Raw genomic sequence first — 72,089 nt, 5'->3', positions numbered from 1 at the left:
TTCTCTCTCCTTCCACTCAGCAGCACGTAGGAGAGAGTAGGCACCTGGGCTGGTGTCCCTCATCACTCAGCTGGGTCACTTGAGACTCCCTCACCACTCTTTCCCCTGCTGCTCACTTCCTAGTGTGTTGGAAGGTATTCTCAGAGTGAAGAAGTTCATCCTATTTGTTTTGGAAATACAGAATCAAGATGTGTTGAGTACTTTCCTTCATTGTTACTGATACTGGAGGTATCTAGCCATGTATACTTACACTGCCAGGCTGAGATACATCAAAAGAGATGTAAAGCTCCTTCTTGTCATCGTTGCATTGGCCCTGTCAGCAACAAATTACTCTTTGTGTCTGGCTTTTTATACAACTTCCCTCTGCCTACAGCTTCCCACTTAACTGTGATGGCTGACTTTCCTTTTTCTATTACATGCCACCTTTTTATTTCTGATTGGTGGATTTATTTCACCACTGGAGCAGGATGGATTTTTTAGACAGTTTTTCCCTTTTCTGAGTGTAGTATGTTGCTATTGAACTTGCTTTTGTGGAGGGTTATTCCTTGTACTGATCTTTTCTATTGCAGTTTTTGTTCCTAACCAGTTTCACTCATTTTTGTCTAGTTTAGGCGTTAGGCACTTAAACTACATACACCATATATTGTATTTTAGACTGGCCCCTGTTTTTCTAGCTTAAACATAATAAGATTATGATTGCAAGTACAGGCACAGATAGCAGTTTCTCATTAATTGATATTTTTCCTTGCAAAGTCTGATAGAGTTAGCACATCTTGTTTATAAGTTACAACCCTGGTGGGTGGATTTTCCTTCTTCTCCTTCTTCTTTTCCTCTCTTCTCTCCTCTCTCCTCTTTTCTTACCACAGCTGCATGAATAACCTCTGGCTGCATGGTAGGGTTCACTTGCCAGACTGCATTTTTCTTTACTTTTTTTTTTTTTTTCTTTTTGGGTAGGGATTTACTTAAATGAGAAGGAAAGGAGAAGGAATGAAGAAGAAAATCGAGACTGAAAGTATCAGGACAGTTCAGGCAAAGGACAACAGATTATGTTGTGTTTGTTCCCTTTTGTCCTTCTAGCTCATTTAAGCATCCAATTTTCAAAACTTTTGCTTTTCCGAACAACTGGGGTATCAAAAGCTCTCACCCCATCCCAGCTCATCTCTGAGCTTATAGCAGACTTTTTTTCTTCGTAAGCAGGGTATGTTAATTGTCTCATGACTCATTCATGAAAGGGAACAAACAGGACGTGCCTGATGGAGAGCTGTCATTACGTGAGCCCCTACTCGCATGCCTGCCTTATCCCTGAGAATAGCTAGATTTATAAACGTTTTGGCAAGTAAGAGCTCTGTTTCTTCGGGCTTTTCCAGTAGAGTGGGGTAGGATGAACTGTGTGGGGAGCAGCTTAATCTTTATTTAGATAGCATACGTTTACTAATTGCTAACTAGTTACCTGTTGGAGAGCTGATAATGCAGGAGAGGGGAAATAGGATTGTTGTGTTAGCTGGTGCAAATGCAGGAATACAGACAGAGGACACTTCTCGCCTCAGTGTTCAGTCCTAATTAATATGCTTCTTAATATTCCCTAAATGTGTAAGTATATAAACAATAGCCAGAATGAAACTGTAAATCAGATTCTCATGCTAGATAATAGCTTTAAATAGAAAGGAGGTGAATGTGTTGATTTAATGCCAAGCAGTCAGTAGTGAAGGTAGTCAATTACTTACTGTCACGTGCAACTGGAAGGTTTTATTTGATGTGTAATTCTAATTGCAATGTGACAGTTTGCAAGGAAGAAAGTGAGATGTTACAGAGGTAGCCTGAGTCAGTGTTTTTAATTACTGGTCTTACAGAGAAACTATTGAGGCATGGAGGCATATTTTGAAAATCTGTGATGACTGGTATAATAATTCAAAAGCCCATAACAAGCTGAAATGGTTCAGCAAGAGAATAAGATGTTTTCAGTACATGCAATATATCCATTTGTGGATTATTAATGAGGAAGACCTGTTTTCTGTTAGAATATCGTGTTTTGAAAATTAATATTGATGACAGCAGGGTTTGAGTACAGGCAGCACATAGAAAAGGCAGTTTTGTGTCATGGAGTGGCAGCAAAAATGCTTAGTTATCATTGTTCTTACAATATCAGCCTTAGAACATTAACTCAAAGAATACAGAGCTGATAAGGAGCTGTGGCTGGAACAAAGAATTATTTTTTACTATCTTTGTGCAAAAAAGTATTCCCAGAAAAAGTCAACAAAAGTAGTCAAGGAACTAGAACTGACTTCTAAGGAAACAATGAAACAACTAAGTATGCAGATTGGGATGAGTCACTGGATTCTTTGAGAAAACTCAGTGTTTATAGCATTAAACAACAAAAATGTGTGGTTCTTTGATAATTCAAGTTACTATTATGAAACTGAGGAGAGAGAGATCTAGGCAGACTTTGACAGATACTTTAAAAATTCATGTCAGTAGTATGCACTGGGAAATCCACAAGGATTTTCAAATAACCTAAGTGAAAATACTGAAAATTTGCTGTTAAGTTAAACTTACAGACATTTAAAGTCCACTGATAAATGAAGACAATTTGCTACACCACTGCACTGGTTTTCTGCAAGACACTGTTATAGACTCTAATCTGAATGACCGTCACTTGGGAAATGATTGGAATCATGGATTTAGTTATATATACTGTATATTACAGTATCTAGCCTCTTGTTAATATAGATTAATGATATTCTTTCTTTTTATAGTATGACATCGCACACAAGATTGGTGACATAACAGTGGTATAAACGTGAAGAAACAGGCATCATTTTTTGCATGACTTTCAAGTGTGGTGAAACTGAAGTACATTATGAAATGAAGTGCTGGTTTTTTACTTGATCTCACTTTAGATTCAAGATTGTTAAGTAGGCTGTATTCAGTTTTGTAAGTACCAAATTTTTTCTTTTACATATTTTTAATGCAAAGTTTACAAAGTGACTACCAACATTTTTCTTGCTAGTTCTGTCTTTTGAAAAGCGTGCACAATCACTCCTCTCTGCCCCCCTCCCTGGAGATTCAGAAGCTCGTGAAGTTAACAAAATCAACTCAGGTAGTAGTAAATACAGCCTTAAGCAGTGGGGCGTTGAAAGAGATTGTAATCTGAAATCGAATAGTCATGTTTTTTCCTAGCTTTCGGGTCTGCTGATTTGATAGAAAGTGTATCATCAATGCTGTAGTGACACCAATGAGGTCTTGCAACCTGTGTGTGAAATGCGCTGTATTTTAAGATTGTATGTATTTTATAACACTTAATAAAATGTACTTGAACATTACAGTTAATGCATGCTTCAGCATAATCTGTTAATGCAGGTGTTGTGGCAATTCATGTCTGTGCACTGCCTCATTCCTTCTACTCCCCAGCTTACCCTGCAGGAGACTGGAAGTAGGACGAGTGCGCTCTTTGAGCCAGGCTAGTTATGGAGTCCTAGTTGCCTCCTGCAGTGTGGAAACTTTGGGTATTAATTTAATAATGAAAATATTAGTCTACCTAACCATGTAAGGATGAGACCACAGTCGACTGATCCCATGAATAGGAGCTTAGTAGTTAATTTTTGGAGCCTGGTACCCCGCTGGTACTGGGGCATTTTTGGTCACTCATTATCTGTCACAGTCCACATAAATCAGAGCATACTGAAGGATGCCCCAGCATTTAGGAAGTAACAACAAGCATATGCAAACTTAAATCCTGTCTTTGATCAACTACATCTTCCTGTGCTCTTGAGAAATACTGGGTGTATGTGCATGTGGTGGCTTTTTACTATTGCAAATATATAGATACTAACTAATCCAGTGCTATCTGTTATGCTGTGGTCTGAAGGCAACCATTTAATCCATTTGTGAAACTGGTGGTTATAATGCTGAAAAAACATGTTACTTATTACATTATTTTTGCTTCTGTTTTTGAGAGGAGCACAGCTAGATCTAGAATAAACTCAGATGCTTTTGACCAAAAATTCCATATAAATGGTTTTGTCACTGTATGTGAAAAACCAAGTAAAACCATCGAAGAAGATAGTAATATCTTCGTGAGAAAAATGGGCGAGGAGGGTTTCTAAATGTCACAGATTTAAGTAGCCAATTTAAAAAAGAAGTTGTTCCAAGTCTACTTTAAGTTCAGGATTATAATTACAGAAAAGATACTTTGCCTTTAAGAAACACTTGCTTTTATGCCAAAACATTACATTCCTCACTCTCTCCTTTGACTCCATGCTGCCTGAACTTGTCTGTGAGTGAATCTGGCAAGTAATTAATCAGGGTAAAATTCCATTGGGATCAGTATGAAAGTTGCCTGGCCAAGAAGCAGCAACTGCCTCTTTAGTGTATGTTCCATAAGTAGTGATTTATAGATACAACTTACCTTTTTTGCTAAAGTGAGCTCAATATAAGATGAATAAGTGTCTTTTCCTCTCCGTAATGATCACCGTCATCTAAGTGCTTAGTTGCTGGTGTTTTAGGAAGGGAGGAGAAAGGTAGGAATTACTGTGCAAGCTTACAGTTTTGTTTAAAAACTGAGTTTTGTAAAAGAACTCTTTTTTGCAGAAAAATCAGCAAAACTTAATGCACCAAAGTATGTTCTTGAAGGAGTAAATGAAATTATTTTTTTGTATTCAAATGCCTACCTGAATTAACATTTATTTTGTATATATTTTAAGTAAAGAAGAAGCATGTAAAAAATGCTGTCGTTAAAGTTAAGTGTGTGTCCATTTTGCAAAGAAATTTGCATTTAGAGTTTCTTCAAGAAACTAGTAACTGCACAACTACTTTGTTATCTGTCTAATGAGTTGCTTGGCTAATCCACATGTTCTCACCAGATGTCCAGATACCAATACTGAGTCTTTTGAAAGGTGCTGTGTGTTGGGTATTTAGTCCAGAAGTCTACCCCAGTGAGGTCACCAACTAAGTGTTGTTAACGTTATGTTGCTGTGGTGTAAGCAGGGTACAAGTTTGAAAGCTTGTCTGATGCCACACAGAAAGTCTGAAGATTGAGTCTAACTCTTAGTCTGCTTTCTGCCACCTTTCTCAGGCTTGGAATATACAATAATGAAGCCTGGAGGTCGTGCCTGTATAGATTATTGTGACCAGGTGGCTGTTTAGGACTGATTGTAGATGTCAGGAGGCATTTTTACTTGGTTATAGTTGTTTTTTTTCAACAGTTTATCCTTTGTATCTAGTATGCAGAATAGCTTGGTCATGCATGGCCTGTGGGTGGAAAGCACCCAGGCTCTTGTGCCAACACTGTTAAATGAGAAGCAGTAGTGCATTTGACATACCTTAACTTCTTGCCAGGCCTTGCTTTTCACAGGAAAGTTCAACCAGGTGCTTGTTTGGTAACTGTGCTCTTATCCACACCCAAAAATACCTCATCCAGGCTATCTGGCCTGGACCTGGAGAGTCAGACAATGCCTGAATGTCACCTATACTCAGTAGCCTGCATCTTTGCTGCACAACAGATAAATGAACTTTCAGTGCTTTCCCACCATCCCTGCATAATATGTTGTTCTATCATATGGGAATTGTTAAATCAAGCTGATACTTTACTCCATTTAGCTCAGACCACTTCAGTTTCTTTTCTCCAAAAGCCATTATAATTCCAGATGTCTGAAGAGTAAGTACTGTGCTCATCCATTCTCACGTTAGTGGCATCTTCTTTGTGGTTACCAGGCCTTGCCGTCATGTAGACCTTTAGGTTTGATGTAGGCTTTGGAAAATGTATGTTGCAAACTGTTATGGAGGTTGGTTATGTGGGTTCAGACTGCCTCAGTGGTGTCTAGAGTTTGGGGCAAGGCAGGTAATTCACCAGATGAATTTTCCCATGGTCTAGGGGCTGATTCGGATTCAAACTTTGCCCTACAGGCAATATGGCTGCAGCAAGCTCAGAAACAGGAAGATGTATGCCAGTGGAAGGCAATTTCACATTGCTACATCTGTAGCCATGCCTGAATTTATATCATTGTTAGTGTTTGCATAAAATTAAGAAACCTCAAACCGTGACTCTAGCATATGCAATGACAGAGTTCAGCACGCTACAGAAAAAATTGGCCCAGCCTGTCTGGCTCTTTCCTGGCCTTGGGCTACCTCCTATCTTGTCACCATAAGCATTGTGCAGCCTTGCTATCAGCCACACCAGAGACATGATATAGTTTAAAATTACTTAGATATGGTATAGTGTAGTTAACTCGGGTGTGTTCATCATTTCAGTTCAGCAGGCGGCTGCACCAATATTTGTGCTGACAACAGGGGATGGAGGCAGCGTGAAAGTGGAAACAAGGATCCAAGTACAAGAAAGAGGTGGGCAATTGCTTTCAGCAGCAGTGCTGAAAGGGCTCAAGGCATTCGAGTGCCCTGCTCTGAGCGGGGGGTTGGACCATGCAAACTCCAGAGGTGCTTTCCAACATCAGCCCTTCTGTGGTCCTGTGAAAAAGATGCATGTACTTGAATTCTCTCTGCATCAAAAAAATGGTGATCTTCAGCTGCCGTCTGAAGTTGAAGGTGCTGGAAGGCTACAAATGCCTCAGCTTTTGAAGCTAATTTTTCCAGGTGCATCTAGCCTCCTGTCCTGCTCAGAAACCCTTTAGTCTGAATAGGATGCACAGCTTGCATTGTATTGGCTACCATTGGCTACCACACATATGAACCTTCACCACAAGTGTCCATAGTTATCCAGAGTGTGTTCCCAGGGCATCCTGCTCCAGTCAGTGTTGGGACAAAGCACACTGGCAGCAGTTGCCCCTTTTGTTTTAGTACTTAAAGGAGATGGTAGTTGATAATGCTGACGTTGTCTTCAACTATGAGCTCGCAAAAATGTATGCAGTTATTTTATGTGACTCTGAAGTAATTCCGAGTCTCTCCCTAAGGCATCTTGTGAAACATTCACATGGGCAAATGACCTCTGGTTCCCGTGGCCATGTAGATGGGTCACTCGTACTGCAATTCTCTTTACAGGCTTCAGGTCTCCTGTGTTACTTACAAAATATAGATGGATTGAATACAAATGAAGAGGAATAGCTTACTTCAGTGTCAACTCCAGTAACACGTGGAAGGTAAAGAGGGAAACCATTACTTAAAAGGGAACACCAGCACCTTTCACTACAATTTGATGCCATGCTCGAAGGTTGCTTGCTGAAATCCGCATACCTGAGGCCCAGCTCACTGGATTTTAACATGACTGTTAACATGATGTAGCTACAACTTTAGTGTGGTTCATTCCAGTTCATTTGTATTCCTCATATGACTTCCATTGTTTACAGGAAAATGTGATATATTAAGAATCTCAAATAATTTATTTTGAATTGCGTGCTTATATAATATTGTGCAGGCTGCATTAACATTAAGGAAGCAGCTAGACCTGAGCAGGAGCCTGAGCTGATACTGAATATGCAAAAATGTTTACAATGCACTGTATGTACTGTGTTCTTTATAAGTAATTCCCCAGTTACAAAGTAAATGGCATTAATTACAATTGTCACAACATAAGCCATGAAAGTTCTGGCTGACAAAAAATATCAATGCAATTACTGCCTTCTGCGTTATTGCGGGGTCATGCTGCATTTTACCATCTCTTGAGTGTCTAATTTGCCAATGTCTGTTCTCTCTGTCCTCATGTTTGAGGCATCATTAATGCAACAAGAATTTGCTGTCCTTACAGAAAAATCACGTTCCCTTCATGTATGTTTTTCTCATGCAGTCCTCTTATCAGAAAACAAACTTTTCCAAAGGGTCTGATAGTCCTGCTCCTGAGCTGAACAGAAAAGAAGGTGGTAATTCTAATAAATCAGAATCACAGTATCGTTCAGGTTGGAAAAGACCTTTAAGATCATCAAGTCCAACCATTAACCTAATCCTGCCAAGTCCACCACTAAACCATGTCCTTAAGCACCACATCTACATCTCTTTTAAATACCTCCAGGGATAGTGAATCAACCACTTCCCTGGGCAGCCTGTTCCAATGCTTGACAACCCTTCAGGTGAAGAAATTTTTCCTAATGTCCAATCTAAACCTCCCCTGTTGTAACTTGTTACTTGTGAAAATAGACTGATACCCACCTCGCTACAGCCTCCTTTCAGGTAGCTGTAAAGGGTGACAAGGTTTCCCCTCAGCCTCCTTTTCTCCAGGCTGAACAGTTCTCTCAGCCACTGCTCATGAGACTTGTGCTCTAGACTCTTCACCACCATCATGCACTAATGTGGAAATGAAGTGCATGCAAGCCTTGCAGGACTCCTCAAAGGAAGCTATATGTGAGTTGATGAAATGGGGAAACAGAATACGAACACACTGAAGCCTGTCCTATGACAGAAAATTTCATACTTTCAAATTCAAATTTCAATATATATTTTATAATTTAAATTGGGAACTAGGCTTTGATGGGAGTGCTTAGAGGCAGCTAGGCTACGTTCAAACCTTAGAGCAAAATTTTACTAGACTGACTGTCTTTAACAATAAGCTTTGCCCGTCATCATCACTATGTATGCAAAGCGTTGGTCCATAGCAATCGTACCCTGGATTAGCTGTGAGCACGCAATCCCAAACCACAGACCCAATGCCCTGTAGTTAGCAGTGCTGGCTGCCATCCCAGGCAGTTTAGTCCCAGAGGTGAGGGTACAGTGACTTGAGAGCACCTGAGCCAGGAAAGCAGAGCTGAGGTGGGGGACTTCTTTTCACTGCCCTTTTGCCTCTCCCTCATATTGCAATCTTGGCCTTTTGTAAGAAGTTTGAGTTTCCAGGCAGATCCTAGCCCTTGGTCTCTTGCCCTGGACTATGTGGTGCAGAAAGCTGGAAAGGTGGGGTGGTTGCTTTCCTAGGACACAGCAGGTACCTTACATTTTGCTCAATGTTTATTTTTTCTTCCTTGGATTTTTTCTTTTCTTAAAGCAAGAGGAGTCTTTTGTCCTCTCAGTGCTGTATTTCAATGACTAGTGTTTGACCATCCGATGGCTGTTTGTCATTCTAGGGCCTCTGCTTTGACTTCAGTGCGGTAAGCTAATGAGGATGGATTAAGTTAGCTTGGGTAGGCTTTTGCTGGAGTGAATTTGGTACATGTGTACAATTTCTACTACGCCAGCAGAACTATCTGTCAGCAAAAAGGAGCTGGTGGGTAGGTAATATCTTCAATTGCTCCATCGAGATACAGAAGAGGAGATGCTGTTGGGAAGCACCTGGGTAGAGCAAAGGTGTGGTAAGCAATGGGTCTGACTTGATGTCATAATACAAATTCTAATGACTGTTGTGCAGAATCTCTGCAGAGCTGTTATTGGCCTAGTTTATATGGCAGTAATCAGTGGAAATGCTAATGTGTAAAAATCCGTATGTGTAGTACGAAAAGCCACACATACTTTTCTACGTAGCTGATCAGAAGAGAAAATTGTAATAATTTATTCTTTATTTATGAAAGTTTTGAGGTATATAAGAAAGAAACTTCTTCATCCTTTCAGTAAGTTTTTATTAGATTATTTGATGGTGAATGTGATTTTTTTTAACATATACTTGCAACAGCAGTCCACTAATTTCTGAATACCACTGACTCTTGTGTGCGAAGCAGCTCATAGTCCAGGGCTTGATCACAGCCGAGGGGCTTGCTTGTACCACTGGCAGATACTTGGATGCTCCATGATCTGTCATAGTGGACACTTGGGCTCAGGGACTCAGAGCTCAGCTGAGCACCTTGTTTCAGAACTCAGCAGTTGAACTTTGTGCACCCAGGAGACTAAGGGAGCATGTGTGCAACTAACACCCTCTCTATCTTTCTGGTGCAATATGGCTTCTTATGGACAGCTTATGTCCCTGACTGCAGATACTCTTAAACCCAGGCTACCGAGAGCGCTATCTGACCAAAGCAGCCTTCTTGTCTCCTGTAGCACATTATTATTATTTGTGGAAAGAAACAAAGTGGTCATCCAGAAGGAATCAGTGTGGGACTGGAAGGGAGGATGATGGCTTCCCCCATGCAGTCCTGGGGTACATATATACTTCTAATAGAAAGAGAAATGGGCTTGAGCACTGAATCTCTGATTCCCTGGGGTGAGGAGGAAGCTCACTCCCTAGTGCTGTTTTGGGTGCTCCAATTTGTGTCTCCAAGACAGCTCTGCTATAAAAAGGAACAAGGTGGACAGGCTGTAGTGCAGGGACTGGACCTTTGCCCTCTCTTTCTTAGCTTGAGACCTGGCAACCTCATCTTCCTTCTGGCTTGTTGATCGTGAGATTTTTGGGTGTGCCAGGAGCAGCAGGAAGGCATCAGGCGGGTGCCCTGGGCTTCTGTGCCATGGGCCAGAGAGGACACCAGTGGCATGGGCCAGGGCGTCTTGGATGCCCTCTGGTGGCAGAGGCTCCTGTAAAAGTGTGCTTATTTACCTTTCCCAGGCTCCCTGGCTACTGCTGCTGTGGATGAAAAACTCATGTTTTGCCTTTTTTCTTCTAGTAGCAGGCAAGTGGCTCACACGATGTGGAGCTCCAGGGGACAAAGGGGAGTGTGCGGTCTTTCAGAGCCACTTTCCCTGACTCCAAGGACTAGCTCCACTGATCCCTTTTAGTTGGAGAGTAAGCCCAACAGTTATTTGACCCAATGTAATGCTATTACTATTCATAAAATGCATTGTACACATGTAAATTGTTGCCCTATTATATTACACTGAAAAGCCATATTTTGGCATGTCAGTGAGTTGCCTGAAGCAAGAAAATGTATGGAAGAAGATAAACAGTATAGCGTATGCTGATATCGGTGGCTGCTTCTCTTCCGTTGTATCCCCTGAACGTACTGGCTTGGCACTGCTCTTTCATGCAGAAGAATAAGGATTAGGTTTGTCCTGCTGTGAGATGATTCATGTATGGGGAATGTGCACGTTCAGAAAGAGTGAGATTTCGAGAGTACATCACTGAAGAGAGGCTTATGATAAGAATCAATAATAAACCAATAGCTGAACAGGGAAACATGTTTTATTTAATAAAAGAAATTTAAACTAAAGATGAAATCTTAAGCAGTGATTATTGCTTGTCTGACCATTTCTGCTAAACTTGCTGTCCTTCATTCTTTTTTTAAAATGTGTTTTTAGATATACAGTTAATTCTTTTATTTTAGGTAATATGTACATATTTATGTATATTTATATTAGATATTTTCTTTTATACGTGTGTGTATATATTTTTATAATATGCATTCCCTGAGGTGGTTTTCCAATTTTATTATATGATTTTGCTTTAGTACAATGTTGACACTTGCATAATATTAGAATAGGGCTGGATTTTTAAAGTTAATATAACAGCAACTAGATGTCAAACTGTTATCTAAAAATGTCTGAGATATGAGCTTATATTTAGCAAAATAAAAGTATTTCCTGACTTTGATATTATTCATGCTTTCCCAGAGATGTTAACATAACCCTGTAATTGGCATGAATTCTATCCAGCAATGAGCACTGTAGGAAATGCATTTTAGGTTTGTTACTTGTTTTAAGGCACAGTGGAAATTCATAGGATATAACAAGCAGTGCATTTGAGTATGGCTGATTTTCTTTCTGTACAATTAATTTATTCTGAAGGGAAAGGGAACATCAAGCTTAACATATTTCTCAGTAGAAAGCCTTCTCTGAAAGATTTTCATTTGGATATAAGTACCTAATTTCCAAATAGCATGTTATATTAATCTTAAACAGACACTTTCAGAAAATCTACATTTGAACTCTCTCCTCCGCAAAAATAAAAACAAACAAACAAACAAAAAAAAAGGCAGTACACAAACATAGAGCTAGAAAACAGTTATTCTGCTCAGATTTCAGCTTTTGTCTTCATTGTGAACAACCCGGGCATGACAACATGGTTCTGGTGTACAAGCCCTGAAAAATAAGATTTACAAAGCAAAACCACAAATAAGACTGCGATTGTCTTTAGCTTGTCAGTTTGACTTCTGTCTGAGGGGATAAAAGGCAAGTGCTCATGCCACTGGAAGACTGCTTGGAAACCTACGCGGAGCTTATTTATACCTCTCATTTTGGTTCCCACTGGCCAGGTAACCTCACCAGAGAGGGCCCTTCTTCCAGCCACTGCAGATCCCTCAACATGACTGTTGGTCACAAGTACTGGGCCAGTCAGAACTGGTATACAGTACCAAAGGAAAAGCATGCCAAAACAGCATCATCATCTTCATCATTGCCAACTGCTGCATGGGAGAGAGCCTCCCAAGCCTCTTGCTCCCTGCTGGCCACTTTCCTTTTTCCCTCTTTACCTTCCTGTCTCTTTTTTTAACTTTCCCTGTCAAGTAACTTCCATCATTTTAGTCAGCATATGCCGTAAGTTATGGATGCTGCTAATGAGGCTCTGTGCCTGTAAACTTGTGCAGCAAGTACCCATTTCAATTCTTTTTGATTTCTGTTGGGGGAAAACTTGTGGACAGGGTAGGCACTGAATCAAAGGGAGATGGAGCTAGAAAAGCACAACACTTTTTGCTGAGCTCCATGATGATTTTTTTTTTTTTTTTCCATTTAATTTGATCGAGCAGAGTTGAAAAACAAAGCAAGCCAAATCCAAACCATTGTTGCTCAGGCAACAAGATATAGCTAAGAATGAAAACTGCAGCTTCATTAAAAGCGATGTAAAGGACGTACTGTGGTTGCCTGCGGAAATCTGTGTTGATCAGATTCTGGGTGCATTATGAAAACGTCAATTTCAGTCAGTTTTGCTACAGAAGCAGCAAAGCTTACAATGGGAAGCTGGTTTGCATTTGCTCGTATGCATTTGAACACTGCTGCTATTTGGAAGTTACTGTAGGGAATATCCATTGACTCTTCAATGTATTTTGGCAGGCGCAGAAGAGAGAAATGTGGTTAATAGCCTCTTGCCAATATTCGGTTCTGCTGGATATATCATACAGCCATCTAAGAAATCTGACAGGCTTCATAAAATTAGCCTCAAGCTAATTAGTAATGTCAATGTTTTTTAAAAGGCTGTTAATATTGTTGCTGTACATCATCCAGAAACTCAAGCAGGGACCAGCACCCTGTGTATTCACTAGATACGGCAGTGTCATAGCCATGAATTAAAAACTTCCTGAAATCTGAAAATATTTCTGTCCTTTTATCTCTTCTGTACTCCTCTGTTCTCACTTATAATCCAAATTTATTTTATTGACTTAGTTAGTGTTAACTTAATCTATGTAACTGAAGAGAAAGCAAACACACAGCAAGACTTTCCTTCTTGATGGTTTATTTTGGTGTTATACATTCCTGATTTTGAAATAGCACATACAAATATGAAGAAACTGCTAGATTCTGCACTCAGATTATTGTATCTCATGATATTTGATATTTTTTCCACTTTAGTCTCTGAGTGCTTGAATTATTTAATGAAAGGGCAATTTATTAGGGGGAATATTTGATTAAACAATGAAAGAGGTATAAAAAGTAAAAAAACCACACCACATTTTATATACAAAAAAGCGCACATGTGTGTTCACAATATTGTTCCTCTTTATACTGCAGTTAAGGAATAGGAATGTAGAAAGCCAGCAACCTACTAATGTTCTTCTAATCAGATGCTAACTCGGTTAAAATCTTAGACATGCTTACTCTTAGCAAATAATGTGCAATTGCTATTTGTATGGTGGGGTTGAGTCTAAATGTTTCAGCCCAGATTGGCCTCACTGTGTTAGACACTACAGGCAAACAGTATGACACCATCCTACCACATAGACCTTATAGATTAAATAGTAAGGACAACCGAATGCTGAGAGGTGAAGGGGTAGGCAAATGATTGTCTTTATTTTACAGAGGGGGAACCAAACCAGAGATTGGTTAAGTGAGATACCACAAATCGAAAAGGTGCCCTGCAACAGGAAAATAACCTAAACTGGGTTTCCTGTATCAAAGTCCAATGCATTCAGCAAGTTAGCATTCTTCCAGCAATGACAGCTGTAGGAGTAAAGGAAGAGAAAGTATACCTAGGTATTAGTTGAAATTTCTGACCGAATAGTGAGTCATTAGGTAAAAAGAGGAAACTGGAAGCTGGAGGATAGGAAAAGCTAACAGCAAAGCTCTTAACCTATGAACTATTATTTCATATATATTTAAGGTATAACTGCCAAAATAAGATGTTTATTATAGATTTATTTCCAGTAGGAGACTTTATAAAAATGTGTGGATCTTACTTTTTTCAGTTCTATTTCATCAGCTGTTGGAAAGACTGTGTTGCCTCTCAGCTTCCAGAGATCAAAGTGTAGGCAGTGAAAAATAAAGTAATCTGCCACTTTGGAATAATTGGCAGCAGCAGGCATTCCCAGAGCAAATCAGAGTGCAAATCAGATGGTGAATCAGTGATCTCAAAAGAGGATTACTTTGGATTAGCTGTCCAGTGAAGCAGGCACTTTGTGTAACGCAGCAGACAGCTCCAACGTGAGCCAACTCATTGCTTATTTTGTGTTTGGTTGTTGTTTTTTTTTTTAAAGTACATTGTTTTGTCAAATGGATTTTCATACACTAATTAGCAGTATTTTGACAGCATTTGTGTCTAGAAGACAGGTTATGTGACCTACTACTAAGCAACTGAAAATTAATGGCCAGACTTTTGGGCGAGGGAGGAGGTGTGGTAGGAAGCAACCTAAGCTGCATTTTGGTTGACAGCAGTTGCATGTAGGTTTAAACGCTACTTTGAAGGTTCTGTCTTGATCGTCAATTGCAGCTTACAGCTTGATTTGTGAGGCAGGGAGAAGACAATGCTACCTGGCCAGGGTTCAGTCCCACTGGTTCTCTAGTTTAAGTCTTTCATATTTTAGTGATGCTTGAAGGAGAGCTTTATTACCATTTTACTGATAGTGTGTGTTACTAATTAATCTGCTTTTCAGTTTAGTAATATTTACTCCATCATGCCTGTAGCTGTGAGGTCATTATTTTACATGGTAAATCGGTGTGACACCTACCTGTTGAGTTAGGTTCTGTCAATTTATTAATAGAGCTAAAACCATTATTGGCTGCATTTCCCACCTCATAAAGTTGGCTTGCTGGCTTAAGAAGCACCATCCAGAACCAGTCTCTGGGGATGGGGGGCGTGGGGTGTGCTGTAAAGGGATGGGAAGAGAAATGAAGGACAAGAGCTCACTTGGACATCATACACTAAAAGTAGGGAAATTGTGCATAGTCTGTGTATGAAATGGTATCTGTTTCATTATGCAAGGAAGACAGTCTTTGAAGGGAAGCTCAAATCTTCTGGGCAGTATAAAATCCCTGGGGAAGAATAGCAGAAGTAGCCAGCCGTTATTGTGATGATGGAAATAAACACGTGCTGAAGCTCTAGATCCAGGCATCTTTACATTAAGGCAAGTCCAGCTGCAGCAGCACTATCGTCTCCCCTGTTTAGACAGTAACAGCTCCAGACCATTGTCCTGCCTGTACTCTCGCCCCCCGACACATCAGGGAGAGGTACGAGCAAGCTAAAACTGCAGGATTCACCAATGAAGAGTGATTTTGCACCATTGTTTCTCTGTTCAGAGCAAGCCTAAACAAGTGCTGGGAAGCTTGATCCCTGCTCCAGATAAAGGTCAGCCAGTTGCTTCTGATTCAATCCCAAACTCATCATTCTGTCAGAGGTTTCCTCCCCTGTATCGTCAGCTTGATCTCTCTGTTGGACTCTGCAACAGGCTAGAAGTATGCGAGAAGATCACAATCGCTCTTGAAGTTTCTTTTGAAACGGGCAAAAGTGTCTTATCCCTGGTGCCTACTGTCCTAGGTGAGACACCAGTTTCAGCAATGAACAAAGTAATATGAAGAGTGACAGGGAGGCTTACACTTCTAAACTGCTGGGATGGAATGAGGTCAAGTTTGGCAAAAAGCATTACATCAGCTGGAGGAATCCTCCTTTAAAATAAGACTCTTGCTGGCCACACCATTTATGTGTTCTACCCTTCCTGGTCAAAACCTCTACTGAAAGACTCTTTACCCACTGAAGGCTGTGACAAAGATGTTCAGGTATGTTTCTGCAATAAGCAGTATGAATACATATTGTCTTTTAGGTCTATTTGTAATGCAACTCTGTACGTTCTCATTCACCTACAGAGTGCTGCTACTGAAACGTACCAATGATCTTCTGCCACAAAGCAAACATCAGAATCTCTCATTTTAATACAAGAAATACTTATTCAAAGACATGGAAATGTGGGCTTGCAGGAATTGATAGAAGGACTGTGATACAGGACCCAAACTCCTCGGTTGCTTTGGAAGTGTTGTAAATCCACCTGTATTTAGAATAGAGGGTTACTAAACATTAATGACAAACTTTAACAGAATAACATATAAAACTTAACAAGTTTCTCTCTTGTGGCAGATTGGCAGCCTGTAGATGTGTACATGTCAGAGAAAGAGATGACACTGGATTCTTATAAAGTATATTTGCTTGTCTTAAAATTCCTTCAAGACATGACAAAGTGCTAAAGGCACCTGAACCTTCGCACGTGCAATCATTTGTTATAATAATAAAAGTAAATTAATTTGCTTATAAAATCTTCCCATCCCTGGAAATCATTCCAAGATGCCTGGGTGCCAGTATAAGCAAGTTCCTAAGCAAATGTTTCATTTGTACATATGAACAATTTTACTAAAGTGACATGTCTGAAGTTCAGATGTGATTTTCCCAAGCATGTGTTAGTTCATTATACAGGAAGCGAAAATCAAATCTCTATATACATATGTGTATCATAGGATCATAGAATCATTAGGTTGGAATAGACCTCTGAAATCTAGTCCAACTGTTGACCTAATACCACCACGTATATATGCAGATACATATCTTCCTCTTTCTCTCCGTACAAAAGACACATGTATATAAAATCCCACTAGCAATTAGATGAATTTTTAAGCATTACCCAGTTGTATTTGACTCCAGCCTCTCCTAGCTTCCTTAGGTGTGTGCATCAAAAGGTACAGATAGGTCACAGAATCAGAGAATGGTAGGAGTTGGAAGGGACCTCTGGAGATCATCTGGTCCAACTCCCCCACCAAAGCAGGTTAGCCTAGAGCAGGCCACACAGGAATGTGTCCAGACAGGTTTTCAATATCTCCAGAGAAGGAGACTCCACAGCCTCCCTGAGCAGCCTGTTTCAGTCCTCTGCCACCCTCAGAGTGAAGAAGTTCCTCCTCATGTTCAAGCGGAACTTCCTGTGCTCCAGTTTGTGCCCGTTGCCCCTTGTCCTGTCACTGGGCACCACTGAAAAGAGCCTGGCCCCATCCTCTTGACACCTGCCCTTTAGATATTGATAAGTGTTGATAAGGTCCCCTCTCAGCCTTCCCTTCTCCAGGCTAAAGAGCCCCAGGTCTCTCAGCCTTTCCTCATAGGAGAGATGCTCCAGCCCCCTCATCATCTTTGTGGCCCTCCGCTGAACTCTCTCTAGTAGCTTCTTGTCCTTCTTGAACTGAGGGGCCCAGAACTGGACACAGGTCGGTGAAATGAGAAGGCAATTCTGTGAAATCCATCATTCACAAGATTTGATGAATGACAAACCTTTAGTGAATACCAATAAATACCTAATAAGGAGACAGCCATAACTTTCCTATTTGTGTGACATCCGATTTTTTTTCCAGTGTTCAAACGTAATTGGGCTGTAGTTGACAGATAAGAGAATCTTACATGCATGCAAAGAAACAACACAGTTGGTGGCTTAGCTTTTGACTTAAGAGACAAGAGGATTTCTTGATATCATGTATTTTTGATGTTGGAGATCATGTTTGTTGTTCTTTTTTTCCCGTAGAACATATTCCCAAAAGGAAGATGCATAATGATATTATGTGAAAGGATAGGAAGACGTATTGTCTTATATTTTATTGCTAGCTTCACTTACACTATCCTTATCAAATATAAATCTTCTGCTGATGTGAACTGAACTCAGAGAAATAACAGCAAATTATACAAGCTATGGCTATCTCTGTCCCTCTTCTTTCCTAGAGCCTTAACTTGTAGTTATGTCTCCACGTTGGAAATGGCAAATGAATTTAGAGTGATAGCTGCTCAGCAGTCAGTGGTATGTATAGAAATTGGATTTGAAAGTAAGCATATTTTCTGCTCCAAGCTTTCTCCTGTGGCTGAAAAGGCAACCAGCTTATATTTTGCTGTGGTAAGAAAGTGTACCTGAGAATAAGTGAATCATTAAAACCCAGTGTAGTTTCTGTTTCCTGAGCTCCTGGATGTCTTTGGGCTTAACGATATGTATTAAGCATTCGTAAATGTCAATACATGGGAATTTTCTGACCTCACAGCTTTGCATCTGGTTTCCAGTTCACCATCTATACGCTGTCATATCCCAAATATATGCTGCTCTGCTGAAACAGGGCAATGGCTTACGTTTTGTTTCCTACAGTGCTGTCACTAGTACACCTTGGGGTTAGCTAGACAACGGAGGGACCGCATTTGGCTGCTCAACGTGCTTGAAAGGGGCGGAAGAAAAAAATGCACTTCCTGAAGTCTACCGCCAGAGAGAGCTTTTGTCTTGCTAACATTGGTAGGCACACTGCACAAAGCAGTGCTTCATCTCTCGTCTTGTAGTGGGAGTATTTATGGGTCTTAAATTATTCCTCTTTAGGTATGAGAAAGAGTGTAAAGTACCGAAATTTACAGCATGGATAGGAAACATAAATGCTCTCTGTGTGTGTGTGTACACGTGAATACAAGTCATTTTAGTTGCACACTTCGTCCTGTGACTATCAGACAGCTTAGAAAATGGTAAAACTGATATCAGCTGGGGGAAAGCTCTAACAAGCTGAATGACTCGTATCTACAAAGTTCCTGACCTGATACCGGTTCTTCTGATTTTAGCTTGGTCTCCTGGTATGGCCAAGAGGGTGAAGCGCATTTTGTAAAGGGTGGAACTGCGCTTGGAGTTGAGCTGGCTGACAGGGGACCTATGCTGCAGGTTTCTCCTTTGCCGTGAAATCTCAAGCATAATCTTGCTCTGGGAATATAGCTTTTGTTTTCCACCACAGACATGTGACACAGCAGCAAAATATTTCTTAAATGTATGTGATCACATCTTCCTTCAGATTTGAAAATACTCTTTTTGATCCTTCTGGATTTCTAAGTGGAACACCAGCTTCCATGAAATGGACACAACTTTACAGAAATTTTTGTTTCACTTTTCATTTATCTGCTTGGTAGTGCTTGGAGTATATTTTACCTGGTGTCTCATATTGTTTGTGGCAAAGACACCATCCTTGGCTCAGGAAGAACGGCTGGTGGGTCAAAGCTCTGAAGCTGTTTCTGGGAGCTGTCATGACATGGTTGCAGGCTTCGAGGCTTCTTTCCTGGGCATTTGGTGTTGCAAAGAGGATACTGGGCAAAACAGACCATAGCTGTGGTCCAGCATCTCCACTGACCTCATGGTTACAGATGAAGCAACCCCCTCTCTGCCCTCCCCACCTCCAATATTGCTTCTCTACTTTTATTGCAAACGTGTGCTTGCAGTTTTGAAAGCGAACAATACCATATTCACGTGGGCTTCCTGAGGTCTGTGTGGAAATGGATGGAAACCTTCATTGAAGCAATGATGCCCTTCATTCTCGTAGGAAGATGATTGTTATCATTCAGTTCTTTCACTTAACTGGCCCTCACCAGTCCTTCCCACATTAAAACTTCAGGGACTGCTGGGGAATAGGCATGTTCAGGCCTGTAAAGGAACGCTTCTCACTGCAGGTGGAACAACTGCAGCTGACTCTGTATTCTTCCAGAAACCATCTAGTCTTAGGAGTGCCTCACCTAGGAATTTCTTAGTGTCTTTTAGATATTCCTTATTGCAATGTCCCAGCGTACTCAACATTTTTTTTTTTTTTTTGGTAGAAACAGATAGAACAGCATATCTATGTAGCTGCCAAAGCAACACATATCTTCTGAGCCAAACGCATGACAAAAGTGCACACAATCTAACTGTACATACATGTGGACATACAAGAAGCCCTGAAGAAAAAGGCTGTGTTAGAGGTCATGTGAGCTATTCTGGCAGGTTGTATCAAGCCAACTTAATTATAGGTTGTCTTAATTCTGCATTCTGGGTTTTGTGTGTGTGTGTGTGTGTGTCACTAAAGAAATAACAACACTGACAGTCAACAACTTTTGTGAAGTCCTAAAAAAACTAGGCTATTAATTTTGGTTTGGGATTCATATAAACAAAGCTTCCAACTTCAGTGGTTCCTCTTAGGAATGGGTGACTGCACTCAAGAATCCTGCTACAGAAACAGGCTCTAACTTGTTTTGCTTATTTGAAAAAACATTGTGGCAGTAGATGTATTCCAATTTAGTTTTCAAAAATTTATTTTAACAGAAATGAGCGTCCTAAATTCATTCCACCTTAATTTTCACCTCAGAGTGAGCTCTTTATTCTTGAGCATTGCATTAGCTTCTTGCTGTGAACCCTGTGGTATTCCAGCCCTTGGCATCAACAAGGACAGACACGTCACTGCACCACTTGATTGACCAGATATGTAATCAGGGCTGATCATATCAAAATCTCATCAGCTCCAAGTGAGGTTTTACAGTTGTTACAATTCAAGACTGCTTTACAGTAAAGGTGAAAAGTTGTCTTAAATAACACAGAATTTGACCCTGCAAGATATTGAACACCTTTGATAATATGTGAAATTCTCCTCTTAGACACTTTCATCATTCAGAGTTAATGACAATTATAAAAAAATCTTTACTCCTGCCACTAGTCTTTGCCTGCAGTCTTCTGCAGTCTTTCTGATAATTTCATGAAGGGCTTAGCATGTGAGCAAAACACAAGTCTGTCTTTCTCTCAAGCCACTGAGTTTGCAGCTGAGAAAGCACATGACCCAGTGGATCCCTTGGTAACAAAATCTCCAGGATGCCCTTGAACTGTCAACATGCAGTTCTGTTCAGGAGACTTGGGCATGCAGCTCGAGGTGTGCAGGTGCTGATGTCTCCTGAGGACACCTGGTTCTTCAACTGGGATGTAAGGATGTGAAACAAAGCATTTCAAAACTTCAGCAGACTGACTGTCTAGCTGTCTGTGGATGCAGCTCAGCGCTTTTGCAATTGCTCTACAATTTACTGCTGTACACGAAGGGGAAGGGTGTTGCCCAGGGCATGGACCAGCCCTCTGCCCAGCAGTGCATGGTCCTAGGGCCAGCTGTGCGATGCTGCCCTTTGAAGGAGCGTCGACTCAACCATTTGTCAGACCACGCTGTGAATCAGCTTGAGGAACTGATTTTGTTGAAACATAAGCCAGTAAAACACAGCACCACAGGGAGCTGTGCCTGCCCACCTGCAAAAGCAGAGGAGGCTGCACTGGGAAGGAGGTGTGGAGAAACCTGGGAAGGCACAAAGCCGGTGAATGCACACCAACTCACTGGTTGAAACATGTCTCGGTGTGAACAGTGTTATACTTCTGTGTCTTCCCTCATGGAGGGTAAGCGGGGTGTGAGCTGGCAGCACGCAACACCTCAGCCCAACCTGTGCCCCAGGCAGGCGCGGAGCGTTGGCTGACCAGCTGCACCAACATGCCAACTCCCCACCATTGCCTGCCTGACCTTCTTCCACCCTGCCTGGGCTTGGGCACGCCTCCATGAGGCAGCGGGACCACAGCAAAGGCTGCAGCTGGTTTTCTGCCTCTTTAATGAGCGGCTCCCAGAAGGGGCTGGCAAAGGCTGGGGCTGGCTCAGTGGTGGCAGTGGGGAGTCAGGGTGCTCTGGTGCTGAAGGAGGGCAGGTGGGGCAACGAGGATGCCTTCACTTGGCTCAGCTGGCCAGGAAAGCACAGTGCCAGCATGAGGTAGTCCGCTTCAAAAGCTGCTGCACCTGGAGGCTCTTGGTTTGCCAGGAGAGCAGGGTATTGGTGGAGTTGCATCCTTGCTGTCTGAGGGCTTCTGGACCTGGATGAGAAAGCATCCTCCATTTGATTGGGGGGGGGAAGAGAAGCTGTGAAAACAACGGAGACTCCAGCGCTTAGGACATCTTTTCAATTACGCTGTCATCCCCTAGTGTGCCTGATCTATCTTGACAGATTTTAACACTTCTTTTCTCCATAAATGACTCCTCCATCCTTTCCAGATGTACCTTTGTGGAGTTTATAAAAGGGAAGTGACACACCAGACTAGCTGCTCTGCCCTGCTTTCATAAATGCCATGGTGAGGTTGAGAGTTTATGCTGGGTTTTTGAAGCAGAGGACTGAAAAATTACTTTTCTTCCTCTTCTATCAGTGTTTTAGCCCGGGGCTTCCAATTGCAGCATGTTTCTTAGCTCAAGACTTACCAAAGAGGTGAAAACTGGCTCCAAGGAGCAGCAGTTCAGAATGGAAGTGGTATACAGTCTTATGATGTAAAATAGCTGACTCAGAGGGAAAATAATAGGAATTTTTACAGCTAATTTCATGCAGCATTTGTGGTGGGAGGAAAAGGAGGTTACTATCAGATTCAAACTGCAGAGCAACACAAGAAGATTTATGTCTTTGAGGCAGTGAAAAAGCCATCTTGTTACGGATGACAGGCACCACACTTGCTTACTGATAACTTGTCCAGCAAGAATGCTTTAAACTATGGACGATGAAAGTAGTTACTACTGGGTCTCAGAGTAAGGACCATACTGCACAAAACACCTTCTGTTTGTGTTTTGGGCTCTACATTTTCTAAACAAGCCTGAAGAAGCCTGTGGTCCATTTCAGAGACTTTTAGAAGGATTAATCCTCCCACAAGGCTGAGAAGTAGAGAATAGTGGCACTAGTGCTTAGCACATGGCTGTACATGATCTCAGACATAAATAGATTAAACTTTGCAATCAAATTCAGTATTGCCACATTTTGCAGTTGAAGAAACAAGCACAGACAGGTTACTGGTAATGCATTTGCAAATGGTCATCCCCAAAAAATCCAGTAACATAGCTAGAAAGAGAGCCCATATTCAAAGACAGCTTCACAGCCATGCTCTCACCAGCTTTGGCTTCAACGAGCCAAAGGACAAAGAAAGGTAGTGCAACCGTGACAGGAGCTGGCAGTGAAAACCCGCAGTGTGTCCTCAGCCTCCTGGTAGACTGATGAAGGTCAGTAGTCATGAAGTGAGTGACTTCATTACTTTGAAGGAGCTTTAACCTGAGAGTCCAGTGCTGGGCTCCCCAGTACAAAAGATATACTGGGGAGAGTCAAGTGAGGTGCCACAAAGGTGATTAAGGGACTGGAGCATCTGTCCTACAAGGAGAGGCTGAGAGAGCTGGGACTGTCCAACCTGGAGCAGAAAAGGCTCAAGAGGATCTGATCCATGTGTATAAATGAATCACGGAATGGTAGAATCATTTAAGCTGGAAAAGGCCCTTAGTATAATCAAGTCCAACGGTTAACCTAACACCCAAGTCCACCACAATACCTGATTGGGGAGCAAAGAAGAGGGAGCCAGGCTTTTGTCAGTAGTGCCCACTGACAGGACGACAGGAGGCGATGAGCACAAACTGAAATAGAGGAAGTTTCATTTAATGTAAGAAAACACTTTTCTTCTGTAATGGTGTTTGACTTCTGGAAGAGCTTGTCCAGAGAGGCTGTGGAGTCTCCGTCCCTGGAGATATTCAAAACGCAGCTGGACATGGCCCTGAGCAGTCTGCTTTGGCTGACACTGCTCTGGGCAGGGGTTGGACCAGGAGGTCTGATTCTGTGATTCTGTGATCTCCTGAGGTGCCTTCCTGCCTCAGCCGGTCCCTGATGCTGCATGTGTGTGTGTGTGTGTGTACATGCAAGAGAGTGACAGTGAGCATAAGGGCTGCTCCGTGGCCTACAGTCAGTGCATGCCACTCATTTCCAGGTAATAATTTAGTTCCTGTTTGCTGGGCAAGCCTCAAGCCTGGCTTGGGAATGAGGGCTCTGTCAGAGCACCATGAATTTGCCTTTCCCAGGAGTGTAAGCAGATATTAATGTGATAAGTGTTTCTGAATAGAACTGATCTTGTGTCTGAATATGATGCAGGAAGGGAATATGTTTATTTTAGTCCAAAATTTCAAAAAGTGTCTTAAAAACAGCAATAAGGACTGTAGAAAACACAGCATCTGTGGCTAAGTTTGCAAAATGAAGTGTTCTGGTTTGCCATGCCAGAGTTAAAGTTAGCAGCACAGTGTAGTTTGTCTCTTCGTGGTTAGTCATGATGAGACAGTCTATTCATCACATATGTTTTTTTTCTATGCTTTCCTCCTCCTCCCCCTCATTCCCACGATAGATGGGACTCACTGAACGAGCAACCAGAGATACTCTCTTTAAATCTTATTCAGCGCTTGACCAGTCTATGTGCTTATGTACTGAGAAATAACATGGACTACTCAGGGGCCTGGAATGTGCCAGCAGGCTCTGTTCACCCCGATCAGCTTCCAATCCCTTTTTGGGTAATTCCCATCTGCAGTCCCCCCCTCAACCTGAGTCCAATGCCCATCAAGTCAGGCTGCTCAGGGGAAGGGTTTTGCCAGAGTGCACTTCTTGGCGCTCAGTGCCCCCATGGCACTGGGCTGCACCCCAGGGAAGCTGGATCCATCTGCTGGATCCTCAGGAAAGCTGGCACAGAGGGCTCCCACTCATACCCAGCAGTGGCAGCTGGTGGTCTGCAACTGCTTTGGGGATGGAGGTACAACGAGCTAATGACAGTTTTGGGGAGATTTACCACAGTGGCAAGAAGCAGCTGTTGGTCCCAGTCCATCTGCAGCACCGTCAGGTCCTTGCAGCCTCCTCAGCTTTGCAGGGTAACTGCCCACCTCGGCTCGTTTCTGACTCACTTGCTTTCGATATGAGCCACGTTAATTTTGACTTTATTTAACACCATGAATTACGGTTGTTGTTTCTGTTGTGGGACGGCTATGAATGGCATGGGAACAGGTGTCCCTCACCCGCCCCATTAGTGGATCAAAGCCTGCATGGGCAGAAGGTCACTTCACCCCACCAGACCCAGCACTGAGCCGGCAGGAGGTGGAGCTGACCTACATACCCACCTAAACCCCAAAGCACACCCTGCTTGGGCTGAGGCAGCACTCAGCCTGGCATGGGTAGTCCTGCCAGACACGTTCAAAGTGGCACACAGTTGCAGCACAAGGGTTTTCTCAGAGGTGTGTAGGTTGGTCAGCTTTTGGTGCAGACTCACAGGGGCAGGAGACGGCATCCTTCCAGCAAAGGCTTGGCTGCAGGCATGGTTCTGTCCTCACGCCAATGCACAAGTGCACAGGAGCTTGTCAGAGTTACAGCTATTGGCATTCAGCAGTAAGACAGGACAGCCTCTAAAGCAGACACCTTGTGTTGAGGAGTGTACACCAACAGGGTGATGTTTAGCAGCCAAACTAGTACCTGAGATAGCATGTTAAGATCAGATGAGTCTGAAAACTGTAGTGCTAGGCAATGCTATTTTCTCTGCTTATATCAGCTACGTAAAATGTATATTTTTTTTTCAAGAGATAATACGCGGCTACAAACAAGTTTTTAAAAAATTAGTCTTGCCCCAGTCACAACTTAAAAAAGGTCTGTGATCAGCAAATGAAACTGAAATATTACAAAGCCCTATAGAAAATGGCACTGTGTGCTGAAGAATCGATTCACCAAAGTCAAAGGTTAACATAAATAATATAAATGATGGTTAAGCTATGTGCTTTTAACAAGGTGAAAAGCTGCGTTTCACATTTAGCTATACAGTGTCTAGGATGTGCCTCTCTGATAACAACATGAAGAATAACAAAGCTAAATTGGCAAAGCCTTGAACTGACCTTCAGTGGAAAGTAACACATCCCCACGGTGGTTTTCCTAGCAGAAAGTGTTCATATCTTGTGAAAGATGATGCTCAACCAGTCACCCCGCTGTCACTACTAAAACTGTTTTAAAGCTTCTTGGATGGAAAAAAACAACGAATACACTTGTGATTGAGATTCGCAGGCATATAGGTGTTTTATTTACACATAAATACTATTACTGAGTATAAACTATCTGCTTTTAGAAGAATATTTTTCTCATCTGATTTTTCCTGTGTGGAAAACCTGGTCTGCTAAATGATGTGCAGTCTAAGAAAATGAGTGCATAACTAGAGTTAGCAAAGAGCTTACATGAACCATGATACAGCACCAAACACTAAAATGTTGAATCCAAACATTAGGCACTTAATTTTGATCAATGCAGTCAATTAACAGATTTGTTATGATTGAATAGGACAGAGCAGAAATAAGGAAACAGATGAAAGCCTCTGGCTACTCGTTTTATTTTTCTGGCACTGAAGGACACTATCGCGTTACTGGCAGCCATAGCTGGTCTGCTTTTCCCGTTGGACCAATGCCTTTGACTCATATGCCAAAACCCTCAAATTCTTCTTTAAGCACTGCGTTATTTTAACAAGTACAAAAACAAGTGCAAGCCAACGACCTTGGCCATTTGCCACACTGAAAGAATACAAGTGTGATTGTTCCAGAACAAGAAGGCGTTTTTTTCTCTGTGGCCGAGCCCAAGCGCTTCAGCCAGCTCTGCTGTGGTGCCCCGCAGCGCCCAGGCTCTCAGCCTTATCGGGTCACACTCACCCAGCAGAAAACCATGCCCTTGGTACGGGCTGTTCTCCTTCACCCCCAGCCCCCTCCCTGGCCAGCCCAAGGATGGGTGGAGGGCACTGCGAGACGACACAACGCCACAGCCAGCGTCAGCCCCTCTGCTGGCAGGAGAAGCTGGAGGGAGCCAGTCCCATGCCTGCTGCTCACAGCCCCAGCTCTTGGGGTCCAGATGGAGCTACCTCAAGCGAGGCAGAGTTACAGCTTAATTTGGGAGGGGTGGGGGCTGGAAACGACAGGACTTTCTCCCACTCCTCCTCGTCTCATCTCAGGGTAAAGTGTTAGTGGAGCCAACTACGAAGATAGCTGATGTTGGCAGGGGCTCGCCTATGCCTCTTGGGGCTGTACACTGAGTACCTCCTCCGAGGTTATGATCACCTGTCAGTTACCGTAGTGAGAAATCTTATTAATATCTTTTTTTTTTAAAAGCTAAGCAAAAGATAAATAAACGGCCTTGGCTTTTCCTTCCCTTTCCTTTGCCTGTCAATATATAGCACCACGGTGCCTTCAAAAATGAATCTCCCTTCTGTCTCAAGAGTTGATTACACAGAGAAAAAACAAATTTTGAGAACCAAGCATTTTGGATGGAGCTGTTGTAAGGGAGTGCTTCACAAGTACATACAATAATAAAAATAAATACCCATTTGCTTCTGGGAAAAAAATATAGAGGATGATTTCAGGCTGACAGAGACCAGTTTGACCTGCCTGCTGGTTAGTGGTGTAGGTGAGTGCATCTTTCCCACGACTGGATTCAGCACTTTTTAAAGCTTTTTTAAAATTATTTTTTATTTTTTTCCCCCCACAGTAGCTATGATTCTATGAAAGAATGGTTCTTTTACAGCATGTTTTTGAAGGGAGAAGGCATTTCTACAATTTCTCTTTTGGCCGGGGAGGGGGGGGGGGGGAAGAAGAAAGTGAAATAGCAGCAGCCACAGCAAACAGGGTTGTTACTTGGTTGTTGGTGTGCTTCAACTAATCTGCCTGGAAAGAGAAGTCCGTAAGAAATGCTCTGCTGTGTCAGAGCAATGGCCCATTTAGCTCAGTAGTCTGGCAGCGGCAAGAGGAGAGGCTGTTCAGCGAGTTCACAGGAGCCTGGCTTCCCATTCATCCGCTCCCCTCCCACTAACCCAGCATTCGCAGCTGCCGTACTCACTGGTGCCAGCGGGCATAGCCCTGCACATTGCCTTTTGCTGAACATTACTGGCAGCAGCTAATTATCAAAGGATTGTTACAAATTGTCATATGTTTGGGTGATGGAGCTTTTGGACAAAGAATACGGCCCAGCTTGTTCCGAATGGCAGTTGCATCAGCATTACGGAGGATGCTCTTGCTTATCAAACGCTTTGAAGCTTATAGCGTGCTGGGAGAGGAGAAATGTTGCCCGTTGTAAAGTTAATTGCGAATTCACATGGTATTATTCCTTCACCTATCTCCACACTGAAAGACCATCTATCCTTAAATAAAGTCACCTGTAAATAAAGCCTTGTTCAAGATTAACCACACAAAGCACTCAAAGCGGTGGCACTTCAAACAAACCTCAAGTCAGACAGGAACACAACTATTTTTTGAAAATGCAGCCTCCATAAACATCTATTCAGGATCACTTTTTAATACCATCTTGGGAAAGAAGGCCCCTATTGTTTATTTCAATGCACAGCTCTAAACAGAATAATTTGCAGTCTATGCTCTTTTAATTTTGAAGTCTGTCTGCCTTGGATTTTGAATTCTGATTAACATATCTACTGGAAGCCACAAACTGCTACCTCTCCTCCCTCAACCCCCTTAAAACTGACTTCCCACAGTATTTTTAGCTTCAGCAGATTAGCAAAAATCGTTGAAAAGGTGAAAACCGTGAAACTCTTTTTCAATAATTTCTTCTTTCTTTAGGCAGATTAAAGAAGTCTTATCATTTAAAGCTGGCATTTGGCTTCACAGAGTACTTATTTTTTTCTGCTGTATCAGGAAGAAAAAATATTTTAAAGAGGAATCACTGGAAGTGTTCTGTTCAGGAACCTGTACCAAACTGGTGTTACTAAAAAAAACAAAGTTAGACTGCCCTTGGTTAATAAACACGATCTTTAGCCATGTTTCTTCACTTATGGGGATACAATGATATATGCTTTGTAACATACACTGCTATATATACTTTGTATGTATGTGCTATATACAGAGGTATTGTGTATCCTTACCAGAAGTCAGTGAAGGCCGCTATGTGCTTGAGTGACCATGGAACCAACACACTCACTCACATGTATTCAAAATACATAGAAAAGCACAATGAATTTTCAGATGCTTTCAAATAGGAGGCAGAAAAAATTCTTAGCCAAATTCTCATTTCAGATACATATGAATGTATCTCACCAATTTTATGAATATAGCCACATAGATGCACCACACGACTTAGACTGCAAAGGCTACCACTATCCAACAATCTATTTCTGCTTTCTCAGCATTGCAATCTACTTTTGAAATAAGGACGAAGATGATGAAGATCTTGAAGTTGTTGTAACAGAGGTTCACACACAAGTTGCTCCAAGACCAGTCTTGGTAGGCCTTTTATTGTTGCTGAGGATTTTACTCAGAGGCATCTTGGTCTAGAGTCAATATAGTACCTTAGAAAATAAGGTGTGAACTGAACTTGCATTAATTATTTTGTTGTGAGTAAAACTAAATGCTACAATGAGAGTGTGTTTTAAATGCTAGCCTAATACACAGACTACACTTTAAAGAATTGGAAAAGGCACTGTTGTGTCATGTCAGATTTTAGACCTGCTGGATGTCATGATCATAGAGAAGAAGCATTCCAAAGACTCCTGGTGGTTTTGCATCAGATTTATTAAACTACTCTTCTCGTTAACGTCATTTCTTGTGTGCAATGTCAGTAATTTTAAGAAGAAAAGCTTGCAGCTAAAGGTGCAATCTGGTAAACTGATGTTTCTCTGCCATTCCACACAGTTGGTCAAGTGCCCCCACACAGTGCTGCTTTCAGGTGAAACACCACTTGTTCATTTAATGCCTCCCTCTGATGGCATGAGGATCTATAGATCCAATGTGTTCTGAGAAGATAACATCATGGGGTTGTCCCGGTAACCCAGCAGGAGTTGCTCTGCTGCCACCTCAACCCACAGCAAGAAATCAATCGGAAACCCGGTGTGTTGATCTCGGTTTGTGGGGATCGTGTCACCAGCATGGTCACACCATGGGATCGTGTCACCAGCATTGGAGCATCTCAAGAAGTTAACGCAGTTGCAGCAGTGGAGGAGCGAAGCCCTTTTGCCAACAACCTCGTGACTCCTCCTTATTCCCAAGCACCCGGCAAAGCTTTCCCTGTGGTTGGGGCAGTCCCAAAAACACACGTACTGCTCTGCCTCTGCCGATGCTTTGGTGTGACTCCGTCCTGCAGACTTCTTTCCTCATAGTGGAACACCTGTAAAAGGCTTCATGAAATCTCCTTGAGCCACGTCATCTTCTAAATACTTCCAGATTTTTTAGATTTCTATCAAATTTCTATCAAGTTTGGGCAAAATTAGCAGAGTTACTGGGGTAGAGTGTGAGAACAGGAGAGAGGCATATAGAAGTGCATAAGCCTTGCCTTGTTAGGTATCAGGTGATTATTAAGAATCAGCACATTTTTCATCAGTGCTAAGTAATCTTCCCCAAAATAATGTATTTTGAACAATTTCTTTAGTATGTAGGTAGGCCCTTTTCCAGCTCATGATCAGCTGCACTTAATTAAAAGGTAGCCTGTTGCCTGACCTAATATCCCCTCACGCTCTTCCATTAGACAAAAACTATATATGAAGGAGCATTGCCCTTTTTGTCCCCTTTTTTAATATAAAAAGAGTTGAAGCTTACCCACATAACTTCAAAAGATGAGAAAGAAAACCAGTGCTAGCATAGGGGCACAAAGGCATGCTATTGCAAATGACATATTAAGAATTTTCTCCTTTTCTTTTAGGTGTACTAGTAGCACATCTGGTGTACATTTAGTGACAACTTTAAATTTCAGTTAGAATGTTTTTGTCTCCATTTGTGCACAAAGTTTTCTTAACTTTGTAAGTCATCACTCTCACTGCACAATTATGACCTGTACATAGCGGTCAGGCTTTTTTCCTCCTGAAGTACTTGACCCGTAGCATTGATACCCATATGTTGCATCAAGGACATTTGCAGCATGCTTATCTCGGGGTCAGCCAGCATATAACAATGACAATATACCCGCATCTACCTAGAGGCTATACTTGCCATACAACAGCAGACATCTTTTATGGCTTGAGTCACTACATTTGGCCATCCGTAGCCTTGCACAGAGGCTCTGCAAGCGACATACATGTAAGTACTGAGCAAGTATTTATTTTTTCTTACACGCACACAAGATCAGCGGGGCTTACTGAGCTGCTTGGCTAAGCACCACTGTGCTGACACCCAGGTAAAATGCTTGAAAAGCCACTGCTGAGCAGGCAGGCAGCGGTCAGGGAGGGATGGTGAGGATGGGGGAGCTGGGTGTGAGAACAGAGCCACAGACCTTGGGGACTGCTGAACTGCACTCACACACCAAACCCACCAATGCTGTTGACACTGATGGCCTGGCTGCCAGCCAGCTGCAGGCTAAACACCCTTCGTTTCTTCCCAATTTCCTACCTTTTCATGTTCATGCTTTACTCCTCAATCCTTGATCTACCAATAAATTGCTCTGTCAACAATCCTACTTCAACCCTGTGTCCGGGGCCTGGGGAAGGACGGCAGCCAAAGGGCGAGAGGGTGTGTAGGGAAGGTACTGGCAGGTTACCAGGAGCGCAAGCTGAGTGTCGGAGGGGCAGGGAGGAAAATTTCAGGTATTACGAATACTGAAAAGTTAACTATAATTTTTCAGTTGTTGTTTATGCTAACTGAAGAACGACGGCATTTCTCAGGCTTGTCACGGCGACTCAGAAGCACAGAGTACACAGAGCAGAGGGAGATGCTAGTGCAGGCAAGGACTGGGGTGTGTCTGAGATGGCTCCCTTAGGAAGGGGCTATAGAAAAGAATTAACTACGTAACTACACCTTCCACTAGCAAATTAATTTGTTCTCAGTAACTGAGGAAAACAGTCCTTTAAATAAACATTCAAGCAGATGGTAGACAAATAAGTGATTGCAAGGTATTTCCTGCAGGTTTCAGGACTCTATGGCAATGGGAACTGTATGGGATACAAATTAAATGGAGGCAAAAAAAAACCAGTAAAGGGTTTCATTTCACCATGGCATCCACCATTGACTGCCAAACAACAATAGCAATTTAGTAGCAGCTTTGTTTCTTCCACCCTACTGCAGAATTTAATCTACCTGGAGAACTACGGCCACTGGCATTCCCTCCATTCCAATACACCGTCTTAACATAACACTCTCATGAAATATTTTAAAAACTTGAAGCCAAGAAGTTGCCAGTATATTTAATCATTGCAAACCAAAAGTGAATAGAGGGCTGCTTCATACAACACAGTAAAAGAAAGGACTTTTAAAAAACAAATAGATTTACTTGCAGACTTTAGGAATTTAAAGCCTTTCTTTCTTTGGCCAGAAGCATCACGATTTTGAGATGTTTTAGAATCACAGCTATTGTGTGAAAGTCTTCTTAACATACAACCCAACTGACTTTAACAGCTTCAGTGCTATTCCTAGAGTTACATTTCCTTAATGTTGTTTCAGTTATACATCACTAATTTTATATCCAGTAAAAAACAGAAACAACACTTTATTCATTCTTAAAACAAAAATTCCTGAGGAATAAAGCAAGCAATCTGCTAATCTGAAAAATAAATTAACAGATTGCTTTATTACATTTCGCTCAAAATTGAATCTCACTATTTAAATGTGCAAGTCAATCTAAATCTTTTAATTGCAAAACAAATTTAACTGCAATCTTTTACATATTTGCCACATGTAATTAGCATTTCCAATTTTGACATAAACAGTTGCAGTATCTAGAAAGTGTTACATGGCAGAAATATTTCTAGTAAAAAAACACCAAACAAACCAACCAATCCTGTTCCTAGGATTTGATTAAAAAGCACCAACGAGCCCCATGCCCCCTACCCATTTTCTGGAAATGGCTTGTTGGCATGGAAACCAGCACAGGCATTATCATTCTGGGGTGCTAACAGAATACCCCTGCCCAATGTGAGATCCCGAGTTTGGGAAAAGGGAGAGGAACATTTCTATAATGCAGGTACTAAGCTGCTCCTAAAAATAGGAAGAATCTGCATAAAACCAATAGATTAAGCTCTTAAACGGACCTAACTTTGTGGTATGCTCTTTTATACTCATACGGAACTCATTTTGCTCAAGCAAAACTCCTCCTTGTGAATTTAATTACTGTCTAATCCAGATGTATGTGTAGCTCTGTTCTCGCTGTTGGGGTCTCCAAGCATCGCAATACAAACAAAGTAACAAAAGGTGTCAGGATTCAGTTCAGGTAAATGTTTTTATCACTAACACATTCCTCTGTTAAAACAGAACTCTGTTTCTGCCCTTTACCACTAGCAATAGCAAAAAACCCAAACCAAACCAAAAACCCAAACCTGTAGCAATTCATTAAGATCCTTCTGTTTAAGTATGCCCCTTTCTGGCCAGTTCTTGTTACCATTTTAAATACGTGGTATCTTATAATGCAAATGAAAACTGGTAAGCTTTAAGCTGTTAATACTCTCAAACTGGATTTTATTTGATAGGTGTTCATAGCCTCAAATATCACTATTGCAAATGCAAAAGTCTTTCCCCTTCTGCCTTGTTAAAACTTGTTCACTACTTACTCAAAATACAAGCATCTCATCCAAATACCCCAAGAATCAATATTTCATATACAGAAATAATTCAAACTTTGTGCAATATTTACACCAGACAGATTTCCCAGTGAAAGTCAGGAAAGCAATGAGGAAAGAAATCCCAGGCATATGATGATACGAGCTTTTCATGTAGCACATTATTTTAAACCAAGAACACAGTCATGTCTGTCTTCTTGAACTCCTCTGGGCTACAGAGCTGTGCAGCAGCAACTCTGGTTCAGAGCTGCCAGAGAGCTGGGGGTACACACTGACCCCCTCTGCAGCTTGAGCTTAAGAAGAATCACAGAATGTTAGAGGCTGGAAGGGACCTCGAAAAATCACCCAGTCCAACCCCCCTGCCAGAGCAGGACCACCTAGAGCAGGTCACACAAGAATGCATCCAGGCGGGTTTTGAACGTCCCCAGAGAAGGAGACCCCACAGCCTCTCTGGGCAGCCTGTTCCAGTGCTCTGTCAGCCAAGGAGTTAGATTTTCCTTTAAGCACATATGCAAGGTATATGCTTTCCTTTCCCTCTGACTCACAATCGTATTATGGGCAAAGCATAAAAAAAAAAATAAATCTGTTTCACCATGGCTTATGTGTTCCAAAAGGTATCCTTTCTAATTATAATCCCTCTTAAAAACAAAAGAATCCCCCTCAACCTCGCTTGGATCAAAAACCTTATCTAATGTAACAAAACCAAAATACTTGAAAATGTAGTAGGAAGGACTTCAAGTGTAGATTCTATACCTTTAATTCTCACAAAAACAAACAGCAAAAGTGTTAAACATAATTCTCCCCACTATCCAGCGAAGTGAAATTAAAGCCCTCGCCAGTCTGATCAGATGCCCGGGGAATTCTGGATCCAGCCTCACTCAGGCTGTACAATGGTCATTTTCACAGATATGAGCAACAACAGGATTTCTCCTGTCACCTTAACACTTGCAGTTATCTTAGTACTGCATTAATAAGATTTACAGAGAGACTTGCACATGGAGATTAAACCATCTTCTGACAACTACCATTAGGGATTAGCTAGGGCACATTTACTTACAGGCCCACTTGCGTATGCGAGCAGTGATGCTACTGGGTTTTTCCCCCTTTTGAACCATAAAATACCAGACAAGTTCAAGTCCCCACTCATACTCTGAGGCTGTTCCCAACTCCTTTCAGGGCCCTTAAAGAAATGTATTATGGAAAAACAACGAAATTAATCACCTGTCCTATGCAGTCCAGGTGTCACTACAGGAACAGCAGTCTGAACCTAGTCTGAACTTCAGCTTACGTCTCAGATTGATTTTAAAATCAGATCTAAACCTTTCTTCATGCTAGTCATTCCTTCAGCTCAGCTATATAAATTACTAGCTGTTTTCACTTGAAGTGATAAAATCAGAAAGCACAAAGACTTTAACTTCAGGGGCGGGGGGGAGCGTTTCTCTCCCCACCCCTGACTTTTTCAGGGCAACTCAGCAACTTTCAGTTACACAAACACAGCTCTACAAACAGCCTTTCTGGCAAAGATTAACTAGTACGGGAGACTGATAGAAGTTTTAAAAAAAGTAGATGCTGTTCTGTTTTATAATGTATCATTACTATTCGCATTTCAAAATTAAAACGCTATCAGAGTCTGATCCAACTTCATAAAAGAATCATAACAAGGTAATGTAATATTATAAATTTATTTAGTTTTGTCAAAGTAATTTTTCAGCATTGAAAATTTCACACATATAAAAACAACTTCAACTTCTATGCATTAAAACCAAAGAATGGATATATTTTTTTTTAAATTTAAATGAAGTGCTGTGCTTTTTTTTTTTTAAAAAACATCTCTCACGAACCATATTCTTCAGTTATAAAGCTGATAAAAATAAGTGATGCACCGCCACAATTTTTTAACATGTGAAATTCATCTCTTTGGGAAGCAATTGTTTTTTTTAAATTGTATCATGAAAGATACAGACCTGAAAAAGAATAAACAATCATACACAAGGCATAAACATTACACAGAGTAATTCAGACATTTTATAAAGAGATCTGGAAAAGTACCTAAAATAGTGATATTTAGTATAAAATTTCAATAATAAAATATTGCTCATAATAAATAAGAAAACTTGAGTTTCATTAATACTGCTCTCCCCTTAAAGCTCTCTTAGATGTAACATGATCAGACCTGATAAAAAACTTAATTTTTTATTTTCCCTCTGTATGAAGGAAGCAGGTTTACAGGCTTCAGGTCATTCTTTGTTAGAAACAATTTTATTGTCAACAAAACACAGAATTCATTTAAAGGCTCATGCGTAGTTATGGGGAAAAAATAATAATCCCTAAGTGTGAATAAACCTTATTACAGTTCATTTTAGTATGTAAAATATTTGCCTTTTTTGTTAAAACCCACAGAATAAGACTTCTCACGGATTACGAATGCAAAGAGAAAGCTGCCCAAGTTTCCTCAAAAGCTTCTAAATATCTGTGCAGCCGTACTTAATGGTTATCAAAGCTGTTTGGGAAAGTTAGCTCTATAGAGGAACAGAAGTTGTATCCCTTTATGTGGGGACATTTGATTTCATCCCCGCCCGTCCCATCTGTAGACATGGCAGTTTGGAGCAGTTCTTCAGCAGCTGCTCAATAGCAATATGACGGACATTGAGTTCTGAGGCCAAAGAGTCCTTTTCTTGGACTTGCTGCGTCAGCTCCTCAAACACATCTGCAAGAACATCATCAGGTTAATACCCTCAGTCCTCATACTTTCACAGAGTCTACAAGCATTGTCAAACACTACTATGAAAGAGACATGGACGTTTAGGGGGCTCATGCACACGAACACCACTTTTTGTGCTTCCAGCACAGCTTGCTGCAGGCATTGTAAACTGAACAGGATCACCAGTTTATAGTTTTAGGTGACCCGAGCCAAGATGGATCAGTTTACAACTCAATATGAAGTTGATTCTGATTGTATCAGAAAGAGCGTGGCCAGCAGGACCAGGGAAGTGACAATCCCCCTGTACTCAGCACTAGTGAGGCCGCACCTTGAATACTGTGTGCAGTTTTGGGCCGCTCACTACAAGAAGGACACTGAGGTGCTGGAGCGTGTCCAGAGAAGGGCAATGAAACTGGTGAAGGGTCTGGAGAACAGGTCTTATGATGAGCGGCTGAGGGAACTGGGGTTGTTTAGCCTGGAGAAAAGGAGGCTGAGGGGAAACCTTGTCGCTCTCTACAACCACCTGAAAGGAGGTTGTAAGTGAGGTGGGGGTTGGTCTCTTCTCCCAAGTAAGAAGCCATAGAAAGAGAGGAAATGGCCTCAAGTTGGGCCAGGGGAGGTTTAGATTGAACACTACAAAAAATTTCTCACTGAAAGGGTTGTCAAGCATTGGACCAGGCTGCCCAGGGAAGTGGTTGAGTCCTTATCCTTGGAGGTATTTAAAAGATGTGTGGCACTAGGGACACGGTTTAACAGTGGACTTGGCAGTGCTGGGTTAATGGTTGGACTCGATCTTAAAGGTCTTTTCCAACCTAAACAATTCCATGATTCCAGTGGAAAAAAACACAAAGAAAATACCGTATTCTTCCAGTGCCAGTTTGCAACACCCAAGGAGGTCACATAATAAAAGTACCTAGAAGCTTCCTGTTTTACATGAAAATATGATATATAGAGATTTCAGTTCAAAACTTAACTGGTAGGCAAGTCATCACAATTTATATTTTTAAACAAGATTTTCTTTATTACAAAGCAACACAAACCCAAATCAAAGAGTACTGAAAAATTCTCACCCTGGATTTGCTTGAGCAGTTTTTCATTAAGTTGCTTTAACTCTTCAAGAGTCATCATAGTCACTGTAACAACAAAATTTGTTATCACTACTATTGAAGTCACAAAAGCATCCCTAAGCAGACTCCTATTTTCTCTAATTGTCATAATTTGCATCCTAATAATCAACAGATGTGTGGCTGTAAGTCAGAGGTACTATTATTTATCAGTCATTAGTTGAAAGTTTGAAAAACCCTCTCTTTTATGTTTACATAGACAAGGATTTACTCCATAGGAAAGACCCTCTTCAATGTCAAAAAGCTGGAAACTCAAGCTCTTGAAACAGTAGTGTCCAGAATCAGAATTGCTTGTACATTGTTTTGACACCTTTAAATATTTTACTCTCCTCTGACTGCAAAACATTGTTTTCACAGCGTAACCCCTGCAAGTATGCCTGTTTAATTGTGGGCAAGTGGACAGTTCTGAGGTAGGTCCTGCTATGTTTGCAGGCCCACAGAAAACAGCTTCCTGACAGAATTTTCAGCATGCAGCTACCTGTTTTGGTACCAAGGTTTGTGCTTTATGCATAAGAATAACTTATACAGTTTCCACTAAGTACCTCAGTGACAAATGTTGAAGAAAAATCTTAGTTTGATACAAAGACCAGCATATAAAAATAGGTTTTCTTCTCACTTTCTTGTGCTATGTTCCTAGCGAGAACTCAAAGATCCTCTGCATCATTCAAAAGCCCTTCTGTATCTCAGGGTACGTGTACATTGATCTTCCTCATAGAAAAAATATATATTAAACCTCAGAGAAGGGAATTGCAAAAGTATTCTACGCTGCCTTCAATCAACAGCAGCAAGTAGGGAAGCACTGGACTGCTTCCCAGAAATCCCTCAGCCCAGCAGTGGTGGGCAGAGGTTGGTGCCACATCTGCTGCTGAGATGCCCTTGGCAGCATGGTGAAAAGTGACAATCCCAATCACTACAGGAGGATACAGGGCACTGAAACAAGCTTTAAGACCTTGTAATTTTTAAGTATTGTTTTTAAACAACGCTGCAGCCTAGTAAAGCTCTCACTGCACACATTAGAAAAATCTATGCTGCAATCACGCAGCTTTTGTTCAGAGATTCAGTGCAAGAGGTTTCTATATTGTAAATGTAAAGCCTAAGTTCTGAAAAGGATGTTTTTGACATACCCACAGGACTATTTGATTACCCTAAGCCACTCTCTTACATTTTCCATGTCTTTCTGTCTATATTGCCAAACCAAAGAAGTTGGCAACAGCTAAGGTAGCCTACTTGTTACTCAAGACATAAGGCCACTTAAGAATGAAACAGATTAATCTTTCTCCTCCAACAGTTGGGTACAGTGATACTCCTTCCTACCTTCGGCTATCAATACAACTGAAGATTCCTTTCTCACATCTTACCACCTTTCAAGCTCCATGAAAACCCTGATTTGATTTAATATAGTAATTGACAGTTTTATAAAAAATGTCAGGATTTTTTTTTCCATTTTATACCCAGTGGCAGGATATTACTTCCTATTTTTCATTATTTTCATCAACACTTCATCAACTGTAGCAGGCAGGTTCACAATTTTGTGTGTGTGTACACGTGTATCAGGACAGCACTGTCATGTCACATAACTAATACAGAAGGCAAACAGGAGAAGGAACAGAACACCAAATTTAAGTGACAGAACATTATTCTATCCATAGCCAAGGTAAGTTATAAAGAAATATTGACCAAGCTATTTACAATTACTTTAACAATAGGGTTTTTTAGTAGACTGCTGTGTCATTACAGTGGAGGTACTGAAAAAAGAAGGTACCTAATTCTGGCAGAGAAAGTCTGACTAAGTTTTTCTCTAAAATACGAACTTAGATAATAATAGTCTTCAAATGAATGCCTTTTAAAGCTAAAAGATTAAACAAATACTTACAATATGAAGCAAAAAATGCCTCAAAAGTGCATTATGCAGTCACAGCATAAGAAAAAAAAAAGTTACCGTGCTCAAAACAGCTTTATGTTCCCCTGTCCCAAAATCAGAGATCAGAGAGATAAATTCCAAGTCACTAACTTCAGTTAGATAACCCTATAAACGAGGTCAAGCTTTCACAATTCCTCTGTTAACTGCTGTCCTGATTTATGTAATCCAAATTTATGACTCCAGAGGACAAGTGGTCAAACAGCACAGACTGTTTTGATTTATGGTTTTAAAGACTATTAATTTGCTACAAATGCAATACAAAGTATCATACAGCAATTAAATTAAATCCTTTTATAAAGAATGAGAAATGACTGAAATTTGCAAGGACAGGTTTGTTAATTTGTTAAAAAACTGGGAGTCTAACTTTTTACAGTATCTCTTTCTCACTCTGTTTTCTGACATTCTGTATTCCACTATTATCTCAGTTTTTATCACCTGATTTTCCACTGAGTATTTTACCAGCTTTTTGGACTTCTTCCTCAGGTCTTTTGAAATTCAGAAACCCTCTCCAAGTACTTTACTCACCTACAGAAGCAGGAGCAGACATATTCCAGTTTAGGACCAGGCACTGTTCAGGGTGGCAACTGCAGAGATTTCTAGGAACTTAGTCCTAACACATTTCATGTAGGCTGATTCCAGAGACACTACAATATCCCAGGTTTTTCTCAAGACTTCTTCTAGTGACCTCCTTCTTAAGTAACAGGAAAACTTATTTTCTGCTGCTTTCTATATCACCACAGTCATCAAAAGATTGCTCAGGTCTATGGCTACAGCCTTTAAGAGCATAATGGCATAAGAGCCTTCCCATTTTCTTATGCTCAACAGACAAAATCTAGCAAAACGCACAAGAAAAGTCTGCTACTATTAAGAATGTTTAACTTTTTATGTTGTTCCATAAGTTTGCTCTGCTATCTTACCTCTAATTTCCCCGATTGCTTGGGGCAGCTCTCTGTAAAATGTAACTCAAGGCACTGCACAAGTTCAGTAAGATAGTCACTTTTAAGAGCTTAGTAATCTCCACAGGCAGGGCTGTGAATTGCCAAGACTGACATACTGCAGTGACTGCAATCAACTGTAATTTATTTTGTAAATTAAACATGTCCTGTATTACATCGGGGTAAACCAACAGGAAAATTAAAACCACCACCAGACAAGACCCCCCACACCAATCAAACGCTCCATGCTATTTGCTTCACCACATAACCTTTTTCTTCACAGATTTTACAGTAACTCCAAAAGGTTAAAAAGGTGGATTTCCAGATGCGAATGAATGCCCTGTGGGGACATTAAGTGGTCAACAGCTATTTTGAAGAATGCCCTTGCTTGCTAGGTTGCATGTAAATAGGCAAATACTTACGTTCTTCCCTGCTGTACTGAGGATGCCTTCTATGAACACTGGTAAGTGAATCATCTTCAGCTTTTTCAGCTTTCTGGACTTGGTTATGATTAGACCATAAAACATTGCTACGACAGAAGGTAGCACCTGTTTCTTGTAACACACCAAGTCTGAAATCAGTGGATTCTCTTTGTTCCAGAAGAGTTTGTGAGCAGCTCGAGATGCCTCTAGAATTCCCATCTATCCATTTGGCAGAGTATCTAGGTACCGGGGAGTCAAACTGTGGGAGTAATTTTCTATCAGTCTGATGTCTGAAGTTAAAAAGCTGGTGCTGGGATGCTTTTGAGCTTTCAGGATCAGAGTCTAAATCCTTGTTTTGTGCGTACTGTATGATCCAGTTAATTTTTTTGCTCAAGATATTTTTTACTTCTGCATACGGACTTTTAGAGAGCTTTGATCGTGGACAGTCCTGATTTGCTATTAAGTGGAATTTTTCAAAGCAGTCTCTGTGCCCCCTTAAAGATCTTGTATGTAGAAGATCTGACTTTGGTACTCCTGTGAAGAGACAAAAGAAAAATGTTCACTTACTGTAGACTCAATTAATTTTTCAAAGTCTTTACTCACAAGCAACCAAAAAACGAAAAATTAACCGATGCTTTGCTATCAACAGTCTAATCATCGAAGTAAACAAGGATACATGAGATACTCTAAAACCTTTGAAATTCGACTCAGTCTTCAGTCCTTGGCATACAAAGTGTTTTGCACGCAGTCATCTCTAGAGCAGGACTTGCAGACTACCCACGTGCGCGCCTCAGATGGTAACGCAGATGAAGCAAACCACCGCTAACTCTTCACGTATTGCATCACACCTATACACAAGTGTATAAGCTGTAGAAGTAAAATAATCCCAACAATACTGAAGAGCATTTTGAGAGTGGTCATTCATGCTCCCATCTTCTATGGATAAGGCTATGAGCTACTTGCTCAACAAATACTGCAGTGTGTAGGCTTGTGTCACCCAAGTAGTCAAACACAATTCAGACTGCAGTCTTAGTTTATTATTTTGCATTGGTACAAGCCTACAGCCTAGCTAGAGAAGAAAGTTCCAATACTGTTGACGCTTGCCAACATCAAACTCTCCTGAAATTAACTTTATGTAAGATGGATGCACTACTCCTCTTTGCTTGACCTCCTTCAAGGACTACTCAAATAGCTACAGCAGGTAACTTACTCAAACCTCAAAGTAATTGATAGTGATTGACATGTTAAAAAGGAACACAATCTGTGAAGATCTATAGTTGATGAGTGAACACAGATGGTATGAGACATGACTATTTCAGAAAGTTAATAGTACTCCGGTACAAAATTACTTTCTGCAACTTCAGCATGTTTTTTTTTTCCAGATTCACCTACGCAGCAGATTCAGAATCCAAGTCCAGAATATTGAACAGTTTAACATTTATCTCAATACCCAGTACACTACTTGGTATGTTCCCAACAGAATGAAAAACAATTCTGTCAAACAAGTTCCTAATTGCAAGTAACAAATAATATACCTGTGAACCACCAGTTGAAAGTGCTCAGTGCTTACTAAAGCTAGAATGTTTAAATAACAGATAATGTAATTCGATCTTTGAAATTAGGTGACATGAACCAAGCTGCAGCCATTTTACCTTTTATCACAGAAGGAAGTATATAAAAGTGCTTAAATTGAAAGAAAAACCATGAAACACAACAGGTAACAGAATTTGATAACACAGACTTTAACAAGTAATTAGCAGAAAGCTACAGGTTACAACATTTCTCAGTTATATCTGACTTGCCCTCTTAAATTCTTGTGGTGAACTTTAAGCTCCCCACCCCAAATGATCAACAAATGATAATCACTTAAAAAAAACAGTTTAAGTTTTGCAAAACCCAAACTACACTGAAAACTAAGCTACAAAGGTAAAATTCGTAACATGAAACTAATTAAAACAAATAAAAGCACTTCATTTTTATTATCTCACTTGCTGGTAATTGATGTTTCAAGTGGGGGAGTTCAAACATTGAGAGCAGCCTCATCAAAAATAAATTTTTGATTTTACTCTATTTGGGCAGAGTTGAAACTCAAAAGCATTACTGTTCTGGTTGAGTTTGTAAGAGTTTACACAAAATTTACAGGGCAAAGTGACAGAGTGGGAAATGCAAAAGGACAGCAGTGGAATTTATTTTGGTTTTAGTAGCAGGGGAGAAAGGTAAGGTCATGAAAACAGACACTCCTTCTGTCCATGAACAAAGTATTAGAACAAAGAAAAAACACATCCTAACTAGAGGTACCTTTTAAGAAGGAATTTCCTGAGCAAAGTACAGACAAATGCCTTCATGGGTATAGAGTCAAGATTCTCACTCTATATATCAAAATATCTTTCAACCCCATTCAGCTCTACGTGATCTACTGCCTACTTGCAAGGCTATTTTCCCCTCTCTATCTACAGACACTTTAAAAAACCCAACAAAACACTTCTAGTGAAAATAAGGAAAGTAATTTGTTTCCATGACTTACCAGTACAATTTAAATATAGAAAGTCTGCTTAACTCAAGTAGCAGGATGGAAACCCTTAAATCTTAACCCATCAAGGAAGAGCAAACACTGTCAACTGAAGTTATAAAGTATATACTCATGACACTGCAAACCCTACAAAACCAGACTTTGTTCAATGTTACCCACTTTACCCAAGTGATCCTTCAACATGCTACGCTGCTGATGCTTACAGTGCTTTCTTTTACTTACAGAAAACATCACCAGACTGGCTGAAAAACAATTTTCCATACAATAACGCTCAGGAACCCACGTAACAATTTGACCATAAGATGAATGAATGAAGCTGACCACAGGACAGAGTAATGCTGTCTAAAGGAAATAATTGAAGATTTGGTGAAGACGATGGATGAGAACTGCCGAAAGCACAGTTAGTAAATCTAGGACCAATGCAGTTTTGCACAGACTGTTTCTAGTTCACAGCTGATAATAGATACTAAGGTCTGGTTTGCTCTCAGGATACCACCCTTCTCCCAACCCCCAAAATCAAACATAACTACCAAGTTTTCTCTTCTCCTTTCCCTAGCTTTGGGGAAGGAGGGGATGCAGCGGAGAATTAGGACTACTGCACTGTTTCTATTAAAAGCAGAAAAACCAGAATCTTGCAAGTTTAATTAAATACTCCCAGAGTGGTTCTAGAGGCATGGCCTCTTGCATTTAGGTCCTCTGCCTGGCACATATGGAGCAGCAGGTCAGACTACATTTCCTTACATACACACTATCACTTCCGAGTCAAAAGAAACATCTGCACAACAAATGATACAACACTGCGGTCTCACTTAAAAAAAATAATTCCTTTGAGGCTTTCTGCTTCATTATTTCCAAGAGAATAACATGCTATTGTCCAATAGGACAAGGGTATGAGACCACACAAAACAAACACCACACAACTTCAGTTACACAAAAAAAATAACAAGCGCAGCATGACGTTATGAAGCACAATCTGATTTATGTCTAAGCTGTAAGCTCAAGGTTACTCAAGTCTTTCCTTTTGATAAACTTATCTTTTAAAAAAGTTCTGAACGCTGTTAACTTCCCCACTCCAGAGGCATGCTGCTCAAAGAAATTCATTTTATCAGAACTCAGTAGTATCAAGTATGCCTGAAAGTAGCAACTGTCACAGGAGAAAAAAAAAAAGTTGCTTCAAAAGGCTAAGTTTTGCTATTTATATGCCATATATTAGCCATTATGTCACTATTTCTGAACATATAGCAATTTATTACAAAACACTTCCAGAATAGAATAACCCTTACCCCTTCCCAGTCTCTTACTCCACTGAAAAAAAAAAAACCCAACAACAACAAAAAAGGGTCTGAATACTCTTCAATACAGTAAGGAACAGAAAATGTACAAAACCAAACCGGTTTTGTACAGAATTGCTAACAGACTTGCTTCAGCTTCCACATAACTGGCTTGGATTTCTACCATAACAAACATATGCACACCCCCCACCCCCCCCCCCCAAAAAAAAAAAAAAAAACACCACCAAAACAACCCTCAATCTTTCTTTCATACTGAGGTGACAAAGAACGTGAATAACATCAGCCACTAACCTTCTGGAATTGCATCCCGAGAGCTGAGCATTCAGAGCAGCTGCTGTGCCAGCAGAAACTAATAATGACGTACTAGTATTACAGCAAATAAGAGAATGTTTCTTTGACACAAATCCTTCTGTTGTGGGCAATACCATGAGCTTTATGAGGCAAAGATGCCTATTTATTTTTGGTAAGACTTAATACTCCACTCAGATTACTTCGTATTTTTTCCTTCATCACAATTGCAGAAAAATCTATCAGCTGGTAAACTGTCATGGATCAAACAAAATGATATATAAACGTGATTCAGTTTCAGAAGATGTATTTATTCAACACTATACACAAAGACATTAATAAAGCAAGATATGACTTCTGCACATTACAAGAAGTAATATCGTAATTTTGATAAACAGCTATTGTCAGTTCTGGGGATTTTCACAGGATTTCAGTTCTGTATCAACATTCCTGTTTGCTAACATCCATCCTGACCTTTTTATTTTTTGACTGGTAATTCAAGTCAGCAATCAAACAACCATCAACTTTTTCTTCCCCCCACATTTGTAGGTATGCGTACATTGACTCTTGTCTTACTTTCCAAGATGGGATTGCAGACTATGTCCAAGTATTTCCTATCCTTCATACTTTTTTGTTTTTTTTTTTCAGAGAAGGAAAAAGAAGCACCAGAAACAGCAAAAAGCCCACAACCATCCAGAGCAGGAAAGTTTTTTTTTTTATCTGCAGGGAAAAATAATCCACCGAAATTCAATAACATCTAGCAGACCATATCTAACCAATTTCAGACAGCAGATGCTATTAGGAAACAAGCTCACGATCATTCCTCAGGTGAAGAAGATTCACAGGATGATGTCAAACCTCAAGACAAACCATAAAAGAATGTAACTAAGTGTTTACCATCCATTATTTGCTTCTGATTCTGGCCACCCATGTGTCCTAGATGAAATATGGATGGTATCACTCTACCTAGCAATATCTTTTTATGTTGAGCACTTGTAAGAACAGGGCTGCTTATGTAACAGCCTAGTATTTGGGGCGGGGGAGTCAAATATTTCGATTTGTAAGATACACAAGGAAGAAACTCCTCCTCTATACTGGTACAGTTCTGAACATAATGAGTCCTCATCTACTCCTGCAAAATAATTTTGTAAATGAATGACTAGCAATCAGGCAACTTAAAGTAGTCCACATTTTTAACTTCTAGTTATTCGTAAGTGCAAAGTAACAGAGAGCAGGGCACACATTTACCATACAACCAGGTGTGTAATCACATCTCAGTAAATTCTACCCCATTTTACAGCATTTGTACTTGAAAGTAAATCAGTTTCCATCATGTTAAAGTTCTGGGTTTTTTTTTTTTTTTGAAGTGAAGAAATCTACAAAAACTTTGTTTCTGCTGTTGCAACTGATTCATTGAGAACTATGTATAACTCTTCTTCATGATAAAGATACAGAACTAAATTGAAACGTTTGCTCACATCTATGTATAAAGCTGGCTAGAATAGTTTTCTTATTTAGAGATTATAATAAACAAGTTCAAATCAAAAGCAATGTTCTTGAATTCCAAGACTTCACATCCCTTCACAAACAGATGTTTTCATAAAAAAAAAAATCAGTGATCATTAGCCTGCTTATTTATCTTCCACAGCAGTGGTTGTTTTTTTTTCTTTTCTCATTTGTTTGTTTTTTGTTTTTTTTTTTTTTTTTTAAAAAAAAAGACTTATTTGGTCTTTCAGCTCCATCAGTCAGAAATAACGTTAAAAATAAGCCTGCATTCCCTTCTCAGCAATTTACGATGCAATGCAAAACTAACTGTTTCTGCAGTGGTGAATAACCTTAGCTTGAGCAGCTCAAGAAGAAAAAACACAACCCCAGAATTTAAGATGGAGTGAACTAAAATTAACAAGAATACTTCTAGACACATGAATAGTCAATTATAAGTTTGTACTATGACATTAGTTAAAGCCGTATCAAAGTCCCTTTAAAGAATTTACAAATACTTACAGGTAAGATTTATACCTGACCATAGAGAAAGAAAAAGAAAAGCTGCCTTAGAATAGTGCTCGTGTCCACCATGCATATAGCTACAATGAGTGTGTATAGTACATGTGTTAAGCACAGTCAAAGGACAGTGAATGCATTTCATAACGCCAATTTCTATAGTACTGGCAACATGGGCAAAATTCTATGTTTAAATCAGAACACTTAGAAAAGGTACAGTTTTAGTTAGTTGTGGAGACTGACTTCACAGCCAGCAAAGAAACACTCCCCAGGCACAATTCACCTCACCTTAACTAGTTAACTCTAGAAAGTCTTAAGTAAGCAAGAACCCTTGTGAAGGGCACCAGTCCATGGCTGCCTACTTCAAGAGCCCTGGCTTTCCTTTTACCTTCTGACATGTTCCAGCCGCTGCTCCCCTCATCGGCCCACCTCGCAAGCAAGCAGTATTGCTCTGCAAACAGAGACCTTTAGCCAGCTCATGAAACAGCTCCTGAACATCTGCTGGTGTCCACTAGGAACACTAAGGTTGGATAAGCTCAAGTTTGGTTTACCTGGTATACATGGCCAAGACCCGCAGCAGACAGAGAAATGCTTCAGAAGACATAAATGTGAATATCTATTTTAAGCCACTGCTGCCTATTAGTCTGCTTATTAAGAGTGCTGAAAGAGGGGGGGTCTTATAGTAAAAAAGCAGATCCCAAGACCTGTTCAAAACACATTAAATAAAACCAGCCCATGATGACCTAAGACAGCAAGTCATCCACATGTCTAAACGACAAGAGGTGGGGAAAACTGATATTCTTCAGTTGTAGAGCTCTGCCAGCACTGAAAAATGGGATCATTAGAGACATATAACTCCAATACTTCTGCCTGACAAGACTTAAAAGCCACCTGGTATTTTTAAGTGTATGCACGCATTTTCATTTGAGAGTGAAATCTTGTGATTTATTAGATTGGCTAGAAGGAAAACGCCAGTGTCATTTGTTAACTTCCAAAAGCAGATACCTAGTAAAGACTAGATATTTCCTTGTTCATAAATTAAAATTCTCTCCTCACTTTCATTTGATAAAGCCAGTGCATTCCATACATCAAGTGTGCACACAAATCATCTCCCACTGCATTTCTATTAGTTTATTTGTATTTTAGCAAAGACATCACAGCAAAGACACACTATATAAGACAGAACAGAGATCCAACTGACACTTTAAACATATTTTCAAAATTCATGTTCCCTATAAACTACTTAACTAAGAAGAGAGTTTATTACTGTATTAGACAAGCCAATACATTCTGATGAAAATTTTACTACAGGAAATACTATGTTACAGATGTCTCACACTTTGTAAGAAAAAAAAATCAATTAAACTGACCTTGAAGAGAGTGGAAGCCATGAGACAGTTCTTCTGTATTCTGGATGATTCCAGGTAAGTAACATCAACTGCTCAATTTACTTGTCTGCATGTACAAACCTCCCAGATTTACACAAAGAAAATTCAAGAACGTACTTTTAGAACCAGCCACACAGCTCACTATTACTCGGCGGTACTTACATGGCACTTAGAAGATTAAGAATAGCATGTCCAACTATGTTTGGACTTGAATTCATAGTTAAGAGGTTTACTGGAAACTGCAGTTCGTTCCACAAGTCCATTCAAGTTTGCAGAAATGAGTCATACCCCTGGACTGCAAATGTTACCTTGAAACAAGTTTTCATCTGTCTAGTCTAAAGGACAGTGATGAAATTCTTCAGCTTTTGTTGCCAGAGTAATATATTTTATTGGTTATTATTTCATTAACATTGAAAAAACATAAGGATGTGTAATGTTTTGGAACAGAATGAAATTAAAACAGCAGTTTCCAATCCTTTCAGCTACACCTTACAAGCCACTTCAGTGAGATATTCTTCTGGAGGGTGTAAGAAGGAAAAAGTTAAATTCGAGTGCTTACAGCCTTTAACTAAACTAGGTGGGGGTTTTTTTGGTTGTTTTTTTTTTTGTTTGGTTTTTTTTGGGTTTTTTTTTTTTTTTTTTTGGAAGATGAGCATAAAGAACATGGAATGAGGATATGATAAAAGATTTTATAGACCTTAACAGGAAAAAAAGCTATGCAATAAGACACAACTGTATACAGCATCTTTGTCTCAACCTGGAGACTGGGATGCACCGACCAGATGCCTCAAATGCTCCGAGTCTCTCAGCACTTTAAAGGACCATGGAAACGTAACATAAAACAAGGGAATAGATGCCCAGTACTTACATTATCTCTTCTTTTATATTACAAGACCTGGGACACAGACTGTCATTTGCTATTCAGCTGTTGTTCAACTTTAAACAGAAATGGAAGCAAGCCAGTTTGTCTGTCAGCTAGCATCCTCTTAGCAGCACCAGATAAGCAAGAGAGTAAATAAAAATCAGCTCCAACAATTACAGTTTTGCCTCTGTTACAAACCCTTACATTTCAGGAAACTTACAGATTTTTAAATAAATCTGCATTAACACATACCAGCATAAAACCAAGTTAAGTTAGATATATTATGACAAATTATGCAAAACTAAACCACAATTATTACAGACTTTAAACTCTGAAACCTTCAGAGACAAGTCTGATGTTTGAACAAATATATTCAGGTATTAACACCCTGAAGCTCTTATTTCCACAGGCATTGTCCAGAGGATCACAACGGGTGCGTTATGAAGGACTCACCTGCACTGCATGACACATTCCCATTTAAAGATGCCTAAACAACTCTAAGCAGCACCACAGGCAGCACAACTGCTTAGCACGCCTCTGTGAGCCTCCTCTGAAATACGGGTCAGGCAGCTACATCCTCCTACAAGGAGGATTAGAGCACGGTCAGGTATCTCTGTACAGCACCTCATTCTTATGTGGAAACCCTACAATTGGAGTTTCAAAGCAGCTTGTGGGGACATCATATTCAGGCAGAGGGTTTTGTTTTGTTGATATATATGCATACAGACAGGTTTTAGACATAACACACACTTACATTTTTGTGTATTCATGTATTTTCCCCCCACTCTCCAGTTACAACTGCAGATCTGTTGTTAGTATCATGTATTTGCTACCAGAGTTCAGTTAATCATTTTCCTGTATTATAATGTAATTAAAAAGGAGAAGAAATTTGTCTCAAACTAACACACTACACAATTTCCTGGCTTATGCAATCTAGTTACATGTGAATTTAAAACGTTTCCTGTTTCAATCCACAGATTACTGTGACGCCTACTCAGAAAAACAAAACAGCACACAACAATCTCGGATATTCACTTTGTCCGCACAAGGCAAACAAAAGCCAACATCAAACTCCAGCAGACCGACACACCACCACGATATTCTAAATCTCATCTAGAACTTTAAAACCACTGTACAGAATCAGCTTCATTTCTCACATATAAAATACCAAATATTTTAAGTATTTTACATATTTTAAAGTTTAAGAATCATGTTAGCATTCTGATGTGTTAAGTCACCTGGTAACGAGCCTTCAGACCCAAAAGCTCATTTTGCAATAACGTATTTATGTGTATCTTAGTTCACTCAGCTTTCCTGAGCATGAATCCTCAAACTAAGTGAGCTGAAAGAGCAAGTGCAACAGGGACAAAAATACTGCCCTTTTAAGAATGACCACCCCCACCACCACACCCCCCCCCTCGTTTAGACTGAAGATTGACACTACCAAACAGTAGTAAGTTACTCTTTTCCTGTTCCTCACGAAAAGTTGATCACAAATAATAGGAGGAAGTTTAAACCCGCATCTTGACCTTCTGTTTCTGTATGCCCATCTTCCCTTTTCTCCCTACTTTGCCAATACTCCTTCAGTCAATTTGAAAGAAACAGACCCTATAATCCATATACATCACTTCTCAATAGATTATGTGACAGACACCATAGCTGAACTCCAAGCTGCACTCAAACCAGTGGCTGAGCGCAAATTAACTAAACTTAGTAAGAAGCACAATCCCATTTTAGGCTAAGCTATAATTTTATTTAATTGAAAGACTAAAAATCAACTATTAAAAAAATTATGGAGATATGATTTCTGATAAAAAACAAAGGTTCTGCAACACAGTAACTAACTTTCTCGTTCAGAAACTCAGCAGTTATTTAATTAAGGCAGACCATAAATTAAACTTTCTGTATAATAGTCTTCCCTAGAAATGACTGTAAGAATAATTCAAATTTTTTTTTTTTTTAATGTATCATTATCAAGCTATTGCCCAAACATAATAAAGGTTACAAAAAAACACCCCAACACCAGGAAGGTAAAGGCTGAGACACATTGCAACACTACTCTAGGAAGAAGTCTGTTGAGTCATTACAGATGCAGATGGTCTCAGATTTGCTCATTTCTGATTACGCACCTTACTTAACCAAGGTGATCAACAACGTTACCATCTACACAGAAGCAAACTCGGACAGCTGTTGAATCTTTGTGTCTTCTGACATCTGCAAGTTTAACAATACTAAACTATAATGTAATTAAGTGTAACTAAGTAAATGGTATTTCTGTAGTGATTTGTTTATATACCTTTGAGAAAGTCTGTTTCAGAGGGGGTTGAAGTGGTTACGCCTTGGGCTAGATCAGTTTCAAGCACATGGTTTTACCACAGACAGCTTTAAGCAATCAGATGCTGGCATGAAGGGGAAACAGAATTGTTCTCAGGAGTTTTGTTAAAGCATTAGAATATGACACCCTTTTAAAAAAGGGAACTGTGAAACCTAATTCCAGAATTTCATACATAGACTCACGGAACCATACAGCCATTTAGGTTGGAAAAAACCTTTAAGATCATCAAGTCCAACTGTAAAGCTAACACTGCCAAGTCCACCACTTGCCCTTCCACTTGCACCTGCAATGCTCCCTTCTATCCTGACCCACCTCCTAGTGAGGTCTGGATGATCAGGAAAGACAGAGGAGGTGCTACACAACCCCCTTAAGTCAGACAGCACTTAACACATGGAAGTTAACAGGGTGCTGCAAACAGTGGGAGTACTTAAAAACCCTGCAAGATGCTGAGCTGTGACTAATAGCCTGCCTGTTCTTGAAAAGCAGCTATTTCCTTCTTCACTGAGGGAGAAGTTACACAGGCACAACAGCACTAAAAATGAGCAAGCCTTAAGCACTGCCCTAGCTGTTGCATGAATATCTTTTTAGAACAGCCTATTTCACTTCATGAATTACTTAAAAATACGTGTACGTGTTTCAATCGATTTCAATGGATTTTTAAATATGATGTTAAATAAAAAGGCAAACTATTAGTGAGAATGACACTAATTTCTGAGCAGGGGATAGCTCATCTACAGAGCGGGTGCAACTTACAGGTGATTCTGTTCAACAAGTAGCTATGTTATAATGCATCTAAACTTCATTAAAATATAAGCAGAAGGTCAGTATGAAAACATCCAGTATAACATTCTGAGTTAATGAATTATCCATTTCATTCTCTACCCAGGGCTGCCAGAAGATTGTTATTTTAGATGTATATAAATCACAGTGTTTGTCACAGGAAAATACAGGACTGCAGTAGATATGTCAAAAGTAGGAAGAATGTGACCATGGGTATGGTAAAGGGCTGGCTTATGCAGTGGTTCAGCTAAGAAATCTTATAATGATTCTTTATAAAGTCACTTGTACAGCCACTGCCGCCCTTAAGCCTTCTCTGCCTATACAAGCAGTAACAGCACATCTTTTCAAAGTGGTGCACAGAAGACAGGGTATCAGAAATTGAGGTACTTTGATGCTATAATGTTCAAAGATATTAATACTTTTCTTTTACTGTGCAAAATAAAAGATTAAGAATACAATGGTTCATGTAATTTCAGGTGAGCTTTCAGCACTATTCTGTTCAAGTAGCCTTCTTCCAAAATTAACTGAAAATTTAGAAGATTATGCAAAGCAGTCTGCTGCACAGATTAAGTCTTCACTATTATCAAGGCTACTTAAGAGTTCGGGGGGGGGGGGACGGGGACGGGGGACACGACATTGGAAAAGAGCTGTTCCAGCTAAAACACATGATCATTTTGTAAAGTTATATCCATAACAAGTAACTTTAACAAATCCACAGCTTATCTCGAACAACAGAGCACAGAAACCATCCAGCCATTTTTTTATGCATTGTTTCAACACTTCCAAAACAAAACTAAATTCTGAATGTAATTGAAGTACTCAATTCTCATTATGACATACTTTTTTCCCTTATTTTAAAGCCTAGAGAGAGAAACATCTTAACTCCACTCACATTGAGAACTGTAAACCACCTATCATTTTAAAGCAGTAAGAAAACTGAGGCAGACTGACGGGTCGTCTTAGCTGCTCTTTTATCACAATGTGCAAATACATAAGCAGGTCTCTTCTAAGTAAAAGCCTAAAGCATGCAAACTACCACTGAAGTATAAAAGTATTGTTCAGATTAAAATACATAGCCTCTAGTAGCAACAAACACCTTAAAGGCATCACTTTTCTTTTAAAAATCAAAACACAGTACTGAGTCAGCATTTGAAAGCTATTTCAATGTGCTAATGCATTTTTCAGATTTTCGTAAGGTAGGAACGAAATTTTATTACCTATACATGCATTGAAAGTCATATGCACAACAGAAACTGTATGGAATACGTACCCTTACAGCCCCCTACATTCCAGTCAGTTTTATACTGCTAGGGTTCAGAATAAGCAACTAGATCACTGGGCACAGTGCTCGTATCTCGTAGCATTTTGCCCTCTGAAAGACTTGATCTTAAGACCTTTTTATCTCGTATATATCAGAGACGCAGCAAATCTTACTATCATGAAGAAATGGGACTATTCACCTAACAGCATTAAGATTTTAATATTCAATTGCCCCATACTAACATAGATTACTTCAGCTAGTCACACGCACATACAATTGACAAATACCTCTTCATGTAACTGGAATATATTACTTTGTTGCCCCAAAACAAAGCAACAATATTCATACTTTCAAAAAATCCTTATCTGATTTAAAAAAGGGAAATAACTAATCGACTGCTCATTCATGACCAACACTTTATTAATATGTGAAGAGCAGCAACAAGATGAGTAAATTCTTTAGCAAAACGACGTCCCAAATTCTAAAAATACCATTCTGGAGGACAAAACAGTACTATAAGATGAGTCTTTTAGAAGATGGACAGGAGTCCTACTTTACAATTTGCAAACTTTAAGAAGCCTTGACAATGGACCCAGTTTTTTCACATTACATATATTATCATTTTATGAAAGCAAAATGAAAGTTTTCTGATTACTTCTCATGAAAGTGAAACATTGATCTGCCAAAAAAACCCTATTCTACTCTAAAATTTGCAACTTAACTAAGTTTTATACATAGACAACTTTAACTATTGAGCAAAAAACGTGAAAAAAGGCAGAATGTAATATACTTCTGATCTGAATTAACATCAGAGGTCTAATACCAGAAGACAAAATTAACACCAGGGCATTTTAGAATCTCTTGAAAGGCGGGTACATCTCTAAATCTAGAGGAGAAGGAGGTACAGCACTCACCTTTACTGGAAATCAGCTATTTCAGAACCTAACAAACTAGTTTGGCCAGCAAGAAAACTTTCTAAACACATAGGCTTTCGAACCTCAGCCTTTATGAAAGCTTTCAGACAAGCTCAGCCTGCGTTCAGCTCCAAGCCAAGCAGCCTACGGAGGAAGTTCGCACAAGATGACTCCTATCAAAACCTTACCTTCGATGTTCAGCTCAAAACAAACGTGGCAAAACGACAGCGTCTCCTTCTCGGTCCCCAGCTTGCAGACGCTGCACACGTTGTCGTCGTCCAAGTCGATGCTCACAAACTGCTCTTCGTTCATAGTGCCCTTGGGTGGGGGGAGGGAGGGGGGCGACAAGGGACGGGACCGTTATCTCAGCCGCCACCCAGGCGAAGCACCGGCCGCCCGTCGCCTGGGGAAGCGGCAAGCAGCGCCACACGCCACCCCCAGCCCGGCTGCGGCCCCCGCCGAAACCCCCGGCCCGGGCCCGCCCCACACGCCGAGGCGAGGGCGGAACGGGGGAGGGAGCGGGGGAGGCAGGGAGCGTCCCGGGAAAGTTTCTTCCTCGGAGCGCGGGGGGGGGGGGGGGGGGGGGGTGCGGCGCGGGCAGCGGCCAGGCCGCACGGCGGAGACGGCGGGCACCCAGCCCTCCCGCCGCCTCCCCGCCCGCGCACCCCTTCCCCCCGCGGAGGCTGCCCCGTGCTGTCCCGCTCCCCCCCAGCTCCATCCTCGGGCTCCCCACCACCCCCCACCTCCGCGCAGCGGCGGCGAGGACGTTCCGCCCCCTCCAGAACGGCGACATCGCCGGACCGTGGCCGCGGCCCCGACCGCGCTCACCGCCGTGCCGCGCCGTGCAGCTGCCGCCCGCCCCAGCGCCGCGCTCCACTATTGTTCGGCCGCCAGCGCCTCCGCCGCCGGAGCTCGGCGCCAGGCACCGCCCGCCGCTTCCGGCCGAGACCACCGCTCCTGCGGGACAGGGGAGGAGGGTGTGGCGGTTCCTCGGAGCCGCGCTCCGCCGCACCTCGGCGGCTGGCGTCGCCCGCAGAGCGGGGCCACGAAGGGCGGCGAGGCGGGACGACCGAGCGGCTGCCGCCCCGCAGCCCCTCCGCGCTACCGCAGAAACCGGGAGCTCCCCTGTACCGCGGGCAGCACTTGGGCTCTCCCAGAGCGCGGTTGCCGTGCCTCCCCCGCGCGGGGGAACAGGGGCGGGGCGGGAAGGTGGGGGTGGTGAGGGGAAGCCCGCCCGGCGCCGCGGCAGCCCCGCCCCCGCGGCGCGAATGGGCGTGTCCGCCCCGCCCTCCGCCCCACCCTTCGCCCCGCCCCGCCCGGGGGCTGGGCAGCGCGGCGGTGCTGATGGCGGGAGTGGGGCTGCGTCCTGCGGTCATCCCAGCGCCCGTTCCCATTTCATTAGGCGGTGATCTACAGCACAGAGCGGGCCTGGGGTGCGTGTCGGTTAGGGCCTGTTGGAAGTGCAAAAAAATAATAAATGTGCGCAGGAACTGGGGTGGGGGGCGTCGCCAAACGGCAGAGGGGGGAGATAAAGCCAAGCTCTGCTGGCGCCTGTGTGTGCACAACTGGCAAATCTGTGCTGGGTTTTAACTTCTGCCGTTTCGTGGCTCGGGATGGGATTACTGTAACCGGGGCTTCCTAGGAAATAACAATCGCTCCTCAGGGATTGCTGTTGTTTTTCACTTCATGTGCCTGAGAAGCAAGGAAAGGAAAAAGCTACTGTTGAAGGGGATTGCAAGTTGGTGTGTGCGAAAGGAAGAAGAGAGGAAGGAGGAGAAAAGAGAATGTGCGTAAGAAAGAAACAATCTTAAAGTCCCAAATATACTTATTTGACGTGATGGAAAATACCAAGTACAGGTTCTAAGTATGACCTGAATGGAAAGTAAAACCAAGCCAGGTCTAGTGCTTGCACTTTGTCGATGAAACCACATCATGTCATCTTGAGAATTTCCACAGCTGACCGAAACTACATACAACACATTCTGATGTGTCAAAGTAGGATTATTTATGAAAGAGCAAAGCAATCTTTCAGAACACAGTTCTTATTGTTTCTTGCACTGTATTTTCTTGGGGCATTTTCTTCAATTTTATCAGAAACAAATAAAAATCCCACACTATGCTAGAGTCCCATCCTTCACAGCTCCTAAGTAGCAAGTAGACTTTAGATTTACTTCTGTTGGAGGATGATGGTGCATATTTCATCCCAGAGTTTCCTGAAATCTCCCCCAAATTGTTTCTCCCATGGGCTGAGACTGTTCTTGGGAGAGGGCTTGCATCTCCTTGTCCCCTCATCATCTGCTTTTTTGTTATACAGGAAGAGTGGCAAGGCAGCAGCAGCCTGGCTTCATCACAAAAGCAGTATTAAGACAGAAAAAAGGACGTCAGCCTCGGACAGAAGATTTAGAAACGGAGAGATTGGACAGATGATGGTAGAGGATTATAAAATCTATAAATATGGGAGTGTTTCACCTCCAAAATCTGATGTAGCTCCAAAGGCTATCAAGTCTCAACAGCGCATCACCACCGTGCAGCAGCAGCTGTGAAATCCAATGGCAAAAAAAGTCACGAATTTTGTTAACAGATTACATGTAGGAGACAGTATGGCTCTCGGTACTTGAGTTGCTTTTCTTGTAAAAAATTGTTTTAAAATATAGACATCTTTGCAATAAAAATAGTGAAAGAGAACTAATGTTTCAGGTGCAAAGTTATGAAAAAACCTGATCTTAACTACTGCCCATGATGTGGTTTATATGTATACATACACATACGTATTTCCTCCCAAGACCCTTGATACATCAGTGCACGTTATTGTAGCTAACGGTTTACTTACCTTGGAAAATTAGTTTAGTACCAAATTAACTTGTTCTGTCTTCTTATGTTTCTTTTTTTCTGCTGAGTTTACATTTTCATTATAGAGAGGCTTTGGCAGTGACCATGTTCTAATAATTCCCACTGCTTCACCTTCCCCCAGCTGCTTGGTTGTGTTCCCACACTATTTTTTCACTGTGTTTCAGTGTTTGTGAGATGACACAAGGGACTGGATCGCTGTTTTAAAAGAAACAACATTAATTTTACCTCAGATTGATTCGCTACTTTGCTTCATTGTGCAGCCTTATAAGTACTGGTGGGAAGGCAGCTGAAGGGGTAATGCAGAGATGAAAATGTGTACTCTGGCCCCTGTATCATGAAATCACAGCTCGAGCTTCACTAGCATCTTCACTCCAAATAACTAAAAATTAGAAATGAAAGCTCAAGTCAGTGTTTTGTGGACATATTTAATTCCAGTTTCCTGAGTGAAGAACTAGAAGGTCTAAAGCTAAAAGACATTTTTGCTGAAAAATACAGTGTTAAACAGGAGCCCAGGGAGAGGTGGGGTTGCTTGGGCATTATCAAAAATACTGCAGCAAATCCCCAGTGGAGATAAGGAATCCTATTGGCACTGCTCAAATGAAAGTGTCTGTGTAGGTTTCTGTGTGTATATTAAAAGAGACTCAAGAAAGGAAAAAAGTTTATAAAGAAATTGAATTTGAAACTCACAGCCTAGGTGAGGTAGGTCTGCCCCCCTGAAAACATCTAAAAAGTAACATTTCAAAATCAGCCTGGCTTTTTTCTCTTCCCTCTTGACTCTCTTCATTCTGCTTTCCCCTGGGCTTGGGTATATTTTTTCCCCTCTGTAGGTCAGGTGACTGAGGCTTTTCTAGGCACACTGGCAGATCTTCATGTTCTTTGGGAAGTTCTCTGTCTGCAGCTAATAAACACATATATTTGCTCCAACTCTTCTGTTTTGTTTTTTTTTTTTTTTTGTATTCTATTTTTTCCTAGTTTCTTTTACTTGTTACTGTCTTTTTTTTTTTTTTTTTTTTTTTTTTTTTTCCACAGACCTCTTGTTTCTCTGTTCTCTGACCTTTCCTAGTTTATTTTTTCTTTCACCCCTGGAAGACTGAACAACTGTAGATAGGAATACTTTGCTGCACCCCCTATCTTTACCTTTCTATTTTGTGACCTGTTATCTCTTCTTATTCACCCAGTCCTCTTTCAACATCATTCGGTGTGCAACCTTTACTATAATGTATTATTTTTAACCTTTATTGACTAAATCCCCTAATTGAAGAGAGGTAGTTCTACTTCCCTCTTCCTGCCATTTCCTTTGTGTTGGATCTGGTGATCTTGTGGCTGCTGCAAGATGAAATGAGTCACTGAGGCGATACAAAAGAAAAAAAAACCCCAAACTAAAAGATACTCTCAAATTTTTCTTGATCAGCTCGTTGAAATGACTATATGTTCAGTTACATTATTGTTAGATTTGGTGTAAGGGTTTTTGGAGTGGGAATCCAACTGACCTTCCAGCAGTCTAAAATTGTGTCAAACTCAGTGTAACATCACCAGTAGTCCTTCTGTTCATTTATCCAGTCCCTTTGCTATCTAGTTCCCTCCAGGCTATGATCCCATGATCCTCTTTTTGACAGCAGTGCCATTGAAGTATTCCCTGCTTCTATCCATTTTTCCCCCTGTTACATTAATTTTTGTTGGGTTATATGCTGAAAAGTGACCAATATCAGTCAGATTTCTGTCCAGTTCACTGCATGATTGCCAATACATTCGTTGTGGTAGAGCAGGGGTTGTGTCAAGACGGCAGGAGGAGTTGAGAGCAGGAATAGGGTCTGTTTAAGCCAACTGTATGAGGTATGGATAAAGACTGAGATCTTCTTCTGTGGAAATGTAGTTTTGTTCATTATTCAGTGACAGAAGAAGATGTAGGACTATTCTGGACACTCGGTAAACTCAACACTGAACTTGAAGAGACACTGCTAAGGAAAATTTTAAAAGCTTACCACAATACCACTGATCTAATTCACAAATGTCATCTCAGTAAACCAAATAGAAAAGGAAAGGTTGCTCATTGTTAAGTTTTTTGACTTCACGATTGGCCCCTGAAATTAAATATTCAGCTAGTGTGAAAAATTATTCCTTGAAGAGTCATGTCCTATATTTTCTGAGGTTAGAAAAACAAATCTGCAACTGTGTTCGTCTAATAGGCCGCGAAAAGGAGGAAGCTGAGCCAACCTAAAATTACTCCTGAGTCAAAGCACGCGAGGGTGGAGCAACAACAATTCATGTCTTATAAACAGAGTCTTATAGCAGGCTATTGGCTACAGTGGATCAGAGACATGATAAATCAGTATGTGGGTATTCAAACAAGTCATGAATGGGAGACAGAGGAGGGCAATGACTTCTCTGCCTTCACATTCTGGTAGAAAACTTCCTAGTAACTAGTTTATCCTGACTTTCTATTCAGAAGAACACATGAGATTTCCTAATCCTAGCAAGATCTCATTGTTTAATTATAGTGGTGAAATAGCACTCAATTTCTAAGTGGAACTTGTGCATTCCTTTTTCATCCATAGATTTAAATATCCTTTACAGTACCTCTTGCCCATTTAGTGATCAACAATGCTCTTTAAAGCTCTTTACACTTCTTTCAAGGTTAGCTGGATGTGTTGTCTACTGCCATGGCCTTGTTTCTGGCATAGCCTCCTTTTCCTCCTTGATTGTCACAGCAATCTACAAAGTTGTGGATGTCTACAAGTCACTGAAAGTGCTGTCCCAAGCTGAGCATGCCTTCCTCCTGCCCAAATCTCATTCTATTCCACCTTAATCTCCCTTGACCCATCAGTATTTTCTGACAGTGCAAGTCAATCCATCATTTCTAAAATCAAGACTTCTTAGCGGCTTTTGGGTTTTGTCCAATGCGCCTTCTAATTCTTGGCTATTTCTCTTAAAGCAGCTGATTCTTGTTAATCAGCTTTTAATCAGGATCTGTAATACATCCCCCAAAGTCCTCACAGCTGCGAGCCCTGTCTCTAGTTCTCCTACCCATGAAATTGCATTGACTCGTATCTTATTCTGGTGATTCATGTCTCCCCATGTCTACTGCTGCTGACTTATCTTCCCACACCCAATTAAAATCAGTACTTTTGCCACCTCCTTGAGAGCAGCTACCACAGCTTACACTTGGCACGGTACATTCAGGTCCTGTGTTTTCTCCCACAAACCCCTCTTTTGCCCTCTTTTTACTGTGAATGCCACACTGCCCTTCTAGTCATTTAGGTCTTTAATTTAATATAGCTTGCAGCATAACAGTCATTCTGGATCTGTACACTAATACTGTGTCTATAGTACCTTGTTTCTTCCTACACGTCAATTAGAAGATTCAGCCTGGTTGACTGTCTCAGTGCCCCTGTCACTTCACACCTCAGCTATTACCAACTTCCGACTCCTGCGACTTCTACTGTGTTCTCTGAAAGCTCATTCAGAATTGCACTGTGAGGATTATTTTCCTTGCTGACATAATGTCTGTGTCTCTCTTCTGGCTTTCCGTTTCATCAGCATCAAAGGCAAACTCATTGTCCTCTTCAAAGTTTCTGATCAATTGACTCTGTACTGAATCAGCTTTATTGCTGCATTGAGCATCAGCCCTCATGTACTCTCTGTCAGTAATACTAGTCTTCACTGTCTCATTAGTGTATTTCTCATACAATCACCTTTGGCCTTTTTACAAAATACCTGCTCCTTTGCTGGAAGTTCCTCACAAACTTTAAAGGAATTTGTTCATGCTGTTATCTTGCCCAAGATTTATTTCTGCATTGTTGCCTAGAGCTGTTGCCCAGAGCTGAACAAGTAAAATGCAGTCACTGTGCACTGTACCCTTCATTCTCTTCACCAGTGCTATTTATCCTGTTGTCCTACTCCTTGTATTTTTGCAGCTTATAAACTCTAGTCTTCCTTTCATTATGAAGACTTACGCAGTTGTTATCAAGCCTTACAGCTGCCAAACTGTGGTCTACTGAAAACCATCTTGAGTAGTCTGCAGTCTCATGTCGCTTGAGTAAAAGTTTCATGAAAGTTTTGGCTAAGTGGTATATAATGTTATGTGAGAAGTTTTGGCTAAGTGTTATATAATGTTATGTGAGAAATTTTGGGAAGTGCTAGAGCCACTGGCTCCCCAAATGTGAGGACCACAGAAAGCACAGAGTAGCACAGAAAGCCCTGATTTTTGATAAGGAGAAATTTTTTAATAATATATCAACTTCAACACAGCATTATGAAACCTACATATATATCTACAGCATTATGAAACTTCTATGATCCTTAATGGTTTTCCACATGTTGAAATGTCAGCCTAAAAAGTATACAAGACTGTTACCTATCTGAGAGAGCAGAAGGATGTATATCACTATCTACTATACAGATTAAGGTGCGGCTTCTGAAGTATGTAGGTGTTTCAGTGTCTTAGAAAATAGTCTATACTTACCTAGAGAACTGATAGCATTAGTTGTGCTGTCAGAATACAGAGTATGCTGCCTTCATACTAGCCTCCTGTAGCAGCAAACACAAGGAAAACAGCATCTTCATGCTACTGTCCTCCCACTTTTTTTTCCTCCTGAAACTGCTTTAACACGATATCAGAAGAGATTTATCCATTAAGTGGTTCCTTCTCCTGTTTATTTCTTAGAACTAAAGTTCAGTAGACCAATAAAACAAAAAAATCCCAAAAAAATCAACTACCTGTGTGAAATTGTACCACAAACTGAAAACATGTAGTGAAACTTGCTAGAAATGAGAACCACTTTCTCTTTTGATTGCTATTTTTTGAATGATTTCTTCTCTACACTCTGTATTTTGATGATAATCTCCAAGTGATAGGACGCCTCTTTGATGGTAGTGCTTGCCTCAAGAAACATATACCTGATTGAAGTGCCTGAATTGTTCACTGCGACACTAATTCCTATTACTGCTGCAGCAGAATTATCCTCTTTAGAACTCCTTTTTATCCAGTGACACTCTTTGCTGCTACACCTGCCTCTTGTTGCTGTCACCATTTATGTGTTTATACACACACACACACACACACACATTTAAAAATTATTGCTTCAATGAAAAAGTCAATAGGGCATGAGAGGAAATGTACTTGGAGAAGCAAGCAGCACTTTGCAGGAGTATGAATTTGCGCTAGTGCAGATGGTGAACCTACCATCATACTCACTTCACTGAGTCTCCTTGTTATAAAGACTTTTTGTCTATGTATATATATAGTGAGAGTTTCACTGTAGCATGGCTGTTAGGATCCTTATGTCCAGGTTATTGGTTTAGCTCCCCATTTCAGCTCTGATGGGTATGTTTTGGTGCGTTTTCACTAACTGTACACTCAGAAACTACTTACATCAGCAGCAGGAAGAGCCTGGTGCCATACCGCAGTGTTAGAAAAGATCACTACTAATTCAGCCTAGAACCCTAAACATAGGAGAAGATGGAAAGTGATGAAGAAAAACCCCATCAAGAATTTGTGCAATAGATGTGGGCTGTCAATTTTAGAATCATCTGGGCAACACTCTGCAATGTTTCTAATCACACAGGGACTGGCTGAGGCAGGAATGCACCTTTGGAGGTCGCTTGGTCCAACCCCTGCCCAGAGCAGGGTCAGCCACAGCAGGCTGCTCAGGGCCACGTCCAGCTGCGTTTTGGCTATCTCCAAGGCCGGAGACCCCACAGCTTCTCTGGGCATCCTGTGCCACTGTTTGACCACCCTCACAGTACACAGGTTTTCCTTATGTTTTAGGGTATTTCTTGTATTTCACTTAGTACTTATTGCCTGTTGTCTTGCACTGGATACCACTATGAGGAACCTTCATTCCTCCTGCATCGGATATTTATACACATTAATGAGATGCCTCTGAGCCTTCTCTGCTCCAAGCTGGACAGTCCCAGCTCGCTCAATGTCTCCCCGTGGTCAGACGCCTTAAATAATTGTGGCACTCCACTGGACTGTCTCCAATGACTCTGCATCTCTCTTGTACTGGGGAGCCCAGCACTGGACCCAGCGGTCCACGTGTGTCTCACTAGTGCTGAGCAGATGGGAAGGATCGCCTCCCTTGACCTGCTGGCAACACTCTGCCTAGTCCAGCTCAGGAGGCTGTTGTCCTCCTCTACAACAAGGGCACATTGCTGGATTATGTCCTGCTTCTTGTCCACTAGAAACCTCAGCTCCTTTTCTACAGAGCTGCTTTCCAGCCCGTTGGCTCCCAGCTTTTACTGGTGCATGGTGTTATTCCTCCTGGGATGCAAGACTTTGCACTTCTCTTTGTTGAACTTCATGAGGTTCCTGTCATTCCATTTCTCCAGTCTGTTGAGGACCCTCTGAAGGACAGCACAACCCTCTTGTGTCTCAGCTGTCCTGTCTCGGTTTTGTGCCAACTGCAAACTGGCTGAAGACACGCCCTGTCCCATCATCCAAGTAGCTAATGAAGATGTTAAACTGTATTGGCTCTGCATCAGCCCCTGTGGTATAACTTTAGGGACTGGTTTCCAGCTGAACTTCATGCTGCTGATCTCAACTTTTTGAGCTCGGTTCCACCAGTTTTCAGTCTACCTCATATGCATTTGTCTAGTCCATATTTCACCAGTCTTTCTGTAAGGATGTTATCAGAGACAGTGTTGAAAGCCTTGTTAAAGTCAAGATAAAGAACATCGCTGTTTTTCCCTCCTTCACGGAACTAGTTGTTTTATTGAAGAAGGCTCTCAGGTTGGTAAGGCATGATTTTCCCTTCATAAATCCTTGCTGGTCCTAGTTACCTTCTTGTCCTTCATGTGTTTGGAAATTATTTCCAGGTTTATTTGTCCCATCACCTTCCCAGGGATCAAGGTGGGGCTGATCAGCCTGTAGTTCTCTTCATGCTCCTTCTGGCCCTTCTTGAAGATAGACATTTGCTTTCTTCCAGTCCTCAGAAACCTCTCCTGATTGCCACAGCCTTTCAAAGATGATAGAGAGTGACCTCACAGTGACATTGGCCAGCTCCCTCAGCAGTTGTGGGTGGATCCCATCAGATTAGAGGGCCCTGGGTTTGTCCAGGTTGTCTATATGCTCCCTAACCTTCCTCCACTGATGGTTAAGTCCTCCATGCTGCAGACTTTCCCACTAGTTTCATGGGCCTGGGATTCCTGCAGGCTGGTCTTTACTGGTAGTCAAAGGCATTGCATACTGTGGCCTTTTCCACATCCTTTGTCACCAAATCCCCTGCCCCATTAAGTAGTGGGCCCACATTTTCCCTGGTCTTCTTTTTTGCTGCTGATGTACCTTCTTGCCCTTCTCATCCCTCACCAGATTCAGCTCCGGACGGTTGTTGGATTTCCTAACCCTATCCCTGAACATGCTAGATTTCTGACTATCATCTTATTGATTCAGTTTATCAGCCTCTGAAAAATACAGGCAGTGCCCCATGCAGCTGCCCAATATACATGTCGTCTCTATTAAACTTAATGAGAAGCAAAGGCTGTGTTTAGTTCTGTCTTTTTATTTAATTAAAATTAAAATAACACATCACTATGTACAGGCTGAGCCTTAGTCTCCAAAGACTGTCAGTTAGTATTAGTCTCATTGTTGACAGTGGCCTAGTTTCCATTGATGGATTCATTAAAAGTTTTAGTCCACAAAGTCAGGAAAAAGTAGTGACTGATAGTCCTGAACTGAAGTGTAGAAAAAAATAAAGCTCAAATCCAACCTGTTTTGTTAATCCATCCATGTACATGAAAACAGCACAGCAGGATTGGGGAACTAATCCCATTTCAAATCAGATGCCTGCTGGTTCTATTTAATGAGCATTACGTCTGTTTCTTTTTTAACCCTAAAATATCTTAAAACATTATTCTGATTTTTTTCTGTTTTTCATTGTACTTTTGATCTATTTGGTAAGGTACTTACTTCTATAACTGGACCAAAGATGGTTTGCTAACTACCATCTTTAATGCATGCTGAACAGTGGTACTAATGAAATTTCCTGCAGATTTGTGCCTTGTGAGTAAACTCTGGTGTGTAGGAAGGAATAAAGTAATGTGGAAGATTGTCTTAGGGTTATGACATTCAAAACATCTCTCTCCTCACACATCTCTAGTACTTAATAAATGTTTTATACTCTCACACTGCACTTTTTTCCTGTGTAGGGGCACTGTTAAGATCTCTCCATCCTATGTGTCCACTTTCATTAAATTTGCAAAAAAATTTTAAGACATTTGTGTCTCTGCCAAATATGGTTGAAATTGGAGAAAGATCTACAAATTACTAACAGAGGTTAAAGAGGCTGACTAGACATGTGCATTCCTTGAACAGACCACCATAGCTATTCATGAACATGCGGGGAGGCACTCTGATCTCATAGTCCCTGGGCGTTAATCAGGAAATCACGTGTGCTCTGGAAACTTTCCCTGAAGAGCTCTGGCTCTCAGGTAACAAGTGAAAACTTTTTTTTACTTACCAATTGTGCAATATAATGAAACTAAACTGTTGCGTGTTACAGATACGACATGACAAATTTCTGTATTTCCATACTATGAAATGTAAACAAATGGTGACTGTGTGATATTAGAATGAAAATAAAAACAAAAAGTGAAAGAAGAAAAGTAGATAGAGAGTAAAGTAAAAGTTGTATTATTTAGTAAAGTAAAATTTTTAATTCCAGTAAAACACTGATAAGAAAATTACCCACTGGGACAGAAATCTGATCTAATTTATCTAAGTTCAGTGACAACATTGAATTTGGCATCTGTAGTTACGAACCTCTGCATGAACTATAGATTTAAGGACATTTAAGAGGAAAACTTGGGGTACTTGACTTGTCCTTATATTGTCTCAATAATATAAAAGTATCTTAATTTATATGAAATAATCAGATACGATGATACTGTCTTAATATAAATAAAGTAAATTCACTCATGCCAAACTGGGACGAGTTTATTTGGTACTTGGCCTTCAGACTCTTCCTTCTAATCTATCTTGTGCCTGTGGGAAGCCTAGACTCATATCTGTCTTGCACCTTGGATCTTTTCTGATGCTATAACTTTTGCTTATCTTAACTAATGCTTAATTGCCTTAGTCACTCTTATAAGCTATAACACTATTCACATGCTGTTACTGGTGGCTACCATACTCTATTTCCAATATTATATTAAATACTGTAGTTAGGGCTACTAAAACCGTTAAGACTGATAGATTTCCAGATGATGTAACTCACTTTTTTTAGAAAATGAAAATGAAAAGAAAACAAAGCTAATCTCATATGTCTGCTTAACCACTTAACAGCCTTAATATTCTTGCATACTAAGTGATTTTGGAAGATAATGCATTAAAGCACAGACTATCTAGAATGCGGACAACAATACTGAGGTCACTGGAGAAATATCAGCTATAGGTCATTCTCATCGTTTGTGATAGATCATTTCTCTGTAGCATCTGCAGTGCTAAGAAAGATGTCTGCAGTAGTCCAGCCTGACATCATGCATAGCCCAGGCTGGAGAATGAAATTCCTTTCTCAAGAATGTGGATTGTTTCGTTGCTAAAGCTGTGGGCTTTAGAAAGACCATCATTTTTTATTAAGATGGCTATTTTCCCATTGTTATGAAGAAGTATCACTTAGTAAACAGGCCAATGGTTAATCATCATCACTGTTAACAACATGCAAATTATTTCTAGTCTAAAATGCCTATTTTTAGTTTCTGGATATTGTTGGGTGGATTCAGAGCATCAAAAATTATGGTAATTTCACTCACTTGTACATGGAACACCAGTGAAGAACTTAAACTACAAAATCCCCATGAGTTAACAGTGATCGCATGTTGCTTGTCTAGTCATCATAACATGCTTGCTGTCTTATAAACATTAACAGAAAAAAATAAGTATTAGACAACCCACAGAAATGATTATTAACAATGCAGGGGAGGTGTTTTTCATTACCCTGAGCCAAAGGCCACGTCAGCAGAATGAATAAATGCCTAATGTACAATTTTAATTTGGCAATGTTTACATCCCTTGATATCAATGCTCGCACAGAGTCCAGGATAGTGAAGAATTAGGTTTACATGATCCAATTCTATTGATTATCGATATTAGCTTGATATTAGTCTGATAGCTATTTATTGATATTAGGACAAGTAGAAATATATTTATGTAAACTATATTATTTAATGCAGTTGATGGTGTAATGTGTAAAGCATGTAGTATTAATATAGGTAAAATGTTATCTTTATATATTGGCAGCCATCAAAGATTGGTTTTCTAGAACTGAACTGTGTCACCGGAGGTGTGTCAGATGGAAACAGATCTTTTGGAGAATAAGAGCATTTGTTATTAAACAAAGCTGTAAGATGAGGAAAACTTTCATCTAAAGCCCCTTCCTAAACTGATCAAACTGTTGCTGTGACACAGCTTCTCCAAGCCATCTCTTTAATGTTTGCCACTCAGCTCCACTTCAATCAGCAGCAAAGCTCCTCAAATAAACCAAGCATGACTACGTCTATGCTAGGGTGGGATTTTCTGTTTTATTCTTCACGACCTGGGAGCAGCCAACTGAAAGCAGTGTTTCTCCAAGGGCCATCTCACCAGTTGTCAGGAAAGGGGCAGAATAAGCACCAAGTTCCTTCTCGAAACTACCACACCTCAAAGCTCCCTGTCTCTGCATTTTAAGACAGTAGTTTGAATTTTTTTTCAGATATCAGCTATCATCCTAGTATTGCTTATTCTCTCAGCATCTACTGTATTGTCATAAACATTCTGTCCATTTCAGAATTCCTGGGAAAAAAATTATCCTCATGCCCCAAAACATCTTTATCTTAGATATCATCTAGAAATACATTAAAATAACATAGAACATGTTAAAATGGGTAGAGACAATAAAAAAAATTGTTACCCACATATACATATATAAGTGAATGCCTGCAGTAACAATTAGTTCAACATACCCTTCAGCCTAGACATCCTCAGCATCCTCTGCTGATTTATTTGTTTAATCTTCAAAGCAGGGCACTCTGTTGATGTATACAAGCAGCCAGAAGAGTCCACTCAACAGCAGAGTATTTGCAGTAGCATATTTGCAAAATACATGATGTCCTAATAACACCTGGTGCATGAATAGGAAACTGGTGGCTTTTCTGGTAATGATGAGGTAAATAAGGCTAGTGCATTCAATCACTTCACCACATCAATTTTTATATTTTTCATACATTTCAGGCTTCGCGTGTTGTGATCAGTTACTCACACATGTGGCTGAGACGATAAAGATATTTATCATTATCTCAAATCATTGCTAATTTTCCATATGGTTTGAATGATTCTTCCTTCTTCCATGCAACAGCTTAAAAGGTAAAACATGTTAGATGGATGAATCAGAAGCATAACTGTTCTCCATGTTACTATGATATACATTATTACATTCAGAAAAGAGTAAAAGTTTGCAAATGCTGGGTTGTCATGATTATCAGAAGACTTAAAGGTAGATGGAACTGTGGGAGATTTCTAGCTGTAAATATATGTCACTTACAAAGTTGGTAAACAAGCTATTCTTTATGGACCAGAGCGACCGAAAGAATAGACATGCCACAGTAATATCACAGTAGTGCTGACCTACTTAAGCAGGCTGTACAGTAACTAGCATGCAGCTCTGGCTCTTTTTCAGTAAAACAGTATGTGACCTCCCAAATCTGCATGCAATTTCAAACATAAAATGACCAGACGTATCTTTTGGCAATGCAGTTATTAACTTGTTAGTTCTATCTGCAACCCGCAAGACCACCTCTTACATCACAGTGATGCAACATCTACTAATTGAAAGTCAATTTCATGCCAGCCAAGGATGCTGGCTGCAAAAAGCAGACACAAGTGTGGCCAGGGGAGAGATATTTTCATTACTTCTTCCTCTGGCTCCCTTAGTCTAACTGCCATCTCTCTTTGCAACTCTCTCTCTCTTTCTCTCTCCCATCTGCCCATACATAAAAAACCCCTAAAGTGTAGCTTTATTGGGAGGAAAGAAAAAAATATTTGAAAGATATATGTTGGCCATATGGAATGGTCTTACTATGAGAAACTATTTGAAATTTATTCCTTAGGATGCTTCTTGGCAAAGTAAAGTAGTGAACAGGTGTGTCAAATAGTACTGCTACACTTTTTTTAGAAGGAAAAGGTAACAACTGGCTTGATGAAATCTTGAGGACTGTGAACAAAATCTGAATGAAACTTCTCTTACTTTGCACTGCAGGTTACTTAGGTGCTGTTTATATTCATAAGATATGCAGGACTCAGACCTAACATTTTGCAAGTCTGACAGATGCCCTGACAGGTTTTAATATTTCTGGTTAGAGCTTTTTTAAAAATCTAGTTCACTCATTCACTAGCCTTCCTCATATATTTATCTAGGGCACATTTTTGTACAAGCTATAAAAAACCTAACAGAAAAAGATTGTTCACCTGGAGATTTTCTGTATCTTTAGCATTTAGAAATCTATTTCATAAATGGAATCAAATTATTCCTGAGTGTAGGAGAGGGCAAGGTACTGTGTTCTTCTTTCAAATTGCTACAGGTTTTGCACATAGCAGGATCCAGAATACGGCTGTTCCTGGCTGCTTACGTTGGGAAGAGTACCCAGGAGACATTAATGCCAAAATCTGGAGAGGACCACCTGACTGAATAGAGGTAGGAGGAACACAAATTATTAGAACATAGTTGAAAGGGCTGTTAAGGTATAGCTGGCAAAAAGTGAAATCACAGTCTGCTAGTGGGAAGCGACTTCTATCATGAGTATCCGAAATATTGATGCCACCAGATACTCATACAGACCACTTTTGTTAATTTAATGGAAAGACTTCTATTCATTTCGGTGCGTTTTGACCCAAAGGGTAGTAGTCTATTCCGTTGTTGTCTTGCTCGGTTTTCTAAATGCTTTCTCACTTAGATGTATGGAAACTTCCTGTTTCTTGCTGCAAATCACCTGTCTTTTCAATTGTTGTGTTAATACAGAAAATATGACAAAAGCTGGAAAAATTAAAAGGTTTTATTGTATGAAATTGAAGGAATAGTGAAATCCCAGGCTTCTTTAGAACTGTTACAAGCACAACCCTGATTCATTTGTTGTCTAAGCTTTGAGAGATCCAGGTCTTTTTCCACATCTCAGTAGTGTGACTTTGGCTTATCTTTACATTTCAGGATATGAGTGAGGCTTCTGAGTATTTTATTTTTAAGCGTTTTCTCATCTAGTAACTATGCTTTACCTCTATTTTCTTTAGAACTTGTTACTTGGTGATGAAATTCAGCAAGTGCAGTGTTAACATCAAGGAGATGTCTGACTTGCATGCTGATGTTAGTGAAGCTGTGAATTGTGTCATATTAGCCTCATTTGCTTCCCATATGCTTACTCTCATTTTCCCCTCAGAAGCTGCAACTCCACTTTTCATCTTCATTTGTATGCCCAAAATGCAGCCAGCTTAATTACCAATTATAACCTTACTCATTTAAAAGCTAAATCAACTGGAAACAACACTAAAAAGTGTCTCCCTTGAGGAGAACTAAAGACTTTGTGCTAATTTTCTTCACGTATTTTGATTAGTATAAAGCACTGTGTAACTTACAAGTTAATCTCCCCAAATGATGTTAATTTTAAATCGAAATGACATGTGCATACTCATGGGATGACAGTCAGAGTAACCTGCCTTCTCTTCCTCCTTCAACTCTGACCTGCCGCACAAAATTATTTCTCCCTGGGAAACTAGTAATGAAGCACTATAGCACCCAGCTCTGCCAGCAGCTTTTTATTTACGTCCATCTTTTCTCACTTTATTTTTCAACTGCCTGACCTGTGCTATTTCCTCAAGTTTGGACATCCCTTGTGGGTTTCTTCTAAATGCAATTTCTTCCGTCTTAGGAAATGAGAACTCCATAAACTTCCAGGTAGGTTTCACAGGACCCTGTCAAGCAATGGAAGGCATAATAGCTGTTGGGCTTGATATAATAGTGATTGCCACAAAACATCCCTCCAATCAATACTGTAAAACTGTCAGACACTCTCTAGCTCCTGAGTGAATTTACAGTTCCTAGTGACAATCTCCATTACTGCAATAAAGGCCAGAATAACTATAAGAAAAGAAAACTAGATTTGGAGAACTGCCATAATTATTTATGGAATATTTGCATGTTATAATTTATTAAGTATTTGGAACAGACCACCCTCTCTTTATGGGAGATACAAGACATTTTCCAGCTGTTTGTTTTTACAAATCAAAAAGTTTAAGGTATTGAAAATTCTTTTTTCTAAAAACAATCCGATGTGACTAACAACAGAAAGTACAAGAAGTCTTTAGAAGTGAGTAAGATACTCACACAGTGATGAACTTAGTGCAGTCACATTGCCTGTAGCTCAAGTGTGAGCAGAAACTAAGATTGCATGTGGTGGTTGTGTGCCCTACACTTGCGTGCCAGCCCATAGTCTCCGTACAGAGCCACCTGTACCCACCTCTTGCTTTCTTTTGAGAACGAAAGGCTCCAACTCTCTTTCCATCCTGGGAGAAAGCTACCAGAAAGCATTCACGGCTCCCTTGTCTCATCGGCCCATAAAGATTAACAGAGAAGTCTTTGTTACACTTCCCTTTTCATTCAGCTAGAAATTACTAAACACAGCCTCATAACGGTATGTTACTCTGTATTTAATCGTCTCTCTGATTTGCCCCTTTTTGATTATTTGACCTAGGAGGGTTTCATGGACCACCTGTCTGGCTGTGATAGATAATATTCTGATCCTAGTAAAATAAACGATAGTTTGGCCACTATACCAGGCAGAACTAGGATTTTACCCTATATGTCTCTCCTCCTCTGTCCTTTCTTAAAAGGTATGAAGGTAATCTTTTGTTCTGTTCAGCTTGCAGTAGGAAGGCCTGAAGGGATATGATTGCTCCTTTTTAATACAGTGAACAGATGAATGCAATGGAAAAGGCTGAAACATTGAAAAATAGTGGTTATATAAAACCAAATGTGTATAAACTAGCATAGTATATTTTGGCTTGAAATTTAGCAGACTGTCTCTAATAAGCAGAAAAAATAAGTTACTTAAAGCAATGTGATGAGAAACATAGACAGTTTTCAGATGGGAGTTTCACAAGTTTATGGAAGAAAT

The 72,089-nt window shown here is 40.6% G+C and overlaps 1 protein-coding gene across 1 annotated transcript; it reads right to left on the bottom strand.

Moving 5' to 3' along the window:
- Positions 1–35,368: 35,368 nt before the first annotated feature.
- Positions 35,369–54,960, bottom strand: C1H21orf91 (chromosome 1 C21orf91 homolog). Its single transcript, XM_086462807.1, has 5 exons — positions 54,936–54,960; positions 54,296–54,425; positions 40,457–40,990; positions 37,125–37,187; positions 35,369–36,060 (listed from the first exon to the last, which is right to left on the bottom strand). Exons 2-5 carry the CDS (start codon positions 54,417–54,419, stop codon positions 35,900–35,902), a joined length of 882 nt encoding a protein of 293 aa, XP_086318933.1. The 5' UTR covers positions 54,420–54,425; positions 54,936–54,960; the 3' UTR covers positions 35,369–35,899.
- Between the last annotated feature and the right edge of the window lie 17,129 nt (positions 54,961–72,089).

Source organism: Leptosomus discolor, chromosome 1, assembly GCF_034619465.1.
Source record: "Leptosomus discolor isolate bLepDis1 chromosome 1, bLepDis1.hap2, whole genome shotgun sequence".
Classification (NCBI taxonomy): domain Eukaryota; kingdom Metazoa; phylum Chordata; class Aves; order Leptosomiformes; family Leptosomidae; genus Leptosomus; species Leptosomus discolor.
Note: the sequence above shows the minus strand (reverse complement) of the source record. Positions and strands in the feature narration are given on the sequence as shown.

Coding starts and splice junctions, on each gene's coding strand:
- C1H21orf91 (XM_086462807.1), bottom strand. CDS start 54,419: ATGAACGAAGAGCAGTTTGTGAGCATCGACTTGGACGACGACAACGTG. Junction 40,991..54,295: donor TTTTGAGCTGAACATCGAAG/GTAAGGTTTTGA, acceptor GTCTCTTCACAG/GAGTACCAAAGTCAGATCTT. Junction 36,061..37,124: donor ACTGCTCAAGCAAATCCAGG/GTGAGAATTTTT, acceptor ATGTTCTTGCAG/ATGTGTTTGAGGAGCTGACG.